The sequence below is a fragment of the Diuraphis noxia genome, unplaced genomic scaffold, assembly GCF_037042655.1.
Source record: "Diuraphis noxia isolate RWA-SAM2 unplaced genomic scaffold, SU_Dnox_SAM2 contig0002, whole genome shotgun sequence".
NCBI classification, from domain to species: domain Eukaryota; kingdom Metazoa; phylum Arthropoda; class Insecta; order Hemiptera; family Aphididae; genus Diuraphis; species Diuraphis noxia.
The window spans coordinates 50,708,602-50,765,030 of NW_028301712.1; the positions used below are offsets into that span (position 1 = coordinate 50,708,602).

The following is a 56,429-nucleotide window of genomic DNA, read 5'->3' on the forward strand; positions in this document are numbered from 1 at the left end:
CTGAGAAAATGTATTATAATATAATAAAAATAACAAAAAATCGGGCTGTCATTGACTAACAGCTAGGTACCTAAAAGAAAAAAAAACAAAATACGTATCATTCGTATCATGCTAATTAATTTTAATTTTCTATATATTATACATAAAATCGTATTCTTAGTTATATATCGCTACAGCTTACATAGTATTTTGTGACGTATAGCATTGTAAACAAACATCAAAATAAGTACAGTTTTTCTATAAGAATAATATATGGTATATTTATATATATCAGGGCTTAAAACCGTTATCAATAAAGTCGGTAATCGGCTCCGTCAGGAGCCTAAAATTTTTGAAAACAGGTAACTGGTTATCGTTTAATTGTGATATTTTGGTAACCGGTAACCGTTTCCATAAAGATATTTCAAACACTATAATAACCGTTAATCGTTTAAAAACCGTTGATAAGATTTTTTAGTAATCGGTTACCGGTTAAAACCGGTTTTAAAAAAATCATTTTTTTCAGTTTTTTATCATATTTTTAAAACAGTTTATTTAGGGCATTCGTGGGTTGATAACAAAAGTATTATTATTTAATGCATAATCAAAAACTTAATATGCTTTAATTTGGTCGGATTTCCTTCAATAATTTAAATATTTATTTTTTCAAACTACTTTGAAGTTTAAACTGTTTAAACTTTAAGCTTTAAAGCATATGATCGAAATAATGGCGATCTTAAAAAATAAAAAAAAAAATTTTATTGTAATTATTTTCTTATTTATAACATTATAATTGTAAGAAACTGAAAAAATAATTAATTTTTCAAGATGACACCAAGAGTGAAATATTGACACAGATCTTTTTGGTAATAACTGGAGTTAGGATGTTGATGACCTAAAAAACACTCAAAAATTCCCTAAAAAAAATGCAAAAATGCCCTAATAACTTCAAAAAATGACCTTAAAAATGATCTAAAATACTAATTAAGTAAGTAAAAAAACTCATTTATAAATAATAATTTTTATTAGAGATATGGGTATGATAATGGGTGTAATAGTAATTTAAAATATGAATTATAAATAAATTTCAATACTAATCAGCGCGCGGGGACGAAGGTCGACGACGAAGTTTATGACAGTATTTATAATATTATATAGTTATACACTTATATCTATTTATATAATATATGTGATATTCACAACAGATAAGCAATACTCGACGGATATTAATTGTGTAAAAAAATTTAAAAATAGCTGGAAAATTAAATTTAACTATAATGTTATCAGGACATAATTCAATTAATAAATTCCATGAAAAAACCGTTGATTTTTTGGTCGGGATTCGGTTTTGTTTATAAAACTGGGATTGAAAATACGAGGTAACCGCTTTGATGTTAATATTTAGATATTTACCTTGATTACCGATTAACAATAACCGCTTCCAGGATTACAAAACTAAAAGCGATTACCGGGTTTCGGTTTTCAAATATACGGGTTTATACCGGTTTTCGTTACAAACCGGTTACCGTTTTTAAGCCCTGATATATATATAACATCACGGATAGTGAAAATAAATAGGTAGGTACGATTTGTTAATAAAAAAAAATACTCATCATTCAGAGCTGAAATGGCCGAAAAACGTAGTCGTATATAACGTAATAATATTATAATCAGTTTTCCATCATGGCATAAAAGTATACAGTTGTGTAGTAAAATAAATCAAAAAAGTGTAGTTATTTAGATTTTCTATTTTTGTACTTAGGTATCATAGTACAATCTATTTTCTCAAGATTACCAAAGAATGTTGCCTACTTGATAAATATCGATTCATCATCGTTCTATTTCAAAAAAAAAAAAAAATAAAACACTTATAATTTTTTGTTAATCCATTGCGATATAGCCTCCCAAAATTGGATGATTAAGTTAGGTTAGTATTAAGTTTGGGAGGCTAAACCTAGTCAATGGATAAACGAAAAATAAAAATATTAAACGTGAAAATTCATTAAAAAAATAGCTCTATTCGTTTATGAAATTTTAAGTATAGATTTGAAAATCAAAAGTTGATAGAGATTTACCTGATAAATATAAAAAAAATATAGAGTTTTAGAACAGCATAAAGCAAAATTTTAATAAAAAATATTTGATAAAAGTAAATAGTTTTTAGAAATAACTATAAAACAACGCTTTATTTCATTTTCTTTTAACAAAAGTTAATTCAACCTACTGTACTAGGCCACGTATTTCAAAAATTATACATAATATGTTTTGAATGCCTATAGCATCTTTCACATGTTTATTATTATTGTACAAACAATTTGTGTACATAGCTGATTTCGTTTTCTAACTGTAATAGAATATTTTTCGCTGAATTTTATACATCAAAACTAAAACTTAAAAAAGTATAATTACTATAATACATATATTTTTTAGATTAAAAAAAAAATAAAATTAGTTTTTTTAAATTATTTTTTCCTATATTATTTTATATTTCTCAGTGAAAACTATTTATAATTTAGTGAAAGGTTCTAATAAAAAAACTTATTTATACATGTATTTGCGTACGGCGTGAAAGTTATCCGCTGGTGGAATGTTATTATAAAATATTATATAAGCACCTGAATTACAATTATTTAAGGCTGCTGAGCATTCGTAGGACTCTGCTACGTGTCCAAAGGAGTTTCACAGTGTACAAATACCACTGGAATGCTCACGTCTGCAACTCCATGGTACAGAACTTTCCGGACAAGAGGGGACGGAAAACCTGTCGTTCGACCAGTTAATAATTGTTCCAACGATTATTTTATCGTCATTATTTCACGGGCACGAGGACGAATAATATTTCGATTTTTATTTAGCGATTACTGCATGGTCGTTCATTTTCCGCGTATAAATATTATCTACAATATTATTAAACGCGAACATTTTTTCTTTACTTCAATCAGTAAATAACTGAGAAAATGTATTATAATATAATAAAAATAACAAAAAATCGGGCTGTCATTGACTAACAGCTAGGTACCTAAAAGAAAAAAAAACAAAATACGTATCATTCGTATCATGCTAATTAATTTTAATTTTCTATATATTATACATAAAATCGTATTCTTAGTTATATATCGCTACAGCTTACATAGTATTTTGTGACGTATAGCATTGTAAACAAACATCAAAATAAGTACAGTTTTTCTATAAGAATAATATATGGTATATTTATATATATCAGGGCTTAAAACCGTTATCAATAAAGTCGGTAATCGGCTCCGTCAGGAGCCTAAAATTTTTGAAAACAGGTAACTGGTTATCGTTTTATTGTGATATTTTGGTAACCGGTAACCGTTTCCATAAAGATATTTCAAACACTATAATAACCGTTAATCGTTTAAAAACCGTTGATAAGATTTTTTAGTAATCGGTTACCGGTTAAAACCGGTTTTAAAAAAATCATTTTTTTCAGTTTTTTATCATATTTTTAAAACAGTTTATTAAGGGCATTCGTGGGTTGATAACAAAAGTATTATTATTTAATGCATAATCAAAAACTTAATATGCTTTAATTTGGTCGGATTTCCTTCAATAATTTAAATATTTATTTTTTCAAACTACTTTGAAGTTTAAACTGTTTAAACTTTAAGCTTTAAAGCATATGATCGAAATAATGGCGATCTTAAAAAATAAAAAAAAAAATTTTATTGTAATTATTTTCTTATTTATAACATTATAATTGTAAGAAACTGAAAAAATAATTAATTTTTCAAGATGACACCAAGAGTGAAATATTGACACAGATCTTTTTGGTAATAACTGGAGTTAGGATGTTGATGACCTAAAAAACACTCAAAAATTCCCTAAAAAAAATGCAAAAATGCCCTAATAACTTCAAAAAATGACCTTAAAAATGATCTAAAATACTAATTAAGTAAGTAAAAAAACTCATTTATAAATAATAATTTTTATTAGAGATATGGGTATGATAATGGGTGTAATAGTAATTTAAAATATGAATTATAAATAAATTTCAATACTAATCAGCGCGCGGGGACGAAGGTCGACGACGAAGTTTATGACAGTATTTATAATATTATATAGTTATACACTTATATCTATTTATATAATATATGTGATATTCACAACAGATAAGCAATACTCGACGGATATTAATTGTGTAAAAAAATTTAAAAATAGCTGGAAAATTAAATTTAACTATAATGTTATCAGGACATAATTCAATTAATAAATTCCATGAAAAAACCGTTGATTTTTTGGTCGGGATTCGGTTTTGTTTATAAAACTGGGATTGAAAATACGAGGTAACCGCTTTGATGTTAATATTTAGATATTTACCTTGATTACCGATTAACAATAACCGCTTCCAGGATTACAAAACTAAAAGCGATTACCGGGTTTCGGTTTTCAAATATACGGGTTTATACCGGTTTTCGTTACAAACCGGTTACCGTTTTTAAGCCCTGATATATATATAACATCACGGATAGTGAAAATAAATAGGTAGGTACGATTTGTTAATAAAAAAAAATACTCATCATTCAGAGCTGAAATGGCCGAAAAACGTAGTCGTATATAACGTAATAATATTATAATCAGTTTTCCATCATGGCATAAAAGTATACAGTTGTGTAGTAAAATAAATCAAAAAAGTGTAGTTATTTAGATTTTCTATTTTTGTACTTAGGTATCATAGTATAATCTATTTTCTCAAGATTACCAAAGAATGTTGCCTACTTGATAAATATCGATTCATCATCGTTCTATTTCAAAAAAAAAAAAAAATAAAACACTTATAATTTTTTGTTAATCCATTGCGATATAGCCTCCCAAAATTGGATGATTAAGTTAGGTTAGTATTAAGTTTGGGAGGCTAAACCTAGTCAATGGATAAACGAAAAATAAAAATATTAAACGTGAAAATTCATTAAAAAAATAGCTCTATTCGTTTATGAAATTTTAAGTATAGATTTGAAAATCAAAAGTTGATAGAGATTTACCTGATAAATATAAAAAAAATATAGAGTTTTAGAACAGCATAAAGCAAAATTTTAATAAAAAATATTTGATAAAAGTAAATAGTTTTTAGAAATAACTATAAAACAACGCTTTATTTCATTTTCTTTTAACAAAAGTTAATTCAACCTACTGTACTAGGCCACGTATTTCAAAAATTATACATAATATGTTTTGAATGCCTATAGCATCTTTCACATGTTTATTATTATTGTACAAACAATTTGTGTACATAGCTGATTTCGTTTTCTAACTGTAATAGAATATTTTTCGCTGAATTTTATACATCAAAACTAAAACTTAAAAAAGTATAATTACTATAATACATATATTTTTTAGATTAAAAAAAAAATAAAATTAGTTTTTTTAAATTATTTTTTCCTATATTATTTTATATTTCTCAGTGAAAACTATTTATAATTTAGTGAAAGGTTCTAATAAAAAAACTTATTTATACATGTATTTGCGTACGGCGTGAAAGTTATCCGCTGGTGGAATGTTATTATAAAATATTATATAAGCACCTGAATTACAATTATTTAAGGCTGCTGAGCATTCGTAGGACTCTGCTACGTGTCCAAAGGAGTTTCACAGTGTACAAATACCACTGGAATGCTCACGTCTGCAACTCCATGGTACAGAACTTTCCGGACAAGAGGGGACGGAAAACCTGTCGTTCGACCAGTTAATAATTGTTCCAACGATTATTTTATCGTCATTATTTCACGGGCACGAGGACGAATAATATTTCGATTTTTATTTAGCGATTACTGCATGGTCGTTCATTTTCCGCGTATAAATATTATCTACAATATTATTAAACGCGAACATTTTTTCTTTACTTCAATCAGTAAATAACTGAGAAAATGTATTATAATATAATAAAAATAACAAAAAATCGGGCTGTCATTGACTAACAGCTAGGTACCTAAAAGAAAAAAAAACAAAATACGTATCATTCGTATCATGCTAATTAATTTTAATTTTCTATATATTATACATAAAATCGTATTCTTAGTTATATATCGCTACAGCTTACATAGTATTTTGTGACGTATAGCATTGTAAACAAACATCAAAATAAGTACAGTTTTTCTATAAGAATAATATATGGTATATTTATATATATCAGGGCTTAAAACCGTTATCAATAAAGTCGGTAATCGGCTCCGTCAGGAGCCTAAAATTTTTGAAAACAGGTAACTGGTTATCGTTTTATTGTGATATTTTGGTAACCGGTAACCGTTTCCATAAAGATATTTCAAACACTATAATAACCGTTAATCGTTTAAAAACCGTTGATAAGATTTTTTAGTAATCGGTTACCGGTTAAAACCGGTTTTAAAAAAATCATTTTTTTCAGTTTTTTATCATATTTTTAAAACAGTTTATTAAGGGCATTCGTGGGTTGATAACAAAAGTATTATTATTTAATGCATAATCAAAAACTTAATATGCTTTAATTTGGTCGGATTTCCTTCAATAATTTAAATATTTATTTTTTCAAACCACTTTGAAGTTTAAACTGTTTAAACTTTAAGCTTTAAAGCATATGATCGAAATAATGGCGATCTTAATAAATAAAAAAAAAAATTTTATTGTAATAATTTTCTTATTTATAACATTATAATTGTAAGAAACTGAAAAAATAATTAATTTTTCAAGATGACACCAAGAGTGAAATATTGACACAGATCTTTTTGGTAATAACTGGAGTTAGGATGTTGATGACCTAAAAAACACTCAAAAATTCCCTAAAAAAAATGCAAAAATGCCCTAATAACTTCAAAAAATGACCTTAAAAATGATCTAAAATACTAATTAAGTAAGTAAAAAAACTCATTTATAAATAATAATTTTTATTAGAGATATGGGTATGATAATGGGTGTAATAGTAATTTAAAATATGAATTATAAATAAATTTCAATACTAATCAGCGCGCGGGGACGAAGGTCGACGACGAAGTTTATGACAGTATTTATAATATTATATAGTTATACACTTATATCTATTTATATAATATATGTGATATTCACAACAGATAAGCAATACTCGACGGATATTAATTGTGTAAAAAAATTTAAAAATAGCTGGAAAATTAAATTTAACTATAATGTTATCAGGACATAATTCAATTAATAAATTCCATGAAAAAACCGTTGATTTTTTGGTCGGGATTCGGTTTTGTTTATAAAACTGGGATTGAAAATACGAGGTAACCGCTTTGATGTTAATATTTAGATATTTACCTTGATTACCGATTAACAATAACCGCTTCCAGGATTACAAAACTAAAAGCGATTACCGGGTTTCGGTTCTCAAATATACGGGTTTATACCGGTTTTCGTTACAAACCGGTTACCGTTTTTAAGCCCTGATATATATATAACATCACGGATAGTGAAAATAAATAGGTAGGTACGATTTGTTAATAAAAAAAAATACTCATCATTCAGAGCTGAAATGGCCGAAAAACGTAGTCGTATATAACGTAATAATATTATAATCAGTTTTCCATCATGGCATAAAAGTATACAGTTGTGTAGTAAAATAAATCAAAAAAGTGTAGTTATTTAGATTTTCTATTTTTGTACTTAGGTATCATAGTATAATCTATTTTCTCAAGATTACCAAAGAATGTTGCCTACTTGATAAATATCGATTCATCATCGTTCTATTTCAAAAAAAATAAAACACTCATAATTTTTTGTTAATCCATTGCGATATAGCCTCCCAAAATTGGATGATTAAGTTAGGTTAGTATTAAGTTTGGGAGGCTAAACCTAGTCAATGGATTAACGAAAAATAAAAATATTAAACGTGAAAATTCATTAAAAAAAAAACTCTATTCGTTTATGAAATTTTAAGTATAGATTTGAAAATCAAAAGTTGATAGAGATTTACCTGATAAATATAAAAAAAATATAGAGTTTTAGAACAGCATAAAGCAAAATTTTAATAAAAAATATTTGATAAAAGTAAATAGTTTTTAGAAATAACGATAAAACAACGCTTTATTTCATTTTCTTTTAACAAAAGGTAATTCAACCTACTGTACTAGGCCACGTATTTCAAAAATTATACATAATATGTTTTGAATGCCTATAGCATCTTTCACATGTTTATTATTATTGTACAAACAATTTGTGTACATAGCTGATTTCGTTTTCTAACTGTAATAGAATATTTTTCGCTGAATTTTATACATCAAAACTAAAACTTAAAAAAGTATAATTACTATAATAGATATATTTTTTAGTTTAAAAAAAAAATAAAATTAGTTTTTTTAAATTATTGTTTCTTATGTTATTTTATATTTCTCAGTGAAAACTATTAATAATTTAGTGAAAGGTTCTAATAAAACACTGAGATACCCGAACTCCGATATAAAAATATCGACACAGTCTTAATTTCATTTGATAAGCCATTTTAATTATCAATTTTAAGAAATTCGCATGTCAGTATTTAGTAGAAGATAATTATGTATAATATAAAAAATAATTTATGTTACCTTCTAATATCGATTAGGCCCTTGTCGTCGAAGCCTCAACCCTACCCCTTCCCGCCAATAAAAAAAAAAATATTTTTTATATATTGTTTTGTTAAAAATAAAAAACTTATTTATACATGTATTTGCGTACGGCGTAAAAGTTATCCGCTGCTGGAATGTTATTATGTGATGGTATTGCTTTCCGGGCAGTTCATCCTGTCTAATTAATAATATTCAGTATTAGATAGTCGAATAAAACGTCTAGTGGGATAGATTTTAAACCTTGTCTTTCAATAATATTCTTCTATAGGTACAGTTTACTGTTTCACACGTCATACAAAATATTATATTATTTATTAACACTATATCTTCTGCGTGTATAATTTGAATACAAATTTTTCATTGCAAGTTTAAAATATTGAACATTTAATGTAATAGATCTCCTAACTTATTCAAATATTCTTTCACTTATTCACATAATATCAAAAATAATATAAACTTTATAGTTCATGTTGATGAATACAAATTTTAAAATGTCTGTAACATAATCAACAACTTCCGAAAATAAAGCCGGGACTTATAGCATTTGCGGGTTTTATGAGTAGATATTATAGAGAGTCGTACTATTTCGATTCACTTATCTTTTATCTACGATTTAAAAACTCAATACTTTATACTCATTCAAATTTCAATATCGCCGATGTTATATATCGGTGTATGAAATTAATCAAAAATATCGTGTTTCGAAGAACGAAAAAATCTATATCTTTATACATTTTTATTCAATAGCAATATACGTTTGGAAGGCGTTTACAGAAATTTAAAACAGAAACATTATCGTTATTTTATATGGCCTAAATAAAAGTGTATTTGACAATTTCATTTGTGTTTGAATTATACCAATATAATTATACTAGGTGTTATAGTCGGTATATGCGGAATTGTTTATACTATTTGTTCATTTGTAATGACTAGGAGTATCCTCGAAATGTATTCATATAAATTTTAGACAACTAAAAATGTAGCCCCCTCCTCTTTTGACCTGCCTAGGTACTGAATCGACTCAAGCATTGCATTGAATACACATTATTTTATCAGATGAAATAACAAAAAAATAAAAATAACAATTGTTATGTTCGCCTACAAATTGAAAATAATATTATTCATGTAGGTATAATAAATAAATAAAAAACGTATTGTGAACATTATTTGCTTTGTATTTAGTGGGTATGGAATGGGAATAGATCGCTTATATAAGAAATCGAAATATTGATTTTATTTTATTTATTATTCAAACTGTTCAAAGTTCACAATTTTTATTATTTTCTTATATTAAATAAAAATGATTTTTTTTAATCATAGTTTAATAACCATTGCAATTTTAACTGTTGTAATTTGTGTTATGCCTGCTACTTCTGATAAAGTAGAACGGTTGCGAAGTAAGGAATACCTTATTGATATACTAGTATGATTATATTTTGTATTATAATGTATTATTTATTTTATCAGCATTGATATATATCAATTTTTTGATAAACTGTAATTAATTATAATTATGTTATTAAATATATAGATTAACACAAAATGGTTAGAAGGTAAAATGATGTAGGTAATCGCCTAAAACTAAATTGTTCTGGAAAACCAAAAAACAAAATATTTCAAATAAATTGTATCACAACCTTAGAACATCAAACAAAAATCGTTTTGAGATTTAATAAGTTAAGTCATAGGACTTATACGTTTTGTATGGATTAATTATTCATAATAACAATACAATTATATAGTTATAGCTAATTTTAAAAAAAGGCTCTTACGCCCTTTTTTCCTGTACCTGCAGGCACTTACAACCCATATATTATGTTCTATTGAATACAATCGCTTTCATAATTTACAATTATTATTTATTAATGAATGATGATTTGTAGTATTTATTTCAAAAATGGTATTATATTTTAATTAAGTTAAATGTTTAAAATTGTTTTGTGAACATGATAAAGTTAACTAATAATATCCATATTTAAGAAAATAAATACTAATAGGTATACTTCAATCCCTAGTAAATAATTATAACTTAATACCAGCCAAATATTTACCTGAGCTCCAATCACAGTTTATTTTTGAAATTTTTTTTGTTTTGTTTCTAAGATACCTAGGTAAATTTTAAATTGTAATAATGAATACAATATATCGAGTTCTGGTATAGGTCAGTAAAGTAAAAAATTAAGTCATAGCAATATAGAACATGGTTTTTAAAAAACTTAGTTATTTAACAAAATAAGAAAATACTTATTAATTTAGTTAATGATTAATAATAATAACGTTTAAAAAAAATCAAGTTTTAAATATAAACATAACTTCATGGCCTACTCTTTTTAGTGAATAATTATGGCTTATTTATGTAAAAACAAAAATAAAATAATAAGTAACTCTTGAATAAAATGTTTAACAATTAATAGTAGCACTTTCTTGTGAATCATAAATTTAGTGAATGTCTTAATCAGTCTTCTATTGAATTTCGTTCATCAATAATCAATGCTGGACTGGTCATCGCATTTTACAGTACTGACAGAACGACATAATTAAATTATTAATTGATGTAACTGCGAACAATGACACTTTCGTCCTATCACGTTTCACTGAAGGTCGCTTGTATCTTTTAATTGACGTTCGCATACATTTTTCAATCCCTCCAATTATATGAAGTATACAACCACATGTTAAGACATCCATTGTAAATAATAAATAAGTGATATCGATGTTTATGTTGGATGAATCGATGTAAATTTTGCCATTTAAGACAATGCGCAAAATAGACGATTTCAAAAAAGTGGCGCTTACGCCCTTTAACCTTCTAACCATATAATGTTGTACGCTATTTATTATAATTTAATTATACATAACATTATAATGTAGGTAGTAAAATTGTTATAGATTAACATTTTTATCAAAACTGATTCACATCTAATTGTTGTGCCAATGTGGAATAGAATGTAGATTGCATATAAAAAAAAAAAGCGGGTAAGTGGATGTCGCTCTGCTGTACATTAGGGGGTGGGGTGGACCTCTGACTAGGGTAGGTTAAATTTGAATGCAATGATAGGTATCATTGTATACGAAAAACGATTCTGAACGGAGATGATTTGTCAGTCTAGGATATATTATATTTAAATATTGTCATATATTCTATTTTGAAACAAATATTTTATTTTTCAATTAGGATGCATTTTGCATAAGGCATAGTTAATCAATTTTTCCAAAAACATTGCATGCAGTTATCATTATTCATAATACCTTATATTATCATAGATATACATATACCTGATTAGTATGGAAAACTTAGTGTTGTATTTTTAATTTTTAGTAATAAACACAAAAATTGTTATGATTTTTCAACTTCAAAATTACTTGCAAATTTTCGCGTTTTCGAAAGATTTCGTAAAAATTTGAACTATAAACGCTTATAAATAAAATTGTGATTAACGATTTTTAATTTTTTTTTAGCTACAATAAAAACAACTCATAAGGAACCTTGTATTAAATTTTCAAGTTTTTTTGGTCATCCAAAATTTTTTTACTGACACTTCAAAAAAAAATTCTCATAAAAATCGAAAATTTCAGTGGTCTATAAATAACTCAAGAAAAGTCAAAATGTTTGAAAATTGAACTGTATATAGATAACACTAACATAAACATTTGGTGAAAATTTCAAGTATTTGCAGTGATTAGTTTTTGAGTTACAACCATATAAAAAAATCGATTTGGTCGAAAACTGGATTTGCATAAAATTCCCGTTTTTCTGTCATTTTTTTTTTGTTTTTCTCGATTTTTTTGAAAACTGTTGGAAAATGTTTACTTTAGACCACTATAATGCATCAAGAATATTCACTATTATATCGGAAACCACCCCCAAAGTTTGAAATTGAAGCATTATTTTGACTAGTTATGCTGTAAACAGACACACAAAAAAAAAAAACACACATCATTGTAAAATCAATATATTCATCACTTCGTTCAGAATCTAAAAGAAAGTATTTTCACGCAGAAATATATTAGGAGGTTATTACAAATTTTATAACTTATACAATTCAGTTGGCATATTGTAAAACTTGATTTTGATTCACCTAGTCAAACACTGAATTAATATTGTTTAATAATATTAACAATAACTTCATTTATTTTTCTACATAGGCTTCGAAAATAATTTAAAAATAAATTATGTACCTAAGTATATAAAAAAATCGCACAGTTTATATATTCTTATAGTCTATAATGTGAATATATTATATCGTAATTTGTAGTAGATCGATGACAATATGGAATAACACAATGTTTTTTGTTTTTAGAAATATGTGCTGGTAATATTTAAATTTAATAAATAATATTTAATAAACAAATATTACTGAAGTTAAAATATTTATGATATTCTGCATACTTAAAAAAAATAAATGGTCGATAACTCATATTGCGTTTTCTTTATGTTTGAGATCAATGATCATAATCCTAATTTGATTGACGTTGATTTCTGTTTTAAAATCGATTTGTCGTACATTAATTTTTATAACTATTAGAAAAGTATCTTTAAAAGAGCGTATTAATTATTCTTCGAAAGTAACTTTTTAGTATATTATTATATAAATATTGTTCGAGCCGGAAACGCTACAATAACATGGTTAGCGCCCGGGCACCGTATGTACTCCGCAACGCCTATAATACCTGACTTGACGCACACCGACCGATCTGTATAATGTATGTGTATATAATATTATGTGGAGCAAGGCTCAAAGGAAATTAACGCGTTCGCCAAGCAGCTCAATGAGTGCTAATCTATGGGTGGTGTGTGCATATTTATCCCTTAGCTACACGCACCATTTTTTTTTTCAATAATTACACGCGCGGTGTATTTTATACACCAATTTATTTTACGCAGAAATCAATGTCGTATTGCATATATATTTGACTTCATTTACTGATAAAAGAACAAAGTACTACTTAATATTGTTTTAAATTTAATTATAAAAAAAATTTAATAAAAAAAATTTGTTATTACTATATTAAAATTGATAAAAGTAAAAATATCTTATTGTCTAATAATTTTTACTAACTTAAATTAAATATTACTCATTATCCTGACTTATTACTCGTATACATCTTTCACATCTGACAACAGCTTTTACGTGCTCTTTACATGTACCTAAACTTCTGACACGAAGAACATTTTATTGTTGTCACCCTATTTTTAGCTCTTTCACACAAATAACACCGACTTCGTATTTTTGTTGGAGGTTCTTGAACGTCCACTTCTTTTGTTTCATATTTTGATAAAAAAGGTTTTATGTCAGTAGGGAGATTTGTCATCTGTTATCTTTCACTCAAGTGATTATTCATCAAATTTGTTGAAAGTGATTTTAGAAATTACCTCCTATTCTTATGTTTTTTTTCTATTTGTGTATTGTTATACAGAATATTTGCATTTATACCTGCAATGTTGAGAAAGTGAAAAAATATTGATAAAGGCCATCTGCGTGCTCTCCTAGAGACTGAATAATTCCCACACATTTGGTCGACAGTGTCCACGCCTCCTTTTGTGGAATTGTAAAAGTGTATAACTTCAGGTTTTTTGTCTCACGATTTACTGACGTATCATTATACATAGTTGATAATAGAATAACAGCTTTATTTTTTTTAGGAGTATATGATGTTATCATTATTTCTTTTTGAAATCCAAAAAATGAAGAATTAATTGTTTTATTTTTACGTGGTTGAAAGTCTACTGGAATCTCCTATTTATTATTTCTCAATGTTCCTACTATAGTTGTTTGCTTTTTTAGTAATTCAAGAGATAACTAGTATACCAATTATCACATGTTAGGTTACGATTTGTTCCCGTTACATTGTCAAGTAATCTCATGACAATATCAAATGGCTTGGAAGACATATTGTAAGGCCCGTCTGGTTGCGTCCAACAATAAATTTCTAAATACCCCGTATAAAATGATTTTGCATCAACCAGTGCAAATATTTTCAAGCCATATTTTGCAGGTTTACTTGGTATATACTGATTAAAACTACAACGACCTCTAAATGGGACTAACATTTCGTCAATGGTCAAATATTCACTAAGGCAGTAACTTGTCTTACAATTATATACAAATTGATCAAGCATTGACCTATTTGACCTCACAGCAGTTAGTTTGTCCTCAGATTTTTTATTATTTCTAGTTGTTTTATCGTCGAATCTTATTGAATTAAAAATAAAAAGGAAACAGTTACAGTTATACAAGCCCGAAAAACTTCAATCCCAGTACCATCTGTAGCCCAACGTTGAAGAAAGTTGGTGTGATTCCCTTTTTTTATTCCTGACAAAAACAACAAACCAAAAAATGCCATCATTTCATTTTTTGTTATAAATTTGTCATCTCTATCTCTTTTATAGTTTTTTTGAACTGTCGAAATATACATAATGGTGTAATGAATAATTTCTTCAACCATTTTGTCTGAAAATATTATGTGAAAAGCCCCTACTTCATTTTGAATTTCTTCAGTTGTAAATTTTGAACCAGGTATTATATTTATTATATTTTTTTTTAGTTTTAGCGAATTTACTTGTCAATGGTGTCTTAGACCATTTTGTTGCTTTATCTTTACAGATAAAATATACAAGCTCAATATTATCATCATCACTATCGGAATCATCAAATGAACTGTATTCCAAGCACGAGTTATTGTCATGATCAATATTATTTACTATTCTTACTTCATTGTCGTCTTCATCACCTCCCCACCTCCCACTTCTTCTTCTGACTATTCCATATCTAATAAGTCATTCACATGATTTGGCGTAAGCTTTGACCTATTATAATAATAATAGTATGATTATATAATAATTAAATATTAGAAAAATAAACAGAATTATAGGACGTAGAAATTACTTACATTATTACTCACGCGGTGTATTTCATTCACCGATACAAAAATATTTTATACGCAGCTTGTTTGTGCGGCTACAAACATCAAATGACGACTGAAATGGATTAATAACTATTACATATTAGATAAGAAAAGGTTAGATTAGGAGAATAAATAAATACAAACTAAAATAGAACAAGATAAACAAAAATATTGGTGTACAAAGTACACCAGCGCGTGTAGTTAAGGGTTAAACTAATGGTAAAGGCGATTCAATAATAACTAATGGCCTTCTTGGCCAATCAGGTAAAAAATGTTTATGTGCAGCTATTAAGCTTACATTTATATAAATATAAATTAGTGAAAATATGACAATTTAGACCTTTTTTAGCCAGTTGATAAATCTAATATATAAAAATCTCGTGTCACGATGTTTGTTACCAAACTCCTCCGAAACGGCTGGACCGATTGTCATGAAATTTGTCGTGTATAATAAATAGGTCTCAGAGAGTGATGTAAACTATTTTTCACATCCCTATTTTTATTTTAAAGGGTGGCTCAAACGGGGATTTTTTTAACCTAAGACAAATTTTTTTTTTATAGAGTTGCCGTTGGTTACCAAACATATTAAATTATTATTATTATTGTTTTTTATTTTTTATATTTAATCTCTGTTTCATATATTTAATCAATGGCCACACCGATCAGTTGCCGTTGTCGCCGCTGTCATCTGACGTATTTCCATAGATATAAACATAAATTTATTTATTTAGTTTAATATGAACTATAATTGTATCGATTTGTGTATTTTGTACAATGCCAGCCAGCCGCAAGAGGTCTGATTTGGCCCGTCGAACGACCAAAAGTACAAGTATGCGAGATAGAAGAACACAAAGAAGAGACGACAAATCCAACCAAACAATGAAAATGTACGTGTGAACATGGTGCGATTGCGTGAGGCACACACTGAACAAAATGAAATAAGACGATTATAAGCGCGTCAATTCGTAGTTGACACACGCAGAGAAAATTACCGACAACGCCAACAAGTACATAGAGCATTTACATCCAATTCATTCCTTCGTCTAGCATTCGAGTATGGGCCCGATATTGAATATTACACTCATTCGAAAGTAGAGATTGGTGCTACGGACAAGGAATGTCCGCATTGATAAAGAACGTTAGCTCGAAAGCTTATTATACGTATCGTATGATGATTAGACGCGGTCAGGACGACGTCATTCTACGGTATCGCGAGCTTTACCAACAATTCATGGTCGATATGTACGTGAAGATAGAGAGCGAACGACTACGATATTTACGATATAATCAACAAAAGCTGCGTGCGGAGAAATACATTCACTTGCGAGACGCTATTCTGTGCAACGCCAACACCACCGAAATTGGTAACTCTATCATTCTACCATCATCGTACATAGGCAGAGTACGTCATATGCAAGAATACAGCCAGGATGCTCTAACTTTCGTGCGCGAATACGGCCGACCATAATGTAATCCAAAATGGCTGGAGATAACATCTTTGTTATTTCCAGGACAAAATGTAATATATCGTCATGACATTACAGCACGTGTGTTCAAACAAAAATTAAAGTATTAATGAGTTTCATTACAAAATTACATGTATTCGGTCCCACACGTTGCTAGATGTATTCAGTTGAATGGCAAAAACGAGGATTACCTCATGCACACATTTTGGTTTGGTTAATCGACAAAATACGTCCTGAAGAAATCGATACTATAATTTCTGCTGAAATTCCAGATATGTCTACTGATACATTACCGTTTGATATTGTTACGGTAAACATGATTCATGGGCCATGCGGTAATCTGAATATTTCATCGCCATGCATGGCAAATGGAAAATGTACAAAGAGTTTTCCTAAAGAATTCAGTAACGATACGATCACAAATGTCGACGGATATCCAATATATCGTCAAAAAAATACCGATAATGGCGGGCAATCTTTTACAAAAAATATCAAATACGTAGACATTGACATTGGTAATCGTTGAGTGATGCCATATTCGCCTCTGCTGAGTAAAACGTTTAATGCTCATATTAATGTTGAGTTCTGCAGTTCGGTGAAGAGCATCAAATACATTTGTAAGTATGTGAATAAAGGAAGTGATATGGCTGTATTTCGTATTAAAATACCAATGTGAATGCTCCTCCGGTGAATAACAACGATGAAATAACGCTCTACCAAATTGGCCGGTACATCAGTTCCAATGAGGCTGGCGTATCTTTGGTTTTCCAATTCATGAACGGGATCTAGCAGTTATTCATTTAGCAACTTTATTGGATGGTGGCAGAACAGCTCATTCAACATTTAATGTCCCTTATAGATTATAAAGACATTCACAATATGCCTAATATTATGGTTATAGATATTACAAGTTTGAAGTTGAGTTTACGCTCAGGTACAAAAAAATATGAATTGTCCATTGTGTGTCGAATATGTGCACACAAATATTTTTTTTTACCCCCTAATTAAGGAGATCTCTAGCCCAGTTTCTTTTTAATCGACCGCGAGTTGGTAATGAAAGGGAGGACATATATTTAATGACGGGGTTTGCGTGATTTTTTAATTTTGAGTGGAAATTTTGTAGTGACTTTTTGCAAGCTCATTTACTGTTGGTATTTTTAAGTCGTTGTGGAAGGCTGCATTTGTTAAGTACCATGGAGCACTGGTGATAAGTCTAAGAGTGATTGACTGGAAAGCTTGTATAGAACGAATGTTTGCGGTGTCGTATACGCCGATCACCGGTTAGCTTGGTGTGTGTGTGTGTTGCTTCACACCCTGATGATAAAAGTAATGTATATGGCGATTAGGAGCTCGGTCGCAAACTAATGTTATATTTCACAAATAATAAAAGTTAATTTTGATAAATTAATTTATATGTAGCATTAAATCTTATAATTACTTACGAGTTTGTAATACATTTTTAAAATTTCAAAATAGTTTTTTTTTTTTTTTATCAATTATCCCGCGGCAACATAGGCCATTGGGAAGGGGGTGGTAGTGTAGGTTTGTGGATCGGTAAGGTGTGTTACACGTGGGTGAGTTTTTGGCAGAATTTTTATTGGGACACCCGTAGGTTTCTGCCATGCCCCAGAGTGGGGGATTGCGGCATTTGTTCTCCGGACATCGTGACTTGCCCGGAGAAAAATGTCGCCCGATGGTCGGGGATTGAACCCGGTCCGTCTGAGCCACAGCCGACGCGTTAGACCGCTCGGCCACATCGTCCCCCAATACTTTATTAGCCATAGGTACTACACTATATTATAGTAAAAATTCTTCGGTAAAATATGTTCAAGATTTTTGTTTTTTTGTTCAACGATCTTTTTAGGATGAATCTTTCAAGGCCAGCCTAGAAAGTCAAACAAATTAACAAAACTTGAAAATAATTTATTGAGATATCACATAAAAAATGATCTTTAAATTATTTATAAACACTAAATATTTAAGAAATAAGTAGTATTCTTTAATATAGCATTTAGCGTTTCATGAATGGATAATTATATATACGTAACTGAACCATAATAATAATCGTATAATTTAAAAATTTAATAGATATTCTAAAAAACTATACAACTTGTGAGGGTAAGTTAATATTTATTAATTAATACGTTAACTTTATTATTATCATGGTATAGTTTAAATAAAAAAGGGGTAAGTGAATGACGCTCTGCTGTACAGTCGAGAACAATTGGGTTACTGTAATGGATGCTATTAGGTAGGTATATTTGAATTTAGTGATATAGTATCATAAAATACGAAAAGTGATTCTGAGCAGAGACGGATTGTCAGTTTAGGATATTTTATATTAAAAATTAATTATATTGTTAATATTTCAAACAAATTGTTGGTACCTATAAAATAAATTCTAAATTAATCAAACCAGATTAATTATGTACTCGATCCATTCAGTCATTCATAGTATACACAATTTATTATAAAATATTAATATCAGTTATTAATGATATTAACCATTACAATTGGTGAACAAATACACTCGAAGTCACCTGATGGTAGAACGCAAAATCAAATAGACCACATACTAATAAACAAAAGGCATGGTAACTGCATTCAGAAGGTGAGATCGTATAGAGGAGCCGATGCAGATACCGACACTACCTACTGTATGCAAAGTTCTTTCTAAGACTGTCAGTGAAATAGAAAATGTCATCGAAAAAAGCCAGAAAAAGATTCAATGTACAACTATAACAGTAGTTAACCAACAGTAGAGGAAGACAATGAAACTGTCTATTACTACACAGCAGAACCAAAGATAGAAAAACCTAAACAAGAAGAAATCGACAATATAATCAATAAGCTTAAGAACAATAAAGCACCTGGGGAAAACAATATAGTGGCCGAGTTACTGAAAAAAGGTGGGGCTGAAATAAGAACAAAAATTATGGAGATGATGTCAATTACATAGGATACAGAAACCCTTCCAGAGAACTGGAACAGTGCAGTAATATGTCCTATATTAAAAAAGGGGGACCCGACCAAAACAAAGAACTACTGAGGTATATCTCTCTTAGACACGTGTTACAAAGTGTATACGTCATTAATATTAGAAAGGATTAACCCAAATGTTAACGAAATAGTCGGGGAATATCAAAGTGGTTTTAGAAAAAGTAAATCGACATTGGACCATATTTTTACACTGAGACAGATAATGGTTAAGTTTTATGAATTTGATAAAGATCTGCATCTTATATTTATAGACTATAAGCAAGCTTATGATAGTATTGATATGGAAAAACTATGAGAAGCACTGGAGGTACTAGGCATTCCTAAAAATTACGTAAATCTTATAAAAGGATGTAACAATAGAACTGTGTGCAGAGTTCGTTTCCTGCAAGAAATGTCTGAAACCTTTGAAGTAAAATCAGGCCTCAGACAAGGTGATGCTCTATCACCCACCTTGTTTAATCTAGCATTAGAAAAAGCAATAAGAGAAGTATGGGACGGTCGAAAAATGGAAATATGTGGGGAACGAGTAATATTGGCATTCGCAGATGATATTGTAGTAATGTGAGAAACTAAAGATGAAGTCATAAATACTACGTCCAAACTCTTGAAAGCAAGTAAAACCATAGGACTGCGTGTGAATGAGGAAAAGACGAAATACTTAATGGTAGCAAGAAAAAGCTCAAACATAGATCACATAACAGTAGATGACTATAGTTTCAAGAAAGTGGAGGTATTTAAGTACCTAGGTGTTAACATAAATAGCAAAAACGACAACCATGAAGAAATCAATGAGCGAATAACATGCGGCAATCGATGCTACTATAGCATAAGGAGATTCTATCTACGACCGATAATCACATACGCGAGTGAAACATGGTCACTGACCAAAGTAGACAGCAAACGACTAATGACCTTCGAAAGAAAGTACTGAGAAATATATACGGCCCGAAATTCAATACAGAATCACAAACTTACGAAAGAAGGAAAAATCAAGAACTACAGGAGTTATTATATAACAGGACAAATGTTATTTCATATATAAAAAGCAAACGTCTAGAATGGTTAGGACATGTTAGGAGAGCGGATGGACAAGTAATAAAAGAAGTTTTATAGTATTATGTTATTATTATATTATTAGTAAACAAAATAAAAGAAAAAAAAAACGTCCATTAGGAAGACCAAGGACCCGATGGGTGGACGTTATAGCTCAAGATATCAAAAACATAGAAGAAGAATCATATTTTGACGACGCATACGATAGAGAGAAATGGAGAGGTGGAGAGATTTTGTGATGGCAGCGATGGCACTTAATGGGACGATAATGAGCTGAGGAAGAGAAAGAAGAAGAATTACCATTGAAACAATATATATGTTGTCTTTTATTAAATTTCAAAGCTGTTTAAAAACGAATAAAATTTTATCGACATCTATAAAAAAAAACTAAATAAAATGAAAATGAAAATGTCTATAAATAACTTTTAAAAACTTTTAAAATATAATCAAGATAATGCTAGTATAAACAATCAATGAAAATTTCATGTATCTACGGTAATTTTTTATTGAGATACTACACCAATATCCAAAATCAAAGTTGTCAAAAACTGTTTTTATGTAAAAATTTCCGTTTTTTGTTAATATATATTTTTGTTTTTCCCGATGCTTTTGAAAACTACTGGGGTTTTCAGTTCCCCGCCAGAATACCTATTGAGGTTGAAAGTCGAATCATAATATTTCGATAACCTATTGCGTACACCGACACAGAGAAAAAAAACGTCATTGTAAAATAATCGCTCCTCTCAGAATCTAACGCTGAAGGTGCGTCAACATTAAATTTTATGGAAATTTAAATAAAACAATAATTTCAGTTAGGTAATAACTTGTCTAACCAAAATTGTTTTATATATTATTAGTTTATTACAATTTAATTTTGAACATTTGGCAGAACTAATTGATAATGTGAATGCCAACTGAAATTTATACAATTCTGTCGACCAGTTATTATGTGTACATACAATAGTGTAACTTCTCCCTTAGGTTTGAGTCCCCCCAATTCACAACAAAACCAGCTTATGTGGTAAATGTATAAACTCAAAAAGCCAATACAGTAAAACCTCACTATAACGACCCTTTATTAAGCGTAATCCTCTTTATAATGGAAAATGTCAATAGTCCCGGTGCAAATAACATATATGTAATTTCTACATCTTTATGACGAAAAACTCTTTATTACGGAAAAATGTTTGGTTCCATGCGATTCCGTTATAGATAGGTTTTACTGTATATGAAAAAGTGGAGTGACCGTTCTCAAGAAGACATAACAAAACAGTTTTTAAATATCTTATCGCATTATTAGGTCTATCGGACTGATGAAAAAAGATTGGTATGTTTTAGTCGAAAAACGATCGGTATCGAATCCACTTAAATGATCATACATTTCACACAAATGAAAATTTGTTTAATAATTTAAAAAAACATCAACATTTTTGAAAATGATCATTATCGTATCCTTTAATACAGGGTGTTCGATCCTTTTGTCCAAAATTGATTACCTCTGGTCTTGGAAATGGGTATGATAACTGACCGCGCTCGGTCACTCGCGTTGTTGGCAGCACTGACGTGTCCGTCGCCCTGGTCCGGGCAACGACGCGTACGCCGCCGCCAACGGTAGTCGCGGTTGTTTACGTTTTGTTGTGTGTGGTTCTGTTCCGTTCGCCGTTGCATATTATTCACGTGCTCTCGTGTTAACGGCCATCTTGCCAAAAAGTGTGCGCACACTACTAAATTACTGCTCTTTTGCTATTGCTATATTAGCATATTATAAATTTGCTCAATTTATCCGTCGACTTTATCGAGCTCTCGACCGAATTTATTATCTAACGTTCCGGTATACAACACGACGTTGATCTGCGTGTGAGACGTTCCGGTGCTCCCCGTGATTCAAGTCATTGAATTCTTCAGCCCAAGATACAGCCGCTCCGCCTTCAATCGACGACCCACCAACAGTTCAGCTGAGTTACAGGCAGTTCCGCTCGACATTGAGTGCTCCCTCAGAGCGGTGTTCCCCGTCCCCTTATTTTGTTGATTATTATATATATGTAAAATATATCGATTGTGTTGTAACTATAAAATCACTGTCGGTTATTATTATAAGGTGTTACCTACTTCCCACCAGGCTCCGGAGGACCGTGTGCCCGACGACAACCTTGTTAAAAGGCTCGTTGGCACAAACACAGGGTGTCCCGCAGAGATCTGACATTCTGACAAATGAAATAACTTTTGTTCTAATCAATATTTAAAAAAAATGTCTTTTAAATATTATTCATAGACGCTCGCGCTACATTTTTAGAATACATTTTTTATTTTTTAATACTGAAAATAAAAAACTTAAAAATTGATAAAAATATTTTTCGAAATACCTATTCAATATAATTACTATAATTTACCCAACAAAAATATTGATATTTAAAAAATTTTTAAAAAATCAGCCTTTTGACTTAAATAAGTGTTTTTACCATATAAATTTTTCTGAAAATCAAATTTACAAATTGGCTATATTGGATATTTCGAAAAAAAAATTATCAATTTTTAAGTTTTTATATTCAGTATTAAAAAATAAAAAATAAAAAATATATTCTAAAAATGTAGCGCAAGTGTCTATGGATTATTTTTAAAAGAAATTTTTAAAAATTTATGAGAACAAAAGTTATTTCATTTGTCAGAATGTCAGATCTATTTGGGACACCCTGTATATTAAATATATTATGTATTAGGTACTAATATTATTTAATTTTTATAATCGTATAAAGATCAAATTTTAAAAAAACTCATCAGTATCAAAAATTTTTAACTACTTATCTAATAGTGTCCCACTATACCTACATTTAATTTACAGCAGAGTGGTATCCACTTTCTTATCTTTTTTCCTTTATATTTTCACCTTTTAAAATATCAATAAAAAAGGTTTTGATGTGTCAAACAGTATGAAAAGTTAATACAAAGCTCCTTATAAGGCAAGGGTGACGAACCTTTTTTAGATCTAGTGCCAAATTTTTACAGTACAGGGTTTGAAAATTTTTCATGTGCCCAATGTTTGTAAAAACTAAATAGAATATAATAAAATATATAATGTTGATATAGTAACATAATCGAATCGTGGTAAAAAAAAGTCAGGGTCAAAAAGTCCTAAGCCTAAAAAGTCCGAATTAAAAAGGTCCAGTGTATATTATATACATAACAATATTTAAAATAGTTTATTTAAAAAAAAATGCAATGATTATAAACTATAATTACGTACTTAGTATCATCTATAAGTATATATTATATCAAAATGGATTTCTGTCTGTTTGTCCTTTATGCATTCCTAAACGGATGGACCAATTGCGACGCAATTTGGTACAGAGATATATTAGACCTATGGGCAGAAGATAGGCTAAGTTAAAAAGTGACAGACTTAAATATCATTCAGTTGAATATATTTGAATTGTCTGACTTTTCTCGATAAAACGAATAAATTTACATAATCATAAACTAAATTGATTATCAGTGTAAGTTTATTTATATGTATAAAAATATACTGCTAGCATGATCACAAGCAACGAATTTAATTAACAATTTGAGACATTTAAGAGGTAGCATTTTAAACGGGCTACGAAGTGCACGGGTTCAGCTAGTTACCTATAGTTACCTATAAATAAACACTCGAAACTATTATTCATACAAAAAAATAATATACATAATATATTATGATTCAAATAAAAAATTCAATAATTATAATGTTTATCTAGTAGTATGACTTATCAGTTCAATAATTAACTGTCGTCAAAAAAGTAAAATTAAAAAAAATATCAATAATTATGTTTAATTAGGCCTTGTTCTGATATTATGACCAACTTTGATATTTTTTCTTCGAGAGCAAACGACAACTAATTAATAAAATATCGAACTAAACTAACAAAAATTCGAACTATACTAACAAAAATTACAATTGTTCAGTTACCCATGTACGATATGTACACGATGGACATACCCATACATCACCATAGATATCTCTATCTATATTAACTAAGTATATCGGATGTATAGACTATACGAGTAAAACTAAAAAAAACAGATAATTAAGATAAAAGAAATAGTAGGTATTTTATTATTACAAACAGCCAAAACAGTCAAGTAGTTATTAGTATACAAGATTATTTATTAGTTTTGTCAGGTAAATAATTTAGTTAAAATTTTTATTAATACTAATTGAAATTTTTATAGTACATCACATCGTATTTTTCATCTTACCTAATGATATGTACCCAACTTTTTCCCCACGGACTTTTTATGTTTAGAACATTTTTCCTAGGGCATTTTTACCTCGGACTTTTTGAAAGTATACCAACATAATCAATTTTACACATAGGAATATTATAAATTTATAACTTTTAAAATGTTAATAATTTATAACTTTGGGTTTTTACAGTCAACATTTTTAAAACAGCATAATTATTCGTCTTAATTTTAATTTTTCACGTGCCATTGAAATTTGACAAACGTGCCACTTTTGGCACGCGTGCCGTGGTTTCACCACCCCTAAAATTAAACATTCATAGGCTTGGATTTTTTCAAAAGCATTAAAAGTGAATATTTAGACAAAACTCACCTTTTACATTTTGAAGTATTTGTCATATTATTTATGTAAGTAATGTTTTGACCTTTTTGTAAATGTATTCCGTCACTTGTACATTGAAATGCATGTAGATAATATAGTATGCAGATTAACGGGCAACAATTACATTAGGGGCAGTTACATTGTAAATGTTATATTTATTAACGCCGTGTGGTATTACTGGTATTATTATCATAAGTAGTATAATACGGAAATAATTAAATTTTAGATAATGGAACTACCGACAATGTTATGAATGCGGAGAGTACGTATTTTAAATTTAAGAATTAATCAAATTTTAAGTTTTGCATAATATCGTGGCCGAGTATAATAATTATACTTCCCTAGTTATTAATGTATACTATACCACCCAATTAATGTCCTAATATGTATATTTAAAACTTTTCTGATGAATGTGAAATCATAAATTTCCAAAAACTCTTAACGTTTAATATTAAGATACTGCTTTTAAATAATTATATTTAATTTAACTATTTGTATAAATTATTTGATTTTTTTTTTTAGTGAAATCATGTATGCATTTTCATTTTTATATTTTGTTTTGCTAATTTATTAATATTTATTAAATGCAGTTTGTTATAGTTTTGTAACAATGAACTGTAATGTCTAGTACTTTTTAATAATTTCTTGATAAGGCCGGTCGTTAAATTTATAAAAATACGCTTTTAAATTTTACTAAAAACGATACTTTAAACATATAGAGTTGATTGTTGTAATTTTCCATTTTGCGATCCAATCAACTAATATTTATTTAAATAGTATGTTGTATGTAGTCTTTTTATGATCGATCCTGTTTTCTGCTGATGACATATATTAATATAATTATGATAACGATATTATTGATAACAATTGAGACCGATTGAAATGCTCGAAATCAAACAAATTTCATGATTGAGAAAAATAAGTATTTAGTCTTAATATTGAAAATCGATTGTCAATTATACTATTTAATCTTATAATCTACACGTGACAAACAAATTTAACAATCCGGTCAATAGCTCAAATTTTTTATCATATAAATTCTTATAGTTTCAATTATTCATATTATTTTATAGGTGTATAGTTATACAAAGTACATAATTATATAATATTTTCGTCTTGTCAGTCAATTAGTTAATTACTTAATAAATAAAATTATTTTAAATTTAATATAATAGATTTTTTTCAGATCCTAAATGGATTTATGATTATATTTGTCGAAGTATTAAACAATAATTATGCATGTCTATTTTCTGTATGTCTGATGCACATTTACATGCAGTAAAAAATTAATTAATATTTACAACTTTAGGAAGGTTTCTTTTAATAGGTATTGGATTTTGTTAGTAAATTGCGTAATAAAAAATAGTGAACAATTCCCAGTATTTTTTTTAAATATTCGGTTAAAACTTTTGAAGATAAAATAATTAAGCAAACTCCTATTAACGCGGTTTAATTACGTTAGTTAGTTGGAACTTGTTAAGGTGAATGATTAGATTCAGATTAGATAGGAACCTGTAAACCTGCTCATCTATTTCTTTTACGGGCATCTATAAAAAATTATCATCATAAATGTAAAAACTAAATGGAAAACAAATAACGTAGGTACCTACATCAATGTTTAAAAATAAATATCGTTATGAAAATTTAAAACATCTTCTCGCAGAATAATTTTTATCGTATACTATGATTTATTATTGAATTGAAACTCATCACATCTATTACAATGATATTATATCCAATGACAATACTGACTATGAATTTGTAAACAACCATTATGATGTCGACTAAATATTTTTTTTTTTTTCTAGTACAACTCGGTAAGTTTACATTTTTTAGCTCATAATTTGTACGATGAATTAATGAAAAACAAGTAAACGATAAACGTAATATAATAAATGTAATAATTAAAAAAAAATTAAATTACGCATATTATTAGTGTTTAAAAAATATATCGTTATGAAAATTTATATTATCTCCTCTTAGAATAGTTTTTTATCGTGTTCTATGTTTTATCCAATGACAATACTGGCTATAAATCTATAAATATTCATTATGATGTCGACTAAATATTCTTTCTTTTTTATAGAAGCACGCGGTAAGTCTATTATTTTCAGATCATAAGTTGAGTGATGAATTAAGAAAGAACAAAATATACTCTTACGCATAAACAGTTTTCAATAAGATCGATTTAGTTTCAGTTTCACTGAATATTTAAATTAGCATTTTTTCATATATTATATAATACAATTTTCAATCTATTTATATTTATAAGCGATTTAATAATAATATTGAATATGCTTAAAACTTTAAATTTAGAAAATTTCTCTAATGTTTATCCCTTAAAGGACCAACTGTTCTTACTGATTGTTTTTTTTTCTTACTGATTCTTACTATTTGTTCTTACTGAACCAACACCCCCGCCATCACACCACACTTCTGAGACAGGACTGTTCCGAACCAATTCACTGGACCCAGCGACAACTCGTCTCAAAGTATTATCCACATATCCAATTTTTTTATATTATATTTAATATGTTGTATTACAATTAGTTTAAAAGATAAATCTAAATTACAACTATTTTTTTTTTTTTTACCTAGGTGAATTAACTCGTAGGTTATTTTTGAATTTTTTTTTTTTATTATATATTTACAGTTTATGCGTTTTATTATTACTTAATGTGATATTTTTCAATATTTTAATATATCAATTAATGGCTGTTTTACCATTACAAAAACAGAATATTTTATTGATAAAAACAATCAAATCTGTTGCAACTGCAAATTGGCGTTTGATTTTATTTTTGAGGGGGGGGATAAAGCTATATCGTTATAATTTTGAATATGTTTAAAACATATATATATACATATATATCTATCTATATATATATATATCTTATATATAAAGTTCTCGTGTCACAAAGTTAGTTACCATACTCCTCCGAAACGGTTTGACCGATTTTTATGAAATTTTATATTCATATTTAGTAGTACTGAGAATCGGCTACTATCTAAATTTGTATGCTGTGTGATACGTGATTTCGGAGTTATGGCCTCTTAAGTGCACGTTATTAGTACTATAGTATTCTTGCACGCACGATATTCAACAATTATTGTTTTGACTTATTAGTTATAGAGATATTTACACTTGACGCGGGCCCGCGGAATTACTTCTCTTTTCAACCGCCAATCGACGACGGACGACACCGACACGCGATAAGCGCGCCAGGAAGGTTTAGGGACAAAGGCAACAGAGACACGGGTGCTCACCCACATGGGTGACGGGGACGTAAGCACACACACACTGTGCCTATCCCCGCATTAGGTCAGGTCAATCTGCGCGCGTAGAGCATCGGATAGGCACAGTGGCAACGAATAGGGACAGTATGGTTAAGGCGGTTAACACCGACTACCAAACAGTCTCTATCGCGGTTCAGAACCAGTTGTCCCGTAGTACCGGTTGCAATACGACTAATAACGGCATGCAAACACGCCCGGACAAAATTCCGACCCCCGCGGTCGAACTCGAATTTCCGTCAGGCTTCGTGACAGCCCTATTAGATTCACAAGCGCAGAAACGTACGTAAATCCGACAGTAGCCGTAAATACGGCAAATCACCCCCCCCCCCCCCCCATAACTACGGACAACCAAACAACGTCCGAATGGCGGACGGTCACACTGCGACCACCGCGTTCGAAGACATAACCACCAGCTCCTAAGGATGGCCAGCGCGGAGGAGGCAACCAACATCACCACGGCGCCACGGGTACAGTGGAAGACGACGGCGCAGCTTCAACGGGATCCGGTACTGTGGGCCGCCTTCACAAAAAACGCGACCAGCAACCACGACGCGACCAGCGACCATGACGCGACCGGCGACCACGGCGCGACCGATCAGCTGTTGCAGTCACCGGTACCGGCGCCACGGTTGGCGACTACCAGCCTACCAACAACCGTCGTAAACAAACCGTCAACACCGCACACACCGCTCACACGGACGCCGAAAGTCGCTGCCACGACGTCCACACCCTCACTAGCCATGCCGAACGCCCACCAACGCTGGAACCAACAACGCTTGCGGGACCATCGGACAAAGAAGACTGCAGCCGTCCCAGCAGCACCGCCTGGAAAAACCGACATCAACCGCGGTCCTACTAACCATCACCCCAGAACCGACACCCATCCCGCAACATTAAGGGGATGTGAACCCGGTCCTCATCGTGGCCACGGTACCGGAGGTTAGGGTTAGCTATCGGATATTTGTACCTATCGGAACAACCGGGACTACGAAACAACCAACAACAGCCTCCTCACAACCCGTTGATATGGAAATATCAGCGGAAATAGAGACGGAACTCTTTAGAGGGCCGGACGCGAACCTTGCTGACGATATGGACATGGAGGTCAGTCTGGCCTACATCAGTCTCCTCAAGTTCCCCTGACGGGTCTAGACACAGCCCGGTCACGTTCGCTGAAATCAGCCGGAAAACGTGCACGCCGACCCCCCCGGTATTTTGATTTTCATGTTGATCATTTTCTGGCGGTTGTATTTTCAACCACCACAATAAAAAAATCATAATACCGCAAACTGTTTGTTTTTTTTCCTCCACCACTTCCTACACTAGTGACACCACTGACTCACGCGGTATCCGTCCAGGATCGCCACACACTCTATGTGGTTATTTTTTATTATTTGTTTCCGTGGCACGTGCGTCTATGGCATGAAAAGTTACGTTTTACGGCAAATGTTTTCTTTTTTTTTTAACTGGCAAAACATTTCTTATTTCGATAATTCTCCCTAAAATACGATCAAATAATGGCTTCATATTGGCCGTTGCATCATCGGGCATTGCGGGCAACTTTATTGGATGGAGGCAAAACATCTCATTAGGTCAGAGGTTCCCAACCTTTTTTGACTCGTGGCACCCTTGGAAATTTTCTAAAAATCCGAAGGCACCCTATGCTCTATAGTCTATACTATACTATAGACTTATAGAGTACTTCGGTTCTATTTATTAGTGCATAATTATAATCAAAATTAGTAAGGTGTAGGACGTAGGTGCATACTACCTATATACAATATACATATTACATTTTATAAACAAATTATTACATTGTATTTATTTTTATTTTTAATTATTATTTATTTTTATTTATTATTTAATTTACAATATTAATTTAAAATTAGGGAACTTATTTATTTATTTATTATTGGAACTAATGTGACACTTGGGCTTGTTTTTTTTTACACAAATCTTTTATTTATGGTCGAATAGTTGAAAGACATACTCTCATTTCTTCTTCAATGAACTCCATTTTCATTCGTTTATTTGATTTTATGTTAACAAGAGTGGAAAATCCTTGTTCACATAAATATGATGTCGAAAACTGCAGTAATATTTTTAGAGCTTTTTTGCCAATTTCAGCGTGAATTTTTTCAACCTGAATCCAAAATTCATTTAATGAAACATTTTTGTATTTTAATAAAAGAGTTCGATTGTTTCGTATTTCAGCGAGCTCTTCTTCTTCTTCAAGGCTAAATTCAGTTAAACATATATTTTTATCAAATGGGTTATTTATCCAATCATACTCGGAAATATCTAAATTAGGAAAATACTTGTCTATACTTTCTTCTTAGGCAGTCTAATGCTCCATTATAAATGTCATAACTTCGGAACTTTCTTCTGTTACAGATAATGAAGGAAACATATCAAATTGATTTTTTTGCACGTGTTTTTTCCAGATTTTTAATTTATCTTTAAGAGTAAATAACTTACTACACGATGTTAATTTATTTTCATTTGGTCCTTGCATACTTGAATTTATTTGATTTAAGTGTGAAAATAAGTCTGCCAAGTATGATAGTTTTTCCAACCATTTTTCGTTCGTTAATAATTCACAAAATTCTGGTACATTTTCAAGAGTAGAAAACACGATAAGTTAATTTTTTAACTCATGTACTCTGGACAAAACTTTACCACGCGATAGCCATCGTACTTCTGTATGTAAAATAAGTTTAGTAAATTGTGATTCCATTGCTTCACATAATAAAGAAAAAAGTCGTGTTTTTAATGGTCTCATTTTAATAAAATTTACCATTTTTATCACTTCATCAAGAACATTTTTTAACTGAGGACCGATAGTTTTTGCTACTAAAGCTTCTCTATGAAGGAAACAGTGAGTTGCAACTATAGTTTTATTACTCTTTTTTGCCAATGTAACAAAACCCTTTATAGAACCAATCATACTAGGAGCGCCATCAGTGCAAATACCATAACAATAATCTCAAGATAAATTTAATATTTTAAGATAAGAATCAAAAATATTAAACGCATCAAGACCAGTTGTCGTTTCTTTCATTTCTTTGCAACAAAAAAATTGTTCTATAATATTATCACGAAATATATATGTTTCGCAATGATGACTAAAACCAGACTGATTGTACTGAAATTGTTAGTATGCCTATATTATTAAATTACTATTGTCGATACATGTTTTACAAAAATTAAGATAAGATAAAAGCACAAGACATCGAAGCGATAAGAATGAAACTGGTATATGAACATTAAAATAGATCGAAAATCGTAATATTTCTACAAAATATATGAAACACGATAGGTTTTATATTATTATAGTCCGTTTTATTACTCACAATGCTATATTTTTAATGAAATTGTTTTTTCTAAAAAAATATTTCAAATAATTTCGCGGCACCCTGGTTGGGAATCTCTGCATTAGGTATTGAAGCTGCCACTTAATATTCAAAATAACTCTGACGCAGTGTGTAACATAAAAAAACAATCATCCATAGCCACAGTGCTGAAACAGTGTAAAATTGTCATCTGGGATGCCATTTCAATTTAAACTTATTCAGTTTCCTATAAGATTAGCATTTGCAATGACTATCAAGCCAAACGATGTCTGTTAGTGGCTTAAATTTGAGCACACCATGTTTTTCACACGGACAATTATACGTGGCATACTCTCAAGTGGGTAAACCATCCAGTTTGTTTGTGTTAGCTAAAGATAAGCTAACAAAAAATATTGTTCACGCTATAGCATTAAGAAATTGATATTGTTTGTTATATAGTGGTACTGTCGTGATTAATTATTGATAAATATAATTTTGAGGAATAAATTATAATAAATTTAAAAATTAAATGTTTGGTGTTTTGTTATTTATATCTTCCCTCATCGTTCACAGCGCTCCATGCCTCTTTCGCTCATTTACCACATCCTTACACGCTTACAATAAGTTGGTTATTTTTATTCTACATTATAAATTCCCTAGAAATATTTTATATGGCAAAACAACGTTTGCTGGGTCAGCTAGCATATATATAAATATAATTCCAAATATTATATAATTTTCATAACCCTTGTTTTGTATTTATTTCAAGTATTATAATTTCTTTCAAATAACATACAGAAAATAGCCTAAAGCAAGTGAAAATGTAGATTTCATGACTAACTTTTGTTAATGCTATGTATTTATTTTTTACCACCTCTTTTTCAAAAAAAAAAAATTATTTTTTCAATAGTAAAATAAAATTCTTATATTGAAATTTTCTATAATAATTCATATTATAATTTTTTTTTTAAGGTTTAATTGGTATGTAAATTTTATTTTTACATTATTAAAAAATGTGAAATTGTTTTCTCCGGAAGATAGCTACAAAATCTATTTAGTGACTAAATGACATTAAAGATTAAATATTAGAATCATTAGATTATATTTTATATTGTGAGAATTTTTCCGAAAAATTCATCTGTAAAACGAAAATTTCAATTGTATGTCTATTTGTAATGTTATATGACATTATAATAGAAAACAATAAGATGGATCCTATAAAACAATATGATAGATCACACACCTTTCAATGTGAGGCACATAAATAATAAGAGTATTTTTACAATGCTCTCAAATATGTACATAGTAGTATAGGTAGTATAATATATTATATGTTAAGGTGTATGATCGCAGTCGGCGAATGTTGACATTCACTAAGATCATAGTGAATGTTGAAAAAATGGTCTTTGTACGTCCATACAGCGGTGATTGTTGACATTTGCGATAAGTGTTTGGTAAATGTTGACCACGCTTGAATTTCGATGTATTTTGTAATGTAAAAGGTATTTTTGTATTATTTTCTAAAATTAAGGCGTTATTATCCAGTCACAATATCCATTGGAGACGTTTGGACGTTAGTAATTTTATCGTATAAGACAATATGATACCAAATCGTTGTTGATATTATGGATCATCATAAACTAATCGTCTCGTTAAAAGAAGTCGAAATTAAAATTATTTACTATGTGAAGAACGAAGAACTATTCGAAATTATGCACGAAGCTCATCAGCTCATGTAAGAACTGGTCATGCAGGGCGAACCAGAATGATGAACGAATTGCAGAACAATTTATTATTTAATATCACAATAACATATGATGTTGTTATGTTATTTTTAAGTTTATGTGTTCAATGCCAAACCAAACAAAAAGTTCCAAAAAAAGGTATTGTAATCAAACCTATTATAAGTCGTGAACTTAATTCGCAGTGTCAAGTAGACTTGGTAGATATGCAAACTCGCAATGATGGTGAATTTAAATTTATACTAAATTATCAGGATCACCTAATTTTCTTTACTAATCACCTTTATTCAGTTAAGACCTTTAAAATCTAAAACTGCAGAAGAAGTTGCACATCACTTATTAAATATATTTCTTGTTTTCAATGCTCCAGATATTTTACATTCCGTCAGAGGACGAGAATTCGTAAATAAATTTATATCAGAACCATGCTCAATGTTGGATGGTGTGAAAATTGTGCATGGTAAACCACGCCACAGCCAAACACAAGGATCCATCAAAAGGGCAAACCAAGATTTCCAAAATATACTAAGAGCTATAATGGAAGGTGATGCCACTACAAAATGGTCAGAAGCATTACCATTTGTCAATTTACAAAAAACACGACGTATCATCAAGGTATTAAGCAAACGCCATACGAAGCTATGTTTGGCACTAAAGCACAAAGAAGTCTTTTGACATCTTCTCTTCCGCGAGAACAAATAGAAAAACTAGCAACAGAAGAGGAGTTAGAACAAATACTTCAGTCTATAAGTAAGTTAATATACAGTGGCGGCTCATGATAAGGGGCGATCGATAAATGTATAGTTTATGGCACAACCTTATAACACTACCACTAGCCGTCACTGTAATAATAATATACATTTTATTTTAGTTAAGAAAACAACCTTTTTTTTTTTTGACAGCCCCTAAAACTGATCCAAAAAATAAAGAAAGTAATGAAACAAATGAGGCTAATGGTAAAAATTACGATAACCTTGAAAATCAAGCAAATAATGATAAAATTAAGCTCAACGATATATTTAAACAGATATTAATATCTTGGCAGTTGTAATGGACGTTGATAACGAATTTTACAAATTAGGAACAAAATATGGGACAATCAGTCAGCTGTACACTCGAAATTAATTTGTAGTGTGCAAAGAAAAATTGATATCATTAAACGACGTTTTATCCGATAAGACAATGTCTTTGAGACAGGTATCGACAGCTGCTTCCAAAAGTGGTGGCCAAGGTTATATACGATGCAATTGTAAAAAAATTTAATACAAAACAATTTAATTGTAAGAATGGGGGAATACTTTGTAGCAGTAAATGCCACGATAGTTTACGGTGTTGTAATAAATAAAACTTAAAAAAATATATACTACCTAAACTATATATTAAAAAATTAATTTGTTTAACTATATTTATTTAAAAAATTCTTACCTATCTGGCTATCTATTTGACTATATATTATATTGTCAGACATATCAACATTCACTAAATAACTATTGCGTATGTCAACAAATACTGGAAAATGTCCGCATTGTGAGATATTTGAAATAATTGATAACATTTACCAAAATTAACGGTAAATGTCAACATACACCTGTGACTGTTAACATTCACTGCAATGCGGTCATATACCTTAACATATATAATATATAGGACTATATCTCGCGAAACCATCAACGAAAAATAAAAATGTTAACGCGTAAAATCATAATAAAAATGCTTTTATTAATTCCTGATATTTTTAGTATATATTACCACTTGAAAATCAAAAGTTGATAGTGGTTTCACAAATAAATAGGTATAAGGTTGAAAAAAATTAAAATATTATAGTTTTAGAAAAAAAGTTAATACTTTTCAAGATAATTAGTGTACCCACTTAAATAGATCACCATGTATATGATTATATATATTATTAATAAACACCCGCCACAATTCGAACATTTTCGTTGGCAATAGAGAAAACCACTGTGTTCAATCGCATTAAATACTTCTATGTCCTATTTTTTTAATTGTATTATTAATAAACATCGTATATAATATATATTTTTGCAGAGGAAATTTGTAAGTTTGTTTATAAGCATGTGAAAATAGTATGGTATAATTTATGTAAAATATTTTATAAATTAATTAAACATCATGGATTACAGTTCTAACAAGTACGTATTGTTAAATAATTTTATTTTTTGTGGAAATTATTTTTTTTTGAAGTTTTGGATTCTGATAGGAGAAGTATCAGTTACAATAATAAGTTGTTTTGTATTTCATGTTTCGAAACAGTAAATATGCTTCTATTTGCATTTTGTCCCTGTAATAAAGGTTTTTAGAATTTGATCAATTTTTATTGATTGGTTTTTAAAATAAAATATGACTACAAAACATTCAAAATATTTAGGATGAATTTATAAAACAACGAAAATGTTTTAGTTATTCAAGTGAATTTTTTATACATTTCAATTTCTAAAACAGTAATCTGTTATACAATGAGTTTTTCTGACTGAAATAAGATTAGATGGTAATATTATGGAATGTGGAGTTTGGCTGAATTAATAATAAACAGCCACTGATACTATTCAGTTAAAAAAAATATGAACTATAGGCATTTGAATATTAAATCTAATATATTACTTTAATTTGATATTTCAACTTGTTTAGCTTTTTTTAGGTATTTAACAAAAAAAATTATAATTGATTTTTTCGGAAACTTTCTTTATCAACTATATACGTGTCGTTATCACCATCTACCCTCAGCGTTGAAGATCATAATATACTGTTTTGTGTATTATAAAAGTTTATTTTTACGTAAGGTTCATAATAGTGTACATTACATATAAAAATACGTACAAAATAAAAACTTTTAGGTAGTTAAATAAATACCTTTATATTTATCTTCAGAATTTGAAAAGTATTGTCAATCATTGAAAAATTAATCAAAAAAAAAATGTATTAAATATCTGTCCTTATAAAATGCTTTTTAATATAAATTGGCACCTAACAGTATAACACATAATCTTAAATTTAAACAATTAACTATTAAATCAAATTTCATAAATACCTAAATATAATTTCTAAATGATGAAGTACCTACATTCGAAATTTAGGGCATACCTACGTAAACTGCGCCTGATTTTTAAACTATGTTAAAAAGGTATAGTGTAAACTGCGTCCGACTTATTAACTGTTTAAAGTTTCTATGTTTTTCTATGTACTTTTTCAAGCATATCAGAAATATTTTATTTTCGTCAAGAAATACCAACACGTTAATGAATATCTATATTGCAGTAATACAACAATTGATGGTTATCACTACTTCCGGCCAGAGGCGTACTCAAGAGTTTTCAATGGTGGGGGGGGGGTGAACATTTTGTTTTTTATCACTGGGAATTTGTCACCTTCTTTTTAAAAATATTCTTACTTACCTATCTAATCTTACAGTTCTTAACAGATAATGCATGCAATCGTTGTACTCGTATATTGCATGTTGATATATGATTTAAAATAGATTTACTCGTATATTGATTATTTTTTCCCTTAAAAAAAATTTTTTTTAGAAAATTGCTCCAGTTAGTTATATTGTATATAGGGAAGAGGTGGCCACAGTGAGACACTAAAAATGACTTATAATCCTTCAACAGCGTTATTATGGTTTTATTCTAAATATTATTGAGCATTAAAAAACATATTAATACATTCTAAAATTTAACGAAATTTCAACCCAGAGAAATTTTTTTTTTTTATTTCATAGTGTCTCACTGTGACACAGCCTTGTACACAATGAGACACGTCACGGGGCACTACATAATATAAAAGCTTTTAAATGTGTAGTTTATCTTTTATATTTGAACTTTTCATTTCACAACATTTTATAATATGATAAAACAATTAAAGAGAATTTTTTTAACAAATTTTAATATAATTAATTGTGTTTTTGTACAATTAAAAAAATGTAGGTATTCACTTTGTTTATTTCAATAGTTTTATGTTTAAGTTTTAAAAATTAAATAAAAATCATAACCTAATATCACTTTATTATGATCATAATTTATTTCAAGAGTCTTGTTTTAGAGTTAACTGATGTTGGGTACAGCGAGACAACCGTATTTATTTGTCTCACTGTGTACTGTCTCACTGTATACCAATTTATTATTTTGCAGATGTTTTATTATTCTCGTATGAATATTTATGATAAACAATTGTGCATATAAATAAATTGTGCACAAGAAAAATTTAATTTATACATACCTTAAAATACGCAACTTTGGATAAAATTCGATACCAAAATTGAAAAAAAAACGAAGCTAACATTTTTCACGTTTTGATAACAATATAAAAAAAAATAACAATATTATGATAAGATGATAGTATCATTTTTGACCTGAACTTCCTAATAGCACGGATATAGCTACTAGTATCTATACCAATGACTAATAGTTAACCATTATGTTTATTATGATTTTATGAATCTTCTGGATTCTCCATCTGATGGTTAAATATTAAATTAGTCGACTTATATTTAATGGATCACTGTGCCCCATGTCTCACCGTGGCCACCTCTCCCCTAAGCACGGACACACAAGACTACATAGGTTAGTGAGGTCATGGGGGAGGTTCAAACCCCCACGACCCCCCCCCCCTTGAGTACACCACTGCTTCCGGCATAGTTCTGCTAGTACCTATCGTATTCATATTTAATCATTAAAGTCGCGATGGCCGAACATTGAAAAGTTAAAAGAAATTCAAATAGCAGTATATATTAAACTACATAGTTTAAATAAACCGTTTAATTTCCAAAACTACAAAACAAAACAAAAACGCGAAAAGTTAGAAAATGTATTTAATAAATATAATAGTAGTCAAATTCTAATTGATGAATATGTATCATCCACATGTTATTGTTTGTAATATTTATAATTATTTTAATTTTTAAAATTATATTTTTTTTAATTCCTAATATCTTATAACAATATGACATTATTATTTGTAATATTTGTATTTATTTTCGTCAATACCCAAACGGCTCCCGTCTATTGTTTATTTTTCCCAAACGGCTCCCGTCAAAAAAGTTTTTACGAACAGGTCAATACCCAAACGGCTCCCGTCGAAAAAGGTTTTACGAACAGGTAAATTCCCAAACGGCTCCCATCGAAAAAAAGGGTAGAACACGACTCCGCGCTTGGTCCTTATCAGCGTATGGAATCGTGCACATTTTAAGACACACGATTTTACAATATTTTTATATTATTTTTTTACATTTTGTAACTGTATACAGTTTTTGTATACCGAAATTAATTATATATATATATATATATATAATATTATACTTACTCGTACTTAGCGAGTATCATAATCGCCAAAGCTTGTGTGTATTTTTTCGTCGTGTACATATGACTCGTATATCATCGATATCTAATCTATAACATATTGTGTGTTCATGGCTAATTGGAAATATTTTTATATTTTGTAACTGAATACAGTTTTTGTATACCTACCGAAATTAATTAAGTCTGTATGAAGTGGGAAGGAATTTCTGTTGTAAAAAACAGGATTATTACCAGGAGTTTACCTGATAGTAAAACTTTTTTCGATAGGAGCCATTTGGGAATTGACCGTTTTGAAAACGGGAGCCGTTTAGGAAAATCGGGAGCCGAATGGGCTATGCCCTTTATTTTGCTTTTTAAAATTATAATATATTTTTAATTATTCATATTATATGGCTGTAATGAATTAAGTATTTAACCTGTCATTTTACCCGGGCACAGTTAAAATTTCACCTTTTTACTCTTGATAAAAACTCGGACGCAGTTTAAATGGGCGTCATTCATTTTGGCGAAAAACCCAAAATTTACCTGTGTAGAGCTGTATCATTTGGGCGAGAAATTAACGGATCGTTTAGGGGAATTTATAAATTATTGAACAACATAAATAAGATCATATTAAATATGCAAAAATATACATTAAGCTCAATATATGCAAAAACATGTTAAATGAAAATAATACCATCTTCATCACAATAATATAAATCGTGGACATAACTCATTTAAATTTCATTTGTACGAAGCAAAAAAAATGCTGTTGAATACAAATCTTAGCCCTGGTGATAACTATTTTAAAGTTGTTCGCCAGACGGGGATCTTACCTGGCAGTTGGCCCCAACAACTTCACAACAATTGTCTCGGGAGAATTATAATATTACATCAGAGGAGGAGGCAAATAAATAAATTAATAAACAAATGAATAAGAACAACAGTTATCTTTTGACTATTATTAACATACAACTATAAAAAATTTTACAAATTACAATTAACAATATTGACAATCAATAATTAAACATACCACGCAACACCTCAAAACAGACAACCATTTCACGACAACATTCGTTTGGTGAGGGCTTGAGCAGCTTCTCTTCGGGCAACTCCTTGTTGGGCAACTTCCTTTTGGACAACATTCTTTTCTTCGCGCTCGATCGCTACACGGTCGAAATAAATCGGACAATCAATAACGAACAATCTAAAGGCTCAACTTTAATATTTTGATCCGAGTGTTTTAGGCTTTTAACTTACTGAGCCTTTTCTCAAATATCGCGACAATCAACATAAAGAAAAAGATACAACAAAACAAAAAATGCCGCAAACCGTTACGACAACAGCGTAGAAGAAAAAAAAAATAATAAATAATAATACAGCGATGACCGTAGACCATGGTAACGACAACAACCAGCCCGCACGATGGGGTCCACGGAGGGAGACTTGCACGCATAAACATCGGCACTACCAACTGCGGCGCAACGATACTATCTGGCGCGAACATCTTCCACCCCTTGGAAGGCTTGCCTCACAACTTGTATAGCAATGATTCTTGTGAGGAAACGGTTGTGGTGGGGAATGTTAGGTTCACAAGTTTATAGTTTCAACAATTAGTATAAATAGTCTTGTTCAATATATACAATTTACAAAATATGCACTTAAAAACAAAACAAACAAAAAAAAACATTATAATATTTATAAATAACAAAATAATAGTAAGCGAAAAACTAACCTTTAAGCCATGACGAGAACTTCCTGCCCAAAATCCCGTCTGAACCATCAATCTGGAACAAAGGCTTACAAATATACAATGAGCAAAAACAACACGGGCATGTTACAAATTAGTTAATTAATAGGTAATAAGATCAATTTAACAACAGGCCTAATGGGTCGAACACTCTGGCAATTAAAGAAAGTACATCTCGTTTCGTTTCTGGAGTCTTAATCGTCAAAACATCATAACGAAAGCAATCTTGATCGGGAACCCAAATCACTCCTAATACTGGAACACTTTCTCCATCGTTAAATGAAATTGAACACGATGCTCGATCTTCAATTTCGACCGTGGCTAGTAGTTCGTCGGAGTTGCTTATCCATTTCTTCAACTCCAGACCAAACTAGGCTAGATTATGAACGAGTCTGGACTTGAGCAAAAGTGGTTCTTCCACCGAATCTGCACCCGTACAAATATCATCCATATATGTCTGCTTTAAAAGTGCACGGCTAACATCTGGAGCATGGTCAACTACCAAAGAAGCTATCTCCTTAATGGCTCTAAGAGCTAGGAACGGAGCATAATTTAATCCGTTATTCACAACATTTTGAATATTATCTACTATATTATTTTCGTCAACTGCGTTTTCGTCGATTTCGACTTCATTTATTTTCACCCATAATAGGCATAATATCACCAAAATCTTCGTCATTAGTTAAAAAGTCTGACAATAAAAAGAAACCATAAGTATTAAAATTGAAAATTGTATGAAATAAAATATTACAGAATGTAGTAAAATATAACATAATTTAGTATAAAACATAAATTACCTTCAAGTAGTTTTAAATCCTCATGACAATAATTATTTCCCAAATCATCGTCGTTAGCAAATTCCACAATGTCGAAGTCATCTCCGTTTTCAAGTAAATTTAAAATTCAATCGTATAATAATTTACGTCGATCTTGACGAATCATATTTATTATATTTAGGTATACAAAGTAAATAAAACAGTTATCACTATTCCGGAGCGTCACAATGTCCTTTACAGAGTACACGTACTTACATAACGTACAATAACGTTCGATCGAATAAAATGTATTATTATAAAAATAATTTCCAACTATATATTTTAAAACATGATGATTTATTATAAACTATAATTTATTAAGTGTTATATCTAATATTAGTAACAATGGCATTAAACTATATTTTTCTAGCTGGACATTGTAAGTAATTATTATTTAGTTGCACTATTCTGCACTAGTATTTTCATAATTTTATTTGCGTATAAAAATAAATACTCGTGATGTGCTTTGAACCAAAAAATATTAAATAATTTGTTGATTAAATTTCACTTTTTAAATATTATATTGCAACACATATACTAACAAGGTCCTTTTCAAGGCTATCATAATACCTACATATAACAAAATCCCAGGGATCGAAACCGGTTTATGAAAAACACCAGTTAAAAAATCGTAACTGAAGGCGGGTTCCCACGGCGCGTGGCTCGGCGAACTTCGCGCAGCGCGGTTGATGTACCGAGCCTACATGTAGGTATGCTCGGCATATATCACGAGCTTACATTGCCAACAGCATTCCCACGGCGAGTGACTTGGTGAGCCACGAGCTTATCCGAGCCGAAAAAATACACAAAAAAACGTATACTATGGCTCGCCATAGCCGCACGCTCGTTGGAACGCTGATTAAATGCGAGGCTCGTTTCCTTTGGCGCGGACTCATCGGACCGACAATTTTCGGATAGACACGAGCCTAGCCGAGCTATACTGCGCCTACGCCTAGACGAGCAAGAGCGTTCCACGGCGCGTGTAGTGAACCAAGCCATCGAATTTGACTCATTGCTCGCCGAGCCAAGCGCCATGGGAACAAACCTAAGGTCTTTAAAAAACCGTTTACAAAACCTAAACCGAAACCATAGAATTGAAAACCGTTCTTGATCCGTTCTTTAAAAAAATATTAAAATTTAAAACTAATATCGGTTTCTTTGAATTTTATGATGACAATTGCATTATTTATAATGCTAGTTAAATCGAGTATTTACTTACAAAGAAAATAATATAATGTTCGAATTTATCAATAAAACTCTCGATGCTATTAGTTACTCAGTGTTACGATTATTGTTCAATTTATATTTCAAAATATAAATTTATAACTATATTAATTGTTTCAATATTAAAATTCAAATATGAAAATTATTGTTATCTTGTTCACCCCAATTCGGCACATCTGTATTGATTCCATTTGTTAGTAATATAATTTATGAGTTATGATAGAAAAATTATAAAATTAAATATTTGATTTAAAAATTAAAAAAAAAGTTTAAAAATTGTTCGCGTGCCTAAAGTTTGTACACACCAAATGGCAAACAGAACATAATACATGTATTAATAATATTGTAACATACCTCTAATCAATTATACATAGGAGTATTATAATTTTTTAAATGTATATAATTTATTTCTTTGATTTTATACAAGCAACATTTTTTGGCATGCGTGCCGTGGGTTCGCCACCCTTGCACATGGCAATAGCTCATGACTAATATTTAATTGAACATAAAAAAAACTTTTCTCACAAACAATCTTCTACGCTTACATTAAAAAAAATCATGTAATAATATTTCAAATTAAAATTAAATAAAAATGTATATTTTATTTCTTAATAACTATTTTAATGTTGGTCTCCTACCAAAAAATTTGTGTTTAATTTATTGAGAAAATTTCAAATAAATCACTATGTTTTCATCTATTATCATAACATTATTGGTTAATATTTCATATTTAAAAACTATAATTTTTATTTTATTTCAGATTATACTAGTATGTATTTTTTATTTTATTTTATTTTTATTGGAAGGTAAAGTGGAGCAATACGTCCATTATTTTGAACTCAAAAATAAAAAGTTAGCCTTACCACTGTTACTTAATATTACCACACTACTAAAGGGACAAAACCAAGGTTAAATATAGTTGGATAGTAATTGTGCCGATGATGGTCAATGCTTATTAAATATGGAAAATACAGAGCTTAAGCTCGCCTTAAAAAGGTCCCAGACTACCCAGATTATCAAAAAGAACTAACAAGGGAACAGTATATTTACATTCAATGATGCGTGTATGTGCCTGACAAAAAGGGAGGGCAACCGAATAAACGATTGTTGAGAAACGAGACAAAGGTTTATCTAGTTACACGTTGGATAGAATGGGAGCCGGGTGGTGGAGTACATGGGGAAAAAGGAAAATGCAGGTTAATGTTGTGGGAGGGGGTCTCTGTGGTGGAATCGATTTGGTGCAATGACCACAGAGCTCACAAAAAGAACCAGGACAGTACTTTAAACTAACTTATTTCTAAGTAGGACTGCTCTCCTGGTAGGCCCTCAGTTGACCGACACGAAAAACTGGACGACCTGGGTGGCCTCTCACACCACTCGTTTGAGTGGCTGGCGGACTTACGCAAGACGGCTGTCACCAAATCCGATATCGGATAAATTCCCGGAACCAGCCGAACTCGGCCTTACTGGCAAAATGATGTGCACAGTAGATTGTGACTATTAGTTTCTCACTGAAAAACAAATTGTTGGTATATACATCCACGCTGGATGGACATTAGTGCAGGAATAATATAGAAGACTAAGAATTTACTCACGATTTTGTGGTCGGTAAGTTTATTGTTGACTGATCCTACAATGCGATTCAAAAAATAAAATAGTACAAAATAATCAACGTAAATAGGTTGCGCACGATGTGTCTTAATAAAACACAATATTTTAAATAATAATAATAATTTACGACAGACAAAAAAATTGTTCGCTAGAATAGCGGGAGAACGATATACATGCGAACAACAACAAAAACAAAGGGCGTTTGCCACACAAAGAAAAACTTTAATCATAACATAATGTGGTGATATGAAGAAAATGATAATAATGAGGCAACAGGCTGACCTATAATCATCCACAAAGTACACAAAAACAAAGAGACTAAATACACGTCATTACAATTATAATAATTTAAATAATTAAAGGACGGAGTGGTGTGTAATTACTAATTACGAACGGAGAGATGTCGCCAGCGCGCAGATAGCGTCCTGCGATGAGCTTAATTGCTTGGTGCGATAACAGTTGTTAATATATATATATATGTTAGCGGTAATGTATGTAATACGTTATTTTATTAAATAACTAGTTATTCTATAAAATTCCTAAATGTGTTCGTTAATATATAAATTACACGGTTTTACTAGTTAATATATAAAATACCGATTGGGTTTTCGTTAATGTATGAAATTTATATCATTAGGTAGATGACCGGGGCTGGATTAGATAACATACAAAATTTGTTACCGTTGTTGTTTAATTAATAAAAATAATAAGATAAGATAGTATTGAACCACACTATTTGGCATAGACTAGACTTATTCGTGTGACAGTGTACCGCAATTTAATTTATGCACAGAAAAGTTTATTACGCTTAATGACGTTCCAGATGTAGATATTTGCCTTCGAAAATCATCCGAATCCCAATCAATTGGTAATGGACAAAGGTTTTTTAAATGTACATGCCAACAAAAGTGCACCACAAAACGGTGCATATGTTTAAAAAATAATTTACTTTGTAATTCTAAATGCCACCCAAAAAGTTCCTGTACTTATAAATAAATTGTAAATTAAAAAAAAAAAAAATATACAAATACATTAACGTGAAAAAAAATTAGTATTAATATTTTATATAATAATGTAAGGTGTGTTTGACTTATACTAACATTTGATTTTTTAATTTGTAAATTTATTAAGATTTTAATAATTATTCTAATAAATTGATGTTAAATAAATTAATATTAATATTTTATATAATATTGTAAGGATTGCTTGACTTAATACTATAACATTTGATTTTTAATTTATATATATAATATATGTTTAAAAACTATACTTTTTATTTTATTTCAGCTGAATCTAGTGCGTCTTTATGTTGGGAAGGTATAGTGGATCAATACATACATTAATTTAAACTCAAAAATAAAAAGTTAGTCCTACCACTGTTACTTTATATTACCACACTATTAAGGGGACAAAACCAAGGTTAAATATAGTTGGATAGTAATTGTACCGATGATGGTCAATGCTTATTAAATATGGACAATACAGAGCTTTGTTTTGAAATGATATGCATATTTTTTCTCTCTGTCGTCAACTTTTGGTGCAGTAAAAATGTTCCGATTTTCGTTTTCAGTATTTTTCCTGAAAGGAAAGCGAATCTAGTTGATGAATTTAAGTGGTCAAAATTAAAAATTTTAAGCAGTTTTAAAACTTTAAAAAAATTTGTATAATCTATGTAAAACATAATTGTTTCGCCGTGTAGGAATTTACATTCATTATTTAAAATAGTATCAGATGCATAACTAATTATTATAATTTGTCATTTTACAGTTTTAGGAACAGAAAGTACGTATATATTATATTCAATTAATTCAATGTCAAATATTTATATAATCATAATCATTGAGTTTAATTGTTCACAGTAAAAATGGAAATTTTAATTTATGAAAACAATACAAAATACAACAAAAATCTTTCAAGAATACAATTTAAAATTGTATAAAAAAATATAAATGTTAATTTTGTGAAAATACCTTTCCAATTCGGATTCAGGCACAATCATTTCGCAATATATCAGATCCACCGTCTTGTAGATAAGATCTCTTTTTCTCATGAAGAAAATCTCATATGCACAGGAGTGTTGTTGGACGTTGAACAGGCATTTGATTGAGTATGACAATGCCACCAAGGGTTCCTCCACAAAATTAAAGCAATTTCCCTCCTATACTTGTACCTACTTATAAAATCATATCTTAGTGATCGCTACTTATCTTTGCACTAAGGAATAACTTTTTAGAATATTTCTAAAATAGAAGCCTGTGTTCAGCAAAGTGCAGTTATTGCACCACACCTTTTTAACATCTATACCGCGGACCAACCAACTACTCAAAACACAATAGTAGCTGACTTTGCGGACAACAAAGCACTACTTGCATGCCACTCTGACCTAGACATAGCTGCCTCTTTTATGCAAACCCATCTTGACCTACAAGCCAAAAGTGGGCTCACAGAATGGGGCCTGAATTTAAACCAAACGAAATCGTTCCACTCTATCTTCACACTACGCCCCAGAAACTGTCCACAAATATTCCTTAATAATAAAATTCTACCCTGCTCTCAAAACGTCAAATATCTTGGACTAACCCTAGACCACCGGTTCACATGGTCTCCTCATATTATACGCTCCAAACGTTTAACGCTCGATGATCGTAGCCGCCAGCTGCGATACTTACTGACCTCTAAACGTATTAAAATACATAGTAAAATATTATTGTAATCTCAGCACATTTACCTTCGCTGACCTAATTCATCTCAACACCACATGCAGCCCAATGTAGATTATGATGCGGCCCTCACTTCAATTTAAAAACCATGAATTAGTTGTATATAATATATTAATATTACGAGAACAAATTTATTTTAAGAATAAAAAATTATAAAACATCAAATAAACTGTAAAGGCCTATGCACACGTTTGTTATAAACAAATATATTTTTCTGTATACGTATAATGAAATATTAATACTCGTAAAAATATTTCTATTTATTATTCGATATAGTAAAATTATAAGAAATGTATTGTTGTATTATATAATTTAATTTAATCATTAAATTTAATGTATTATTATTTAAAAAAGTATGTGGCCCACAACAACTTCTACTATCTATATGATGTGGCCCAGTCTTCACAAAAGGTTGGACACCCATCGATTAAACCTTAAATCCTCAACGACAATAAATTAACCGGTTACAGATCGGATTCATGGAGTACCGCAGAATTGTGTGACAAATTCAAACAATAGATATATTTACGTGCGTTTAAACAAAAACTAGTGTTGCTTATAAATATTAGCGTTTACACATAATATTTTACTTTAACCTTCTCAAAATATCAACTAAACTCCATTTGCTACCAGAATCTATTCTCAAACTTGAAGATTGAATCATCTTAATTATTGGCGAAGAGTGACGGTAACTTCTGCAATTGTATTGCTTTCATATTTTTTTTTTTATTTTGAGTCTAACCAGTGAAATATTCAAAAATCAGATTTGGTGCAATAAATAATATCGTTTAAATTTGTTAATTAAGTGTTACAAATAAATACTAAATATTGAGGTGATATATATATAAATATCAGTTACAGAACAATAAATTATAGCATTATTCGATTTTATAAATGATTACCTGTCAACAATAAAAAAATAAAATCATTTTAGATTGTTGGTGAAATACAGAAACAATTATTGTTAATATATTTTTTATTAATTTAAATTGTATTTTATAACAAAGACATATAGTTTAGGAAAATCCCGTAGGTTTTGGATATAGAATAAATATAAAATTGTAATTAAAATGTTTCATCTTATGACTAATTTATTGAATCTATTGAATATTTAGTCCTAAGTATTTCTGACTTTTAAGATGTAGAATGTAGGTAGTCCAAGCACAATTGAAAACTCTCACAGGGGTATTTGTGTTTACAGAATTATTACAACTCTATAAAGAATCTTTTGCAAGTCGTATGTATATTAATTAATAACTAGTAGGTAACTAATAATGCTGTATTGAAAATTAAATTTGATTTTTAATACTGTAATAGTACCTCATTATGTAGTGTTTACGTTATCAATGTTAAACAGAGGCCATGACTTATAATAAAATAAGAATATGGTGTTTGAATTACTGCAGTAATATGTATTGTATTTAATGCAAAACATTAATTTGGGGATCTAATAAATGCTTGACTGTAGCAAATTTCAACGCATAGGTTGTATCTTTCATATAACATCAATGGGAAAAATCAACAGATGAAAATAACCTCATAGAATTTCCAGATCAAGTAAATAGCACAACAAGAACAGGTTATTTCCGAAGTGGACATGATAATATATTAATTCAGAAATTTGGGGTGTCATGTATTGGGAACTATAGATTATTCTATATATTTTTGGTTTTTTAAAATTTTGTTGAACAAAATCTTTTTGGCTCGGTAAAAAGTATTAATAGGATTATTAAATCTATTATCAAATTCTAGAGATTTAAAATAATTTTTTATTTTATGATATTACAAATTTTCATTATTTTCATTTCATCTGCTATTGTTGGTAGTATCATATCACGGCGAATTGCGTTGTTTATTTCGAACCGGTAGGATTCATAGTGATGGTCTGAAGTGCGATGTTTTGATGACGTAAATTGATGTTAGACTTAGTGGTACAACCCAACAATTGAATGCGATAAATGCAGATTGGATCAAAATATTAAAAAATAATTTTTTAGTTTATGCCAATAGAAAATATTTATATCGCTTTGTGTTGAATAAAATGTTGCATTATTAGAGGTCAAAAATGGTATTCATATACAATCGAGACCTACGGGGTTTGTGGTGAGGCTATCTAATAAACTCAATCAACCATTCTTATACTAATTTATCTTCATGTTTTAGATGGAGGCCAAACTTTTAGAAACTTCTGTGAAGATAAAATTCAATCTGATGGCAAGGACAGTAGAAATATTTTTTACACAATTTTTAATACACGTTAAACTGACTTTAATAACGCATATAGTATCACTAATACATAATATTATAAAAGATTTTTTTTGTACTTAATGATTAACAAAAACAGAAAAGAAAAATGCATTCATGATGAGAGGGAATAAAAATGTATTTTATTTGTTTTTTCGTGTATTAACCTATTATTTTAGTTTATGCACCTAACTTGTTATAATTATCCTTTTAATATAACAACTAACCTTAATTTATTTTTTATTCCATCTGCACAATTAAATTGTAACAAAGTTTTCTTTTTCCCATTATATTAAATTAATCTGAAAATTGATTTTGATTAATTATTTCTAAAAATATTCATATTGATTCAATTTTACGCCACCAAGCTTGTCCTAAGGTAAAAACGGCATGTTTTGATTTTGACATCCATAAAAACTTCTTTTGTTGCTTGAATAGCACTAATTTCAAAATCGATGTGTAATATGTCAAAGGTTAGTGCAAATATATCTGTGCAACTTGTCAAACATTGAAAATAATCTTCAGTTGTTAAGCAAATAAAAGTGCAATCATCGGGTAATTGTATAAATTTTTTCCCTCTAAAAGTCTAAACATTTAAAAATCTTCATTTTGTAATTAGTTCAGTTGCGTAATGGCATCTTCTAAAAATGAAGGGTAAGGAGGAAAGTTTTTTCTTCGTTGAATATAAATATCCTTTCTAACTGATTTTATATCATTATATTCTAACTCGGTACTTACGCTGTTCATAAGTTGACTTATAATTATTTTTATTGGCCGGGTAGCTATATATTAATATATTATTTTACATTGTAAGTTTAACTACCTTATTAATAATAAAAAGGAATAGGTAAATAAATAACTTAGCATATATAGATAAATTTGAGTACGTCTCACTTGATAATTTCATTGTTGTATATAGTTCTCATAAATGAGGTAGTCACTGCTGGATCAATTCCTCTTTCACCAATGGCTTCTCTCAAAAATGGCGCATTCAGGTCAATTAATCCAGGCTGGTGGTAATGATAAAATCCTAGATGGATTCTATTATCATTTAAATTTGTACTTACTGTTGCGGTGGAAGGACAGAACTGGTTCCGTTTCTTCTGCCTTTCGCATATTAAATACCTATATAAAATATAAATATAGTACATTATATGTCATAATATTATCATTAATACCTAATTAGGTAGGTAATTATATTGGGTTAACTAATTATACATACACGCGGTGTCCTCTAACTTGACGTTTGTAATACTTGAATCCCAAATTATCCACATATATCCTCGATCTATTATGAACTCCAGGAATCAAAGTATATGTTTCTGATACTCTTTGTTGTTGTTCTTCTTCTTCTTCCAATATCTCAACTTCTTCTTATTCTTATTCCTCCACTTCTTCGACTACTTCTTCTTCACTCACTGTATGATCATCTTCATATACAACTGGCAAGAAGTAGTCTTGATCCACCAAATGATCTGGGAGAGCAATAATTTTCTCGTTGTTCATCATTATTATAAACCTAAAATGAATACTTCCACAAAAAAATAAAATATAAAAGAATAATTATGTTTATATTAATTAGTTATATATGATTATACAAATTTGAAATTATCGACAAACAACGAGTGATAGCACGAAGTTGGCGGTATGAACTATTGACCTATGGTCAAAATTTTAGGATGACGTGCAATAGCTAGCACGATCAAAGTTGGTTGTATGACAGATATATAGTCAAATTTGCAACAAACACGTGCGACAGCACTAATAACGTCGGCGATATGACTGATATGAGTGTATGATCTATGGTCAAAATTTTAGGGCGGCGTGCAATAGGAAGCACGAACTAAGTCGGCGTCTCAGTGGACACTGGACAGTGATATGACTGATAGTCAAATTTGCAACTAGCACGAACGAAAGCACAAATCGAGATAACGATATGACCTATGGTCAAAATTTTAAATAACGACAGTCAAAGACGTAAAAGTTGACATTAACGGCGTTCAAAAGCAAAGAGTAGTAAGAGTACCTTCGACTTCGAGAGCTGTTAAGCGAGTTTTCGTTAGTCACGTTAATGCCTAGTGCCCTAGCCCTTTGAAGCATGGTGGTATTTATTTTATACCACTTTTAGAAAACATTATCCTACTCTTGCACGGTAGTATAAATTTACTACCACTATAGTATTGTATTATCTTTGTTGTTATAATTGACTGGTAGATGGCGTAATCGTCAACAAAATTATTTCTTATCGATTAGACAGAAAAAACATATCGATAAATGTTATCATACCTCAATTAACAAAATTCATTCACTATTTAATTATTATCAATAAAACATTGCGATTTGTTTGTTCTATTTGGTTTATAAAATAGTAAAGAACCTATACAAACTCAAATAATAAAACCAAGTATCAATTTAACATCAAACATTTATATATTTTGGTGGTATATTATGTATACCACTGTGCATCTATAACCATTCCTAGTCTGTGTCATTTCTAACATTTTTTGACGTTTTTTAGTTTTTACTTTGTTATAAATTAGTTTTTATAGATATTAATATGGCTCGTATTTAAATGATGATGATATAGTTAATTTCACATTTGATAGTGATGTAGAAGTTAGTGATTTACCTTCAGATAATGATAGTTATGTGGACGATGAAGATGATGATCCTAATTTTTTACCTATTACAACTTCTAATATCCTTACTGCAGTTGATTATAGTAGTTATTCGAGTAGTGAATCAGAAGTAACAATAATATAACACGAAGTAATTATGAACGGCGGATTAACGCCAAATGAATATATTGTATACGCTTAAGACAATATATAATATTATATATATGATAAAAGGAGGGCGCCCCAATCTTACAATAAATATGAATAAATACAAATGAATACACAAATATCAACACATAAATTATAAAGTATTGACCTGGTCCGTTGATGAAAATGAAACTCCTCCGGATCGACTCCAACCCTCGGATTTGTAATGCGAGTAACGACGTGCGGCGGCACGCGGACTATAGTGTCGTCAGCGCACGGGTGATGCGGCGGCACAGAACGGGCGGCGCGCAGTGAGGATCAGCGGCAAGCTCACGCAATGGCGGCACACGATCGAATTGGTGGCGGCACACAGAAAAGTAGTGGCGGCACACACAACGTGAAACGCTCGTCGCACACTATACAAACTTTAAAAGAACAAAGCACGGCAACGCAAAAAGGCGTCGACCGACGGTTAGGCAACGACAACGTCGGTACATGCGCGGTGCCGGCAACGCGCCTGCAAAATCCACGGCCGGCGGCACGGACACAGCGTGACCGGTTGGAGGGAGAGGCGAAGAAAATGGCCAGACTGGCACCACACGGACCTGTGAACGACACGGTGTAATGTTACCGCGCCGAAACAGTGCCGGTGTTTGAACATCCTCCCCCCGTGAGGCTTCGCATCACCAGTGAGACGGCACCAACGTTAAAGGTCAATCCCGGCATGAGTAGTTGGTTGACGGCTGAGTATGGAATTAGATGGTGAACAGTCAACGGGTGTTGCGACGGTTAAAGTGTATAATATTATACAGAGTTCATTTACAAATTTATATCAATAGTAGATAATTCAAAAAAAAAGAAAAATAGTGACATATGGTCCGTAAAATTGTATAATTTCATGAAACAAACAAAACAAAACAAAACAAGTATAATTTAATATTATATAACATAAACATATTAATGTGGTCACCAGATGTTAGGACTCCCGAAAGGCTCAATGATTCTAAGGGGGCCATATGACAGCATAAAAATAATAGAACAAGAAGTGACTGGTATAGAATGAGCGCGATGCCCGGTGACTATCAATCAACAAAGGCTTAACAACTGGTCGGATTATATCCCCCGTGCTGGTCAGCACCCGCGCAACACGAACAATCCCGTCAGCCCCTGGGGTTACCTCCATGACTCGGCCCAATCGCCACTTCAGGGGGGGACTGTGATTGTCAATAATCACCACCATGTGATTGACGTTTAAATTAGGAACATTTCGGGTCCACTTAGACCGCTCCTGGAGAGTGGTCAAATATTCGTTCGACCATCGCCTCCAAAACGCCTGGTGGCATTGGTCGAGTAGTTTCCATCTATCCCGGACATTGCGTTTGGAATCGGGGGTAGACCTCGAAGGAACGGCTATTAACGGTTGCCCTATTAAAAAATGCCCCGGCGTTATGCACTCTAAATCGCGGAGGTCTGTGGACGCAGGCGTTAACGGCCTAGAATTAAGCACCACCTCTATGCGCGTCAATACGGTGGTAAATTCCTCGTAAGTGAGAACATGAGTCCCGGTGACTCGAACTAATAACCGCTTTGTGGACCGCACGGCTGCCTCCCACAAGCCCCCGAAGTGAGGGGCGCTGGGGGGATTGAAATGCCACTCAAACGAATGACGTGAATTTGCGATAACAACTTGATTTTCCGGGCTATTAATTAATTGGTATAACTGTTTATTTGCCCCGACAAAATTTGTTCCGCAGTCAGAGTAGATGTCGCTAGGTAAACCCCGTCGGCGACAAAACGATCAAACGTGGCCAAAAACGCATCGGTGGATAAGTCTGAAACTACTTCCAAATGCACCGCCTTAACCGTAAAACATATAAACACGGCTATATATATATTATATACGCGCGGTTTTCGTAGTCCGAGATCACGCATTTGCAACGGTCCGGCAAAATCGATGCCTACGTGGGCGAACGGCCTACACGGTTGTACACGCGCAGCTGGTAGATCGGCCACTAACGGTTGGGCCGGTTGCGCGTTCAGCCGCACGCAGAAGGTACTACGAGACATTACTCTATGTAATACCGACCTGAGCGCAATTATCCAATACTGTCGCGAAATTAGGACTGCCATGACTCGCGGTCCCGAATGGCAAGTTATTCTGTGCCATCTCTCGCACAGTAACTTGGCGAAATATGACTCTTTGGCCAGTAGGACGGGATGTTTGCAGTCGTATGTTAACAGGGAATGTTTTAAACGACCCCCTACTCGGATCATCGAATCGGCGCCGATAAAAGGCGATAATTTTGACAATGATTTCGATGAAATATGATTGCTGTTCGACAGCTCGCGTCGTAGCACGGCAAAATGAACGCGTTGTGACACTAATATTAGTACACGAGTTGCATCATCAAGGTTGGGTGTAATGGTACCGCGCCGAAACAGTGCTGGTGTTTGAACAATTTATAACAATAACTTTTGAGTGTACCTAGCCAATTTTTAAATTTTTTTCTCTAAAAATGTTTTCGTTGACAAAAAAAAAATATAAAATTGATAGTAATTTTTATTTCTATTGTTTTATTTATCTTACATTGAACTGTTTATTGGAGATTTTCCACAGCATTTTCTTTATGATAGTAATAAAAACATTATAAAATAAAATAAATGATAACTATTACTAAAAAGTATAAGAATGCAATTTGACATGATGAATATGGCAAAATATGACTTGAAATTTACATAATACTATAAATATACCTATAATGAATATAAATGGTCAAAAACTAAAAAGTATAATACCTACTACAAGTGCAATGATTTAAAATTGTTTGTCACTTTCGTCAATATAATTTGTATATTTTAATAATTATATTATATTAATATTTAGTTGCGGAAAAATTATTTCTGGTACCATATGAACAAGGTAAAATTCTGACAAAGACATTTCCATATTGTTCAACCAAAATAAATCATCCCGTTCAATTTTATCAACACAAATACCTATGTAACACATATAGGCGTATTTCTTATAAATGTCAAAAATATTTATAAAATTAAAATTATGTGATAAATTTACCTTTTGGAGTCCAAACCACAAAATAACAATATTTTTTGGGGTTATATGGAGTTGACCCTGTATTGGATAAAAAATAATCGTCATTTTTTTTTTCAAATATTTTTTTTTCCTCATAAGCATTTTCGGGTGTGTAGTCTCTAATCGAAAAAGGACATTTAATTTCGATTATACAATCGTCTCCAACAAGTCCGTCTGGAGATGCAGCCAAGTAAGGGAGTGCTGGATCAACAAATAATCCGGCAGAATGAACCTTGAAGTTGTGTAAAGCTTCGAATGCTTTTTTAGCTACGGGTTCGAATTGTATACCATAACTGTTGTAGAAAGTATATTATATATAGATTATAAATTATTAAATAAATTGTATTTGCTACAGTACGAAATAGTCAAATTTTACCTGGTAGCAGTTGTTCCATGGAAATAATCAGACTTATAAAAAAAAGAAATAATTGTATTTTTTCTATTTTTGCTTTTACGTAGCTTACACACTTTGCCAAAATTAGAAGCAGTCAGTCTGTGCGATCGTTCTTTTTCCATTCTTCACATTATTGTGATTGTTCAATTGTTCGGCGTTCCAATTGAATAATATCATCTTGACTAAGCCTAAGTCGTGATAAGAATAATAACTTTGCTCCTCCATTTCTTCACGAGTAATTAGTAGTGGCTTACATCCTAAATCTTAATTTACAGCACCATAGTCTTCGTCTGGTCCAGCTATTAATTTTCTCTGGATTCGAGGTCTGTATAAAACATAATTAATCGTATACACTTGTATGCCACGTAGTAGTAAAATCTATGACTATAATAGACGAATGTGTTAAAAAGATTCAATATAGGTACTTTGATTGAAGCGATTTCCTTAATTGTTTTTGTCGTTGAATTTTTATATGTTTTGATATAAAGTCTTTCGTAAATATTCCTGGACTTCTGTTTGTCACTTTTTTATGGAAGTGACGTAAATATTGCGGTTCAAAATTATAGGAGGACACTGCAGTATGACATCGAGTACTAT

The 56,429-nt window shown here is 30.6% G+C and overlaps 3 protein-coding genes and 2 long non-coding RNA genes across 6 annotated transcripts; 3 read left to right on the plus strand and 2 right to left on the minus strand.

The window, feature by feature from the left end:
- The first annotated feature begins 9,751 nt into the window (after positions 1-9,751).
- LOC149058632 (uncharacterized) lies at positions 9,752-25,818 on the plus strand. The gene is made up of 4 exons (XR_016190175.1): positions 9,752-9,928; positions 12,833-12,844; positions 18,992-19,021; positions 25,783-25,818. It is a non-coding gene; the product is annotated as an uncharacterized LOC149058632 (long non-coding RNA).
- Positions 25,819-30,816: 4,998 nt separating this feature from the next.
- On the minus strand, positions 30,817-31,800 carry LOC149058633 (zinc finger BED domain-containing protein 5-like). Its single transcript, XM_089218425.1, has 2 exons — positions 31,651-31,800; positions 30,817-30,996 (listed from the first exon to the last, which is right to left on the minus strand). The coding sequence occupies exons 1-2, from the start codon at positions 31,798-31,800 to the stop codon at positions 30,817-30,819; spliced, it is 330 nt and encodes a 109-aa protein (XP_089074551.1).
- A 2,010-nt stretch (positions 31,801-33,810) lies between these two features.
- Positions 33,811-34,978, plus strand: LOC107172789 (KRAB domain-containing protein 2-like). The gene is made up of 5 exons (XM_089218426.1): positions 33,811-33,920; positions 34,025-34,127; positions 34,219-34,471; positions 34,543-34,677; positions 34,830-34,978. Exons 1-5 carry the CDS (start codon positions 33,811-33,813, stop codon positions 34,976-34,978), a joined length of 750 nt encoding a protein of 249 aa, XP_089074552.1.
- Positions 34,979-45,826: 10,848 nt separating this feature from the next.
- LOC149058634 (uncharacterized) lies at positions 45,827-49,895 on the plus strand. Of its 2 annotated transcripts, XR_016190173.1 has the most exons (4): positions 45,827-45,935; positions 46,386-46,400; positions 48,540-48,575; positions 49,502-49,895. It is a non-coding gene; the product is annotated as an uncharacterized LOC149058634 (long non-coding RNA). The 2 variants fall into 2 exon arrangements; XR_016190174.1 differs by lacking the exon at positions 48,540-48,575 and having other exon boundaries at positions 45,857-45,935.
- A 577-nt stretch (positions 49,896-50,472) lies between these two features.
- Positions 50,473-51,095, minus strand: LOC149058635 (uncharacterized). Its single transcript, XM_089218427.1, is given in 2 exon segments — positions 50,473-50,707; positions 50,805-51,095. Coding segments are annotated over 2 exon segments (522 nt in total). The 5' UTR covers positions 51,092-51,095.
- Positions 51,096-56,429: the final 5,334 nt, after the last annotated feature.

Excerpts from the sequence above, each read along its gene's own strand:
- LOC149058633 (XM_089218425.1), bottom strand. The coding sequence starts at position 31,800 with ATGATTGGTTCTATAAAGGGTTTTGTTACATTGGCAAAAAAGAGTAAT. Across the intron at positions 30,997-31,650 it reads TTGATGAAGTGATAAAAATG|GTTGAAAAAATTCACGCTGA; the intron begins GTAAATTTTATT and ends TTTTGGATTCAG.
- LOC107172789 (XM_089218426.1), top strand. The coding sequence starts at position 33,811 with ATGGATCATCATAAACTAATCGTCTCGTTAAAAGAAGTCGAAATTAAA. Across the intron at positions 33,921-34,024 it reads CACGAAGCTCATCAGCTCAT|TTTATGTGTTCAATGCCAAA; the intron begins GTAAGAACTGGT and ends GTTATTTTTAAG. Across the intron at positions 34,128-34,218 it reads CGCAGTGTCAAGTAGACTTG|TTAAGACCTTTAAAATCTAA; the intron begins GTAGATATGCAA and ends ACCTTTATTCAG.